General features: G+C 35.5%; 4 protein-coding genes and 1 pseudogene across 5 annotated transcripts; 4 read left to right on the top strand and 1 right to left on the bottom strand.

Moving 5' to 3' along the window:
- Positions 1–506: 506 nt before the first annotated feature.
- Positions 507–4,665, top strand: LOC114419089 (ERBB-3 BINDING PROTEIN 1-like). Its single transcript, XM_028384690.1, has 10 exons — positions 507–672; positions 801–921; positions 1,102–1,186; positions 1,321–1,470; positions 1,576–1,729; positions 3,272–3,487; positions 3,567–3,703; positions 3,805–3,896; positions 3,988–4,167; positions 4,330–4,665. Exons 2-10 carry the CDS (start codon positions 831–833, stop codon positions 4,407–4,409), a joined length of 1,185 nt encoding a protein of 394 aa, XP_028240491.1. The 5' UTR covers positions 507–672; positions 801–830; the 3' UTR covers positions 4,410–4,665.
- Positions 4,666–6,669: 2,004 nt separating this feature from the next.
- LOC114420472 lies at positions 6,670–10,881 on the top strand (annotated as a pseudogene).
- Positions 10,882–16,754: 5,873 nt separating this feature from the next.
- On the bottom strand, positions 16,755–35,763 carry LOC114419091 (importin-11-like). Of its 2 annotated transcripts, XM_028384692.1 has the most exons (24): positions 35,476–35,763; positions 35,262–35,371; positions 34,937–35,009; positions 34,422–34,483; positions 33,916–34,057; positions 32,496–32,711; positions 32,291–32,357; positions 30,756–31,155; positions 29,715–29,862; positions 29,438–29,598; positions 28,742–28,841; positions 28,405–28,479; positions 28,148–28,282; positions 27,249–27,338; positions 25,464–25,646; positions 25,273–25,377; positions 24,537–24,695; positions 23,955–23,999; positions 23,613–23,834; positions 23,332–23,438; positions 23,201–23,257; positions 22,788–22,857; positions 22,449–22,688; positions 16,755–17,023 (listed from the first exon to the last, which is right to left on the bottom strand). In XM_028384692.1, exons 1-23 carry the CDS (start codon positions 35,614–35,616, stop codon positions 22,509–22,511), a joined length of 3,048 nt encoding a protein of 1,015 aa, XP_028240493.1. In that variant the 5' UTR covers positions 35,617–35,763; the 3' UTR covers positions 16,755–17,023; positions 22,449–22,508. The 2 variants fall into 2 exon arrangements, with proteins under 2 accessions (XP_028240493.1, XP_028240494.1); XM_028384693.1 differs by lacking the exons at positions 33,916–34,057; positions 34,422–34,483; positions 34,937–35,009; positions 35,262–35,371; positions 35,476–35,763 and adding an exon at positions 33,494–33,605.
- A 634-nt stretch (positions 35,764–36,397) lies between these two features.
- Positions 36,398–36,724, top strand: LOC114420324 (heat stress transcription factor A-3-like). Its single transcript, XM_028386248.1, has one exon. It carries the CDS (start codon positions 36,398–36,400, stop codon positions 36,662–36,664), a length of 267 nt encoding a protein of 88 aa, XP_028242049.1. The 3' UTR covers positions 36,665–36,724.
- Positions 36,725–43,884: 7,160 nt separating this feature from the next.
- On the top strand, positions 43,885–47,723 carry LOC114419093 (dnaJ protein ERDJ3A-like). Its single transcript, XM_028384694.1, has 7 exons — positions 43,885–44,107; positions 44,696–44,751; positions 44,847–44,920; positions 45,084–45,604; positions 46,021–46,359; positions 46,485–46,838; positions 46,921–47,723. The coding sequence occupies exons 1-7, from the start codon at positions 44,006–44,008 to the stop codon at positions 47,215–47,217; spliced, it is 1,743 nt and encodes a 580-aa protein (XP_028240495.1). The 5' UTR covers positions 43,885–44,005; the 3' UTR covers positions 47,218–47,723.
- Positions 47,724–72,089: the final 24,366 nt, after the last annotated feature.

Below are 72,089 nucleotides of genomic sequence, written 5' to 3' on the forward strand. Positions count from 1 at the left end.
AAAAAAAGACACTCAGCTACAAAAAAATAAATATTAATGTTATTCTAATTTAAAAAAATATGAATATTCTAATGTTATTCTAATAAATATTTTTTTAACATTAAAGTTAACGTAAATCTTACTTTTTATATAATATTTTTTTGTTATAGACATAATAAATTTTATTTAGTATTTAATAAAATTTATATGAAGTCTACTTAATGATAAATAATATATTAAAAATAAAAATTATAAATGTTTCTCACCTTTCTTAAGAATAAAAAACTTATATTTATAATCTAATGATAAATAATAAAGCTAGTCATATAATTATTTTAAACAAAAAATATCTCCTAATATTTTTTTATTGATTTTTTTATTACATCCATGTTGTAGAGTTAACTTGTTGTGTATAGTACAGTACACATTACAGTTCAAAATGGGTAATGTAGTATAAATATAAAATATAAATAAAGGAAAAAATGGAATGTAAAAACCCTACTCCAAGGTTTGTACTCTTGCAACGAAAATGAAAAACTCCTATATAAGGCAAAGCTGCCTCTGGCTGTAACCCTAATAGCACAGGTAGCACCGTTTGGCTCTTCAAGACTTGCTTCTTTACCATTTCATTCCTAAAACCCTATTCTTCTTCGCTCATTCATCAGCACTGCCATCAGCCCCAACCTCCCCACAGTGAGTGTTACTTCAAAATCTATCAATTTCCCAACTTTTCATTCTCTTGGACGACCCAATTGGATAAAGATTTGATTTTTGTTTTTGTTTTACTCATTTCTTCGTCCCATTTCATTTGGGTGTTTCAGAGGTCACAGGGACTAAAGAGGTGTACCACCATGTCGGACGATGAAAGGGAGGAGAAGGAGTTGGATCTCTCTTCTGCAGAAGTTGTAACCAAATACAAAACCGCGGCTGAGATCGTTAACAGTTTGTTCCTCACTCTTTTAATGCCTTTGTGGTCTCAAATTCTATTTGGGTTTTGGTTATTTCATACATTGGACACAATTTTTCCTGGAACCTTGCTGAAGTTCATTTTTTTTAATTTATATTTTTTGGTTCAACTAAGATTTGATGTTTTTTTTCTTGTGTTTATCTATGATTTTACAGAGGCCTTGAAGCTAGTTATTTCAGAATGTAAACCAAAGGCGAAGATTGTGGATATTTGTGAGAAAGGGGATTCATACATTCGAGAGTAAGCTTATAATATTCATAAATGAAGGAGCATTGTCTTTGACATTTTTTTAACATGTGTATATTTAATTGCTGCTTTGTGTTTTTTTTAATATTTATATTTTAGCTTATAGGGTTTGCTTTGTGGGTGTGTAGGCAAACTGGAAATGTGTACAAGAATGTGAAGAGGAAGATTGAGAGAGGTGTTGCTTTCCCTACATGTTTGTCTGTAAACAACGTTGTCTGCCATTTCTCTCCACTAGCCAGTGACGAGGCAGTGTTGGAAGAAGGTGATATATTGAAAATGTAAGGCTTTCAATGCATGAAATTTGTGATGAGTGGTCGGAGATTGGAGTTTGTGGTTTTTTATACTACTTGGAAGTTGATGTTTGTTTCTTTGGTTGGTTGCAGTGATATGGCATGTCATATAGATGGATTCATTGCTGCCGTAGCTCACACCCATGTTCTTCAGGAAGGTCCTGTTACAGGAAGGGCAGCTGATGTCATTGCTGCCGCAAATACTGCTGCTGAGGTGGCCTTGAGGCTTGTCAGGCCAGGAAAGAAGGTAATCAACTGTAACATTTTTTTACTGTATCTTCATTTTTAAAATACAATTTGATTTGGATTTTACTACATGTTGCCTTGCCTTTCTTTATTGTACCTTTGGTTGATAGGTGTAAAGTCATAGACTATATAAGCTTCAGCTTAGTAAAATTGGAAAGAAATTAGGTTGCTTCATGTGTATTGCTCGAAGGGATTTCTTTGCCTAATTTTCATGCTGTGTGGATTTTGATCTCTAAATGATGAAAACTGTCATTGGCTATGGAGAAACTCCGATGAAGCTTTATTGTCATAGTTACACTGATAGAGGTCATTTATGGTTTTTCTTGTGGTTTCTTGCCAATTAAGGACATTGCTCATCTTTGGAAACTCCTCGTCTGTAATGTGCATTTCTCACCTTATGCTGTTTTGTTCTTTTGAGATTACTTGGTTGTCATTTTAAGCTTTTTGAACCTTTTTTTTTATCTGCGTGATGAATGCTATCAAGCACTTCCATAAACAACCTTGGTTTTTTTTGTATTCTCATTCTGATTCAACTTGGTTTATAATATATTGTAAATTTGATAGGCTGATCTCTGTATGATGAAGACATTATTGGTTATGGATAAAACTCCAATGAAGCCTGTTTGTCATAGTTACACTGACAGATTTCTGCAATTTGTATTCCATCTTGTTATGTACCTGTATGATGAACTTTATCATGTACTAGTGTCAAACATTTTTTTTATTCTGATAAAATTTTGGAAAAAATCTTGACAGGTCTCTCTTGTTTCTTTCCATATCCCTCCTCTTAAAACTATTTTATTTGGATCCATAATATTATATTGTAAATTTTATGAACTGATCTCTATATGATGAAGATATCATAGGCTATGGATAAACCCCAATGATGCCTGCTTTTGTCATAGTTACACTGATAGAGAATCATTCATCCACTGTTCTATATATAGTGCTCACCATTTGTCATCACATAGAGAATTGTTCATCCTGTTATAGCTTTATCAGCATATATGTGGATTTTAATATTTTGTTGCATATGCTAAGGCAACTTTGCCGAGGTGATCAGGTACCATATTGGTTTCCTCTTTTCCCTGTTGCCAATACTAGAACTGGCTGAAAATAGTTTCATGGTTGTGCTGATTTATATAGTCAGTACACTTGTCTAGTCTAGCCAACATAGTACAGTACTACTGTATTAACTATTAAAACATTACTTAACACAACGTAGAACTAGAGAAGAGGAATATAATACAATATTCAAACTGTTAGATTAGTTGAGTTATTTTATTATTCATGGAATTGAATACAGTAGCATTTATAAAACCTTTAGTAAGGAAAACTTTGCTTTGATGATTGCTGGTATATTGATTTCCCCTTTTCTCTGTTGCCTAATTTAGAATAAGCTTTAAATTATTGTAGTTATGATGATGTATTAGTTCAACACGTTTGTCTATTTTAATCAGCTCTGTATTAATATTATTATTCATAATTTCATATACATAAATGGCCTTATTTTAATTAGTGTTTTTTTTTCTTTTATCCACAGAACAAGGATGTAAGTGATGCAATTCAAAAGGTTGCTGCTGCCTATGACTGTAAAATCGTTGAGGGTGTTCTTAGCCACCAAATGAAGCAGTTTGTTATTGATGGGAATAAAGTTGTGCTTAGTTTGTCTAATCCGGACACAAGGGTTGACGAAGCAGAGTTTGAGGAGAATGAAGTTTATGCAATTGATATAGTAACAAGCACTGGGGACGGCAAGGTAGTTCAATTATATCAACATATTTACTAGTATGGTAGAGCTTATGCATGATATAAAGTAAATTTTCATTCTCTTGCAGCCTAAGCTGTTGGATGAGAAGCAGACAACTATCTATAAGAGGGCTGTTGACAAGAGTTATCACTTGAAGATGAAAGCGTCTAGGTTCATTTTCAGTGAAATAAGCCAAAAGTTTCCTATCATGCCGTTCTCTGCTAGGTAATTTGATTACTTGCATGTTTATAATACTGTGTCTAGTTGGTGTGCTAATTATTATTGTCATCACTATTCTTAAAATTTTATTTGTTTTATAATAACAGGGCTTTGGAAGAGAAAAGAGCTCGACTTGGTTTGGTGGAATGCGTCAACCATGAGCTCTTGCAGCCATATCCTGTTTTGCATGAAAAGCCTGGTAAAGAACTTTTGGCCAGTAGGCATGATTAAATCCTGTGTTGGCATTTATGTGAGCCTTCATGTCATGCATTGCATTGGTTGCTTTACAGGTGATTTGGTTGCGCACATCAAATTCACAGTCTTGTTGATGCCAAATGGATCGGATCGAATCACAACTCATCCACTCCAAGAATTGCAGCCTACAAAAACAATAGATGATCCTGATATTAAGGCCTGGCTAGCCTTGGGCACAAAGACAAAGAAGAAAGGTGGTGGGAAGAAGAAAAAAGGTAGGCTCGAAGAGCATGTTGCTATTATTCTATAATAATTCCTTGTGTTGCATCATGCTTCTGTATTATTGCACAGAACTCCATCATTTGCATATGTAAAGTTTCAATGTTACTTATGTCGAATGGCTCAACAAATAATGCTTCTTGGTTGTTTGCACACAGGTAAGAAAGGGGACAAGGCAGATGAGACAACTGAAGCTGAGGCTATGGACTCAACAAACGGGGCCACTCCTCAAGAGTGACTTAACTACCCTTCCCTCTCCTCTCCTCTCCTCTCCCCAAACAATGAAAGAAGCTTTTTCGTTTCATTTTCGACACCTCTTTTCAATTTTGGTACATTGTTCACCAAATTGTATTTTGCTTGCTTGGATGTCAATTTTAGTATAGTGTTCCGACATTGATTTTAATAGGAATTTATATATGCACATTTTAGTTGGGGTCCTTTTTTTCAAAAAAGAAAAAAGACAAACCGAACCAGTTAAATGGTTTAGTTCTTCATCCAAACTGTTTGATAATAATAAAGCGGTTTGGTTTTTGGTTAACTGATTCTGAACCAGTTTGAGTTGAGACATTTCCAAGCTGTTTCTTTTGTGCTGAACCGTTTTTAAAACCGTTTTTGAATGTGCAGCTTTTGAAATGTTTTGTGAAATAATATGCAGCTTTTTATGTGACAAACCAAAAAAAGGCTTTTTGAATTATCTATTATAATCTCAAATTAACTATGAAAAGAAACTGATAAGAAGTTATCTTCCTTCTTCTATACTTTTTATGCTATGCAGGATGTGTTTTGAAAATCAGTTTCAATGATTTTATAATACCCGATATCAATTATAAAAAAAGATTCAATGTTGCTGAAGGGTAATGCAACCAGTATTGAATTAATATCAAATAATGAAAGGTAAACGGTGTGTGATTAAAAAGGAAGCAAATTTTAGAGTAGCGTGTGTTTGGTTTCATGTTCGATTTTTTATAATAGTTCAATAAATTCTAAAAATTTTAGGCTTAATAACTAATTCATGCTTACTCTCAAATCTAATGTATTATGAAAGCCTTTTGGTTTGCCAAACATTGGTGCATTATCTTCCACCATAAGGCATGGAGATTACCTAATGTGTATCAAACATTGGACAATATAAGAACTTATCATGATTTTATCATATCCTAAAGGTTCAAGTTCTCTTTGTCGGTATCAGTTAAGCATGTTCAATTAATGAGTTTCATGTGCATGATAAAAAGTAGAAAGGGAGTATGTTAAACACTCAGTTTTGATTCATTGCATTGTTTAGTGAAGGTTATAGACTCAATTATTGATTCATTACATTGATTGCTGAAGTTTCACGTACAAGAACTTACTTATATAACACTATCTATCAGTATCATTGATAACTGAAGAAGAAAGGGTAGCAAACATAAACACTCAATTATTGATTCACTGTAGTGATTAGAGAAGGTTAACATGCAAGAGCTTATATAATCTCTTTCTCAATATAAGTCAATCGTATTCAATTAATGAGTTTTACATACATGATCAAAAAAGAAGAAAGGAAAAGAAATATGTTAAAGACACAAGTATTGATTCATTACTTTGATGGGTGAAAGTTCACCTGCAGAGGCTTATATAAAACTAGGGCTGCTCAAAATAACCAGTTTTATATAAAACTAGTCATGATTATAGATATAATACCCACTTATAATCTAGTTATTTATTAGTTATATGGTTATAGTTATGTAAATACCCAAACCATGAACACCCCTATATAACACTATTTTCAAGTATCAATAATTGGTATTCAACTAATGAGTTTAACATATATGATAAAATAAGAAAGAGGAACAAATATGTTGAAGACTCACTTATTGTTTCATTGCATTGATTAATGAAGGTTCACATACAGGATCTTATTTAATGCACTCTGTCAGTTATCAATGGATCATGTTCGATCAATTAACGAGTTTAACGTACATCATAAAAGAAGAAAGCGAAACAAAAATGTTAAAGACCTAATCATTGGTTCAGCCACTCTTTCTCAATATATAAGTCAGTTGTGTTCAATTAATCAACTTCACGTACATGCTAAAAAAGAAGGGGAAAAAAAATAAATTTGTTAAAAGATTGAAGTGTCGCATTGATTGATGAAAGTTCACATAAAGGAGCTTATATAACGCTCTCTTTCAATATCAATCAATTGTGTTCAATTAGAGAGTTTAACTATTTAACATACAAGCTAAAAGAAGAAAGATGAAAAAATATGATAAAAGACTCGATTATTGATTCATTGCACTAATGATAAAGGTTCACATATAGGAGTTTATATAATGTTTTCTGTTAATATCAATCAATCATGCTTATTTAATGAATTTCTCATACATGATAAAAGAAGAAAAGGAAATGGAAATGTTAAAGACTCAATTATTGATTCATTGTATTGATTGGTGAAGGTTCACCTACATGAGCTTATATAACAACACTTTGTTAGTATTAATCAACCGTATTCAATTAATATGTTTAGAGAACAAAATAAAAAAGAGGAACAAAATTTGTTAAAGAAGGATGTAATCGGCGCAAGTCAAAATTTTGTTGCTGCCTATGACTGTAAAATTGTTGAGGGTGTTCTTAGCCACCAGATGAAGCAGTTTGTCATTGATGGGGATTAAGTTGTGCATACTTTGTATTTGTCTAATCCGGACACAAGGGTTGACGAAGCAGAGTTTGAGGAGAACGAAGTTTATGCAATTGACATGGTAATTAACAAGCAGTGGGATGGAAAGGTAGGTTAATTATATCAACGTGTATATATATATATATATATATATATATATATATATATATATATATATGGTGTTCATTCTCTTGCAGCCCAAGTTGTCTGGATGAGAACTGAGAAGCATGAAAGCATCTAGGTCAATGACATAAGCCAAAAATTTCGAATGATGTCATTCTCTGCTAGGTAAGTTGGCTTCTTTCATGTTTTTATTACTGTGTCTAGCTAGCTGGTGTTATAATTATGATTCTTTTCATTGCTCCTAAATTAAAATTTCATTTCTCTTACAATATAGGGTTTTGGAAGAGAAAAGAGCTCGCCTTGGTTTAGTGGAATGCGTCAATCATGACTCCATGAGCTCTTGTAGCTAGTCATTTCTTGTTCTTCATGAAAAGCCTGATAATGGCCAATATCATAATTTGATCCATCCTCCATGGTGTCATATTCATGTGATCCTTCATTGTCATGCATTATATTGTTTGCTTTTCAGGTGTTCACATCAAGCCAAAAAGGACCAATCAAATTGATGATAATTAAGTATACTATAAGAATTTCGAATTTTACTATTGATACGTGTAATATTTTATTTTTGGTAAAATAAATAAAAAAAATTTCTTTAAAATTAAATAGAGTTTTAGAAACAAATAATGGTGTTTTTGTAATTAAATAAATGACGAGAAAATAGTTTTATTAATTAAAATAATAGATTTTGAAATAAATAAAACAAATATATGTTTTAGAAAATAAATAGATATTTTAACGAGTTATTTATTTATTTAGAAGGAGTTAAATAGAGTTGTTTTATATAAAATAATAAAGTAAAAAATAGAGTAAATAATAAACTTAGAGTATCCTATTTATAAATAGAAACATATTATGCTAGTTTTTATATCTACCATTAGTCTCTCTCTTCCTTCCAAATTCGTCCCCTCTTCTTTCACTTCCAAAATCCTCTCTTTTTGGTGCACACATTCAAATTTGTCCCAGTAAAACTATGATCTCAGACTCGTCAATTGTTTATTGTCCTGAAATTTGGACACCACGTTAATAGAGGAAGATTTGTGAAGTAATGTCTGTAGACAGAGGTATGCCCCTCACATAGAGACAATAAATTTGACGCTCCAATCCCTTCTTCTCTCTGATGCTTGGAAACCCTAGCAGAGCGATCAAATGAGAAACTTGAAGAATCTTAGGGAACCACTAGAGACGTCACTATCAGATTACAGGCGTGATCCCACTTAGAGGTAAGGGATGAGTTATTGACAGATGAAGAATGGTGAGAACATGTGTAGAGATCCTTAGTGGATCAATTGGGATGAGTTTTGGGATGTTTCTGTAATTTTGATTCTATCTTTACAATTATAACTGAGAATTGTATATGTTTAACGGACCAATTGATGTATCAATGCGAAATTACTATGAAATTGATGTGTTCTTGTGTTGAGCGTAAACCCTAGCATAGTATGATAAAATTGAATGATTAGTATGATATATTTACTAGTAAATTTTCTTTGAGTTTATATTTGAATCTAGCATAGTGTGATAAAGAATAAATGGTCAAAAGAAAAAAAAATCCATGTGTTTGTTTTACATATTGCGATAGATTGAAAAAGGTATTGTAATATTATATTAAAATAAATTTTCAAATCAAACCGAAATTGTACGTGAATTTTTATGTCATGTACCATTGCACTTTTGATATTTGACACCATACACGTCAATTGCACTTTATTAAATAACGTGAATTGTACTCTAAATAATCTTCTTTTTAGTTGCTTATTTTATACAAATTATTGACTTTGTTCTGTGTCCTCCCATGATGATGATCAAAATGTTATATATACAATGTAATAATAAAATAAAGAAAGTTGTAAAGTTAATACTTAGTAGTAATTTCTTTTGATACAATTTTAATTTAATTGTTGTAAAAAATCTTTTTAATTGAAAATAATATAGTTCGATTTATTATATATGTTTTGTTTCATGCAAATATTACTATTGTATGATGTGTATATGATTTATGAGGCGTGATAAATTGTTATATTGAGATTATGAAATTGTGATTGAGATTGTGTGTAAGTGATAAATTGAGTATGTGGTGAATTATAAGATACATGTGTATTGAGATATTGTATGTATTTCATAATTCATAGGTAAAGTTTGTTTTTGTGTCATTCATATAGTCATATTGTGTGATGTGCATATCATTCATGGGGTGTGATAACATATAACTTTGGGATTACAACATTGTTATTGAGATTGGGTATATGTGATAAGTTGAGTATATGTTGAATTGTAAGATACATGTGTATTGAGATATTGTACGCATTGAGTTGTGAGTTATGAACTATACAATCACACAATTGTAAGATCTTTTAAGGGCGACGAGTTAATATGCAATGAGTACTGTGATGTGATCCACTATGGGAACCTGGTGAGTTTAATCACTTTGAAGTGTGACGAGTTAAAAATATTTTGAGAACATTTGAGGAATCATGTGTTTTGTATAGTTCATATATAGAGTTTGTGTGTTAAAATATTTTCTAGGTTGGACCAGAATCAGGAGGGAGAGACCCTGACAGACTCTTCTATGTATAAATACATTCGGCTTGAGTGCTTCTCTAAGCCTATATTGATCCCATATGGTTTGAGCATTCTCGCAAAACGGAGTGATCCAAATTGGTTTCCCTATGATTTCACCTAATTAGAGTGACTTGACTTCCAGTTTGTGGTCCGTCTTGTCATGTACTCCTAGGCGTCCCACGAGATTTCTCACTAACATGGTACCACATTGCATATAGGATTGAGTCTTAGTATATCTATTGCATAACGTCGGTGTAATGATTATTGTGACTTGTTATGTGATGGTGTGTAATAAATTGTGTAAGTGTGAGATGTAGTATTGTATTTAAAATGTGTTGTCTTGAATAGGTGATAATCGTGAAGGCATGAAATGTAATTTGTGATTAAATTCTGGGACAAGTGATGTTACGTGATGAGTGTTGAAATGATGTGAATTGTGCCAAAGTTGAGTATTGTTATACCTATATTGTTGTTATAATTATATTAATGTTATATTTATATCATGCATGTATGTTTTCATTCTCTATTCGTTGAGGAATGTGATGACTTACTCCCCGTGTGTTATTTGTATTTGGATCCTGTGATGATCTTGAACCTTGTGTTTGTGGGAGCAGATGACCAGGTAGATTGCTTTAAGGAACCTCGTGTTGGAGGACGCCGAGACACAATGCTCTGATAGGATGTGACCTTGTTATTTTACTTTATTTTATTGTGCTACTTAACTTCAGTTCTTTTGTAAGCTTGAATGGCCTTGTTGTGAGCTAGAAAGATTTCTGATAAGTTTTATTTGGTAACATTGAAGCAAATATAAACCTTTTATCCACGTGGATTTACTTATGATTTTATTGAATAAAATTGATTTAATTAGATTCTGGATTTTATATGTTTTTTATTGATTTATATGCCTGTTGGAATAGAGGGTGTCATAATATGAGAACATGTTGGTCAATAACTTATAAGTACTAGAGTCTCTCTTATCACTCTTTTTAAGTCTTGATGTGTCTTGTGACTTGTCCAAAAAATGTTGCACACTTCAAACTCGGTCTTGCTAATGCCAAATGGATCCGATTGAATCACACATATATCTCATCCACTCCAAGAAGTGCAGCCCACAAAAACAACAGATGATTCTAATACAAGAAGGCCTGGTTAGCCTTGGAACTAAGACACAAAGAAGAAAGGTGGTGGAAAAAAGAAAAAGTTGCTATTCTAATATTCCTTGTGTTGCATCATGCTTTTGTATTTTGTTCCACAGAACTGCATCATTTTTATAAAAGTTTCAATGTTTCTTGTGTCAAATGGCCCAGCAAATAATGCTTTGGTTGTTTGCAGAGGTGAGAAAGGGGAGAAAGCTAAGCAGATGACTTAACTCCACCATCCCAACAAAAAAAAAAAGCTTTTCGTTTCATTTTCGACACCCTTTTTCAATTTTTGTACATTATTCACTAAATTGTATTTTATTGGATGAGTTTTAGTATGGTGTTCAAACATCGATTCTAATAGAAATTTTAATATGCACATTCGAGTCTCAAATATCAATTTCTAGAAACGAAAGAAAGTATTTATGTTTGAAAATATGTTTTGTTCTTGGCTTTTGGAAGCGTAAATTTATTTCTAGAGGCTGTCACTCTAGCCATTTTGAGTATACAATTTAAAAGGTGAACTTAAATAATGGATGCAATAGTGGTGTAAGAAAATAGCAAGATAATTAGTATAATAGGGTCTATTTCTTTCATAGTACATATTTGAAGGGAAACTAAACATTTAAACAAAACCTTACATGTGTGTGATGTGGCTAAATGCAATCTTTTGAAAGATTAAATGCTAACAAATCTGATAAGAGACTCATTCATTGCATTGTGATAGATGTGAATGTTCAGTTGTTCACTTCACATGCATATGCTCTATGTCAATATCAGTTGTGACACCCTCTACCCCTTACATATATACTAATAAGGAATAAAAAAAATTCAAATATTAATTAAAAGTATTTTTAAAACATTTTTTTTAAACAAGTCTTTCAAAGGGGAAAAAGGCTCACATTCATTTTCTTCTACATCCTATTCAAACTTGTCCAAATAAATAATAAAGTATTCTCGACTCAACAAGGTCGTCTAAGCTTCATACAATTAATATAGAACCTATATCCTAATGTCACATCCAATCAGAGCGTTGTGTTCCCGTGTCCTCTAACATGAGGTTCTTCATAGTCATTCACCTATTCATCTGCTTCCCCGAACACAAGTTCAAGATCATCACAGGATCCAAACACAACAACACACAGGGAGTGAGTTATCACATTCCTAGCTAATAGAGAAACAAGACAATTAAATATACATATTATATAAATGAGATACAACTTGCTTAAACATAGCTCATGTAACTTCACCACTTCATCATTCAAAATTCACTTTTCAATTATCAATCACATTACACAAGAATCCCACACTTCGATCAAGATATAATAACACATCAATTAGCAAGCATATGCAATAGTTATGCTAAGACTCAATCCTATATGCAATGTGGTACCATGTCAGTGAAAAACTACCCTGGGGCGCTTAGGAGTACATAACAAGACACACCACACAATGGGTTTGTCAGGTCACTCTCACTAAGTAAGATCATAGGGAGACCAGTCAGGGTCACGATGTTTTGCGAGAATGCTCCAACCTTATAGGATCAGCATAGGCTTAAAGGAGCACTCAAACCCGGTGACCCCCAAGGCCTACACTCCGAAGAGTCTGTCAGGGCCTCTCCCTCCTGATTCAGGTCCAACCCCTAAAATAATTTTTTTTAACATGCAGACACTGCTCATGAATTATACAATACCCACGACCTTACACTCGTGTTTAAACACGTTCAACACAATTGCGCTACGATTTAACACTGGTTCCTAAATAGGAAACCTACATTTTCTCTTTAACACTGAGCATCAATGTTTTTCTCAAGATAACGCTGGTCGGGTTATTGTACAATTCATAGCTTACAACACAAGTAATTTCACATCAAGTGTTAACTACACACTTATCCACAACTAGAACTCATTCACAATTTCACATCTCATAATATCACAATTCACCATCACATGTTTACACGTATCTCACAAATTAACACATGTTGAACTTTACACTTATACTTAATCTCAATGAAAATATTATAATCTCAAAGCAACATGTTATTCCACAATTCATCACAAACTCACAATTTGAATCATCATTTCATATCCTCAATATAACAATTTATACAAAAGACTATCACAACATGAGGACTAAAACCCCTCAAATAATATTACACACTTATATCAAAATTATAGGTCGAAATATATAAATATCAAGACCACAATTTATCAAACAATTTTCATTAGGACATCAATATTTTATTTATAATCATAAAGGAAAAATTGCAATTTAATAAACATCCCAAAATAAAACCCCAATTTAATCCTCTAAGGATCCCTACACATGTTCTCACTAACCCCCAAATAACTCATCCCTTACCTCTGAGCGGACTCACGTGTCTTCAGCCAGCGATAGCAACATCTCTAGCGGTTCACTGAAATTCTTTCAATTATTCATCCGACTGCTCCGATAGAATTCCCAAACGTCAGAGAGACGGAGAAGAGATTGAAACCTCCACTTGTACTGTCTTCATGTGATTCCTTTTTCTCCCTACACTAATATTAACTCGCAAATCCCAACGGTGGAATCGTGCGGAATTGAATTTCGAACAACATATCCAAATTTCATGAAAATCCAACGACTAACGAAACTGGAATCGTAGTTTTACCGAGACAGTTTTGGGTTTCTGCGGGAAATTAAAATGCTACAATGCGAAGGGTTTTCCTCTAAGCTCATATATGATTTTGAAATTCCCAACGGTGAGAATTTTCTGAATTGGGTTGCAAACATGATACTCAAATTTCACGACGATCCAACGGTGAACGGGTTCGAGATCGTCGTTTTTCTGAGACAGGTTTGGTGGGCTGCGGGAAAAAGAAAGGGTTTTGAGAGGAGAAGGGGAAAAACGAAAATGAGGCCAAAAAGAAGGCAGCTGACTGAACATAACTATTTATACCTAGGGTACTCAGTCTATTATTTGCTCTATATTTATTTATTTATTTATTTTTTACTAAAAAGCTTTTTAAATTTATTTACGAAAAATTGGGATGTTACATCAGTCAACCGAGTTCAATTAATGAATATAGTTGATCAATTCATAACTGCCAATAACCAAGTACCAAAAAACTATTCGAGCGATGACTACTCCCTTCGATCTCATCTATAAAAAAAAATAAAAAATTTCACACTTACTAAAAAAATTAATCAAATTTACTAAATTGTCTGAATCCCAATTAAAGGAAATAAATATTTAAGTTATTCTAATTTCAAAAAGATAAATACTATACAGCAGATCCTTTTAACAATAAAATGCCCTTTATTTTAAATGGAATTTGATGTTTTAAATATATGTTTTGTTCTTTTGAGATTACTTGGTTCAGTTCAGGAGTTCAAGCCTTTTGGACATTTTTTATTATCAGCATGATGAATGCTATCATACACTCTCATTAAACTATTTGATTTTATTACACTGACTGAAATTGTTGGGAAAAAAATCATCTGAATATATATTTCGTTTCTTAGCAGTTTCCCACTTTCAGAACAATATCTTAATCTTGTTTCTAATCTATGGTAAATTTGATCAGCTGCATGACCACGGATAAATTCCAATGAAGCCTGTTGCTTTAGGACAGAGAATTGTTCATTTTGTACTTCAGTCTATGATGAATGCTATCATGCACGGCCCTTAATGACCCTACATGATAGTATTCATCTTTTTTGTTTGAGTCTCATCTTTTGGGTGAGATAGTATTGACAAATTCACTCCTCCGAAGAGAAGCTCATCAGGCCATTAATCACACACTCTCTCGTCATACAGTCATGGTTCATCCACCAGACATATGTTCCTGTCTCCTTAGAACTCAAGGACACAGAGGTACGACCTGTTCAAGTAAGATCATTACCATAGGACTCAGCATTTGGTTATATAAATGCTTGTGTTTTGATAAGCGCTATCGATGTCGAACTAACTTCATGTCCCTCGCGATATGTTTCTATCTTCTAACTCTCTTAGGCATATATCTCTCATTTTCTAACTGAATTGGTCTGATTAATGATTGTTGTTTTTTCTGTTGCTCAACGCCTACAATCTTCCTGCCATGGTGTTTCTTACATGACAGCCTCAACATTGATCCTAAATCTTGATATTTTCTAGAAAAAAAAAAATGTACGGGGAAAAATGAAGTAAATCCTCTTGTGTGAATTTATTGCTTGTTAAAAAGTAATATATTCAGGGCACTAGTAACATAATTCACGCACACCATTATCAAATATGCTGTTAAAATTAAATTGAAATTAGATTAGACTTGTGGAAAGGACATACTTTAGAGTATGCAAAGTTTGAGAGGAATAGAGAATAAATAATGACTATATTAGAGAATAAATTGAGCTGGAAAGAAGAATGTCGGGATGATTAAAGAGTGATTTAAAGAGAAAGTGATTCTCATCATAATCCAGAATTTGCAAGTAACATTGACATTCTATGAGGCAAAAATGAGAGAAGCTGAAAGATAAGAAAGGAAGTTAAGAATGTTAGGTTTAATATAGGAGATAAAGAGGTTGACACGGCATCATCACAAGTCAAACGAGAGGGGAAAAAAAACTATATTGCAAGCAGATTACATTTTCAAGACCAATTAATATGCAATTTTACTATATTTGATATTGTATTATTTTTCATTTGCGAATTGTTTTTGCATTTTATGTAATGAGAGATGATGGATATTTCTTCTGATATTTCAGTGAGGATGTATGTTTTGTTATGTGAATATATATCATGCGTGAGGCATGCCTCGGATTATGCAGATGGGAATTTGAATGATGAGGTCCAGTATTATGTTTGTCTTTATTGAAAGTGAATTCACCATATTCTTTTGGAAACTTCTCTATGATGACATTGTTTAGGTTCACTTCTTTCATGTCTAGATAAATGATGCAGAAAAGTTCATTTATGCTAGCTTTCTATTATGGAAATAAGTGTTGGCATGTTGCACATATGCCATATGCTGCATATTAACGTTAGCATACGTTGTGTTTCTAATAATATATGTTTACAAGTAGCTGGAACTTTAGTACCTCAATAACAGAACTTGGGGCCCCATTATCTAAATGTAATAATAATGGTGTATAAAATAATGATTAATCTGTATTAAAAAATTTGACCTATAATTTTTTATTTACTAATTATATATTTTTTATTTATAAGATTCAAATTTAAGATTTTAGTTAAAAAAATATAAGTCTACTTTCACTCCAACCACAAAATATCTAAAATAATTTTACTTATTTGTTACCTTCTGGATGGACAAGTAACTCCAATCACTTTACTTCATTCAACAATTACCTTTAAATTTAATTCTTTTTTTAAAACCCAACTGCATATTAGTCTTTAAATATTAAATTTTTATTTTGTTGTATGTAATGGCTGAATCACAACGGATATATATACACACACGAGAAAGAACTATTAAAGGTGGATAAGAAAAAGATAAAGCAGGCCATAATAGGAAACAGAAGGCAGAGGTAGATTTGGAGAGGGATTTGACTTCTCTAAAATTGGACAAATTCTCATTATCTTAATGCAGGAAATAGCATGCCTGGTTGTCATGATCCTAATGCAAAAATAATGAATTAAATCATGATAGGAAAAACTTAACGGTGAAATCTAGCAGTCCTCGGTGAAGTGTCGTCAATTCGTCGTGTATCGAATTTCTGAAGATAATCGATAATACTAAATCAAATTTCAAGATGACGTTATCGAAAGTAGAGACAATACACATTTTCTCATCATCACTTTTGAACAATCTTATACACTTTAAATCATGAGTAAATCCTATGATCTCCACACTTCAATTTGGCTAGTAACTGTTGACCAGTTAAAAAAACGGCTAAAACTCGTTCCAAATGAAAGAAATAACTTGTGATACAGGTTAACTCATCATTTGCCGATTATAAATAAACTTGATTCTTGTAATGATTTATTGTTTATATATCCCTCGAATCAACTAATTATCCCAACCAGTAAAATCAATAATTTAGTTAACCACTTATCATTTAAAATATTTACTTATCATTAGAATCAACTTATCATTTGATTTAACGCAGTACAACGTAGTTTGAGGAATGTACGAAGAAGTATGTGTATTCCCAAGGGTGAAACCTGCATTCAAAGAACTTTTGGTAAAATTTGCACTACACATCCCAATGTGCCCAAAATAGCATTCTATAAACATTTCTCACATTTCCTGTCATTCTCAGTAGAGTAAATGATGAACATTATAGACTCAATACTGCCCCTTTATATATTATAATAAAGGAGCAGCATCCTATTTACAGAGTTTCACGCTGCCAACAGGCATAGACAAATGATTATAACGGGAGGAAAACCATGACCTGGAAACAATTTTAAACAAGTGAGTCATAAACCACCAGTCCAAGTAATAAAACTTCAATATCATCCGGAAAAAGAAAAAGATATTGTTAACGTCAGATACAACTAAAGAAGTCACAAATTACAATAATCCATAATTTTTGAACAAGTTAGTCACAGTAATTTCAAGCATGATGATCACAGTGATCTTCATTTTGATCACTCATTGGGCCAGATAAAACTACTATGGGAAAATAGAAGAAAAGGAGTTGGAAAAATGGAAACTGGAAACAACAAACCGGTCCATTAAGATCAGGCAATCCTTTCCAACATTTTATTATTATTATTACTATTATTATTGTTGAATATCCTTGTAGTTTAGCCATTTGTAGTAACTTAGTTGGTAGCTTTTTCAGAGGGCAACAGTGCATTGTCACTGTCATAGCCTCTCTCTCTCTCTTCTCTCCCTATCTTTTGTACTCTATATATATGTACTATTTTGAATTCAATAAAGTAAGGAAAAAGGCTCCCTTCTGGTCTCCTTCAACTTGGCATCAGAGCAGGTTGCCGCCGTCCGCCGCCGCGCCGCCCGCCGCCGCCAACTCCGGCGAGACCAGGGTTCGGATCGCCTCGAAAAGCGCGATCCACCCCTGGAACTCGCGCCGCCGTAGGCCGCCGCACGCGCCCACACGCGCCTCCTTTCCTCCGCGCGATTTCCGGCGCGTGCTGCTCACGCGCCGCCGTACCGGCGTCGGGAGCTGTCCCTTCCGGTCCCGGCAGCCTCGCCGTCACCTCCTGGACCTGTTTCAGGCTTCAAATCCCGCTTCCGGCAAGTCGTTTGGTCAGCCCTTGTGTGTTTGCCTCTCGTGTGTTAGGGTTTGCTGTTTTTCTTCTTAAATGGCCTCCTCTGGACCTATTTTTTCCTTTTCCGGGACCCCAACCATCACCACTGCTAAGCTGAACTGGAAAAACTATCCTTCATGGTCTGCTACCGTGGAGTTGTGGTTCCTTGGTCAAGGACACCATGACCACTTGGAGAAAACTTCCGATTTTGTTTCAGATGATAAAAGAGCTGAATGGGAGAAGCTTGACTATCAATTATGTGTCGTGTTATGGCAATCAGTTGAGCCGGATATCTTGGAGATTCTCCGATCTTTTAAATCATGCCGTTCTTTTTGGAAGAAAGCCCAGGAAATCTTTGCCAATGATATCCAAAGCTTGTTTGATGCAACTATGAAAGTTACAGCCCTCAAGCAAACCGGTCATGACATGATCGCTCATGTGGGTAAGGCTCGGGCTGCCGTGGAAGAACTAAGAAAGTTCCTTGTAGCTGATTCATTGGAGGAAGTGAATAGGAAACTTGACAAGTTCTACATGGTTCTTATTTTGAGGAGCTTACATTCAGACTTCGATCATGTGCGTGATCAAGTGCTTGCTGGGGACCAAATTCCATCAATGGATTCTCTCATCACCAGACTTCTCCGTGTGCCTCATTTACTGAAGGATGAGAATCCTACTGATGGAGTGGAGACGTCAGCCATGGTTGCATCTAGAGGGAGAGGAAGCGGCCGCAATAGTCGAGGAGGTCGCAGTGGAAGGGGTGGACGTCCTCATTGCACCTATTGCAAGAGGATAGGTCACACCCAAGAGACTTGCTATTCATTACATGGGTTTCCCGACAAGGTCGCACAGGTTTCTAAATCAGAGAAAGCAGAGTCCAGATTCTCTGATGAGGAGTATCAGGAGTACTTGAAGCTCAAATCAGAGAAGCCCAGCAACCAAGCTCAACCCTCGTCTGTACCATGTTTTTCAACAGCGTGTATCTCTCAATCCATTGAGGGTCACAGCCCTTGGATACTCGACTCAGGTGCCTCTGATCATATTTCTGGTAATAAGTCCTCCTTCTCATCCTTTTCTCTTCCAAAAATTCCTCACCTCGTTACTGTAGCTAATGGCTCCAAGGTAGCCTCTCAAGGAAGTGGTCAAGTTTCATTGTCTCCCTCTTTGAAATTAAATTCTGTTTTATTTCTTCCTCAGTGTCCCTATAATCTAATCTCATTAAGTCAATTAACTCGTTCGTTAAATTGTTCAGTAACCTTTACTGCCAATTCTTTTGTTATTCAGGAACATGGGACGGGGCGACTGATTGGAGAAGGACATGAATCACGAGGGCTTTATTACTTGGAATCCAGTCCACCTGGATCTTGTTTTGCTATCTCGAGACCCAAACTTTTGCATGATCGTCTGGGTCACCCAAGTTTATCAAAATTGAAGATTATGGTTCCTGGTCTTAAGAATCTTCGAGTCTTAGATTGTGAGTCTTGTCAACTAGGAAAACATGTCAGGTCGTCATTTCCTCAAACTGTACAAAGATGTGACTCGGCTTTTTCTACCATTCATTCTGATATTTGGGGACCAAGTCGCGTCACATCTTTTGGTTTTCGATATTTTGTAACCTTTATTGATGAATTCTCCAGATGTACTTGGGTTTATTTAATGAAAGACAGATCTGAACTTTTGCCTATATTCGTGTCATTCTACAATGAGATTGAGAATCAATTTGGAAAAACAATTAAAATTTTCAGAAGTGATAATGCTAAAGAGTACTTCTCGCATGATCTTTCTTCTTTTTTGTCTTCCAAAGGTATTATACATCAGTCCACATGTCCACACACACCACAACAAAATGGTATAGCAGAAAGGAAGAATCGACATCTTCTTGAAACTGCTCGTTCCCTAATGCTAAATTCGAATGTTCCTACACATCATTGGGGAGACGCGGTGCTTACTGCTTGTTTCCTAATCAATAGGATGCCCTCTTCTTCCCTTGAAAATCAAATCCCTCACTCAATTGTTTAGACAAGCTTTCTGCAAGGTCAGTCAAATGTGTCTTTTTGGGTTATTCTCGTCTTCAAAAAGGTTACAAATGCTACTCTCCCACCATGAGACGGTACTATATGTCGGCAGATGTCACCTTTTTTGAAGACACACCCTTCTTCTCTTCCTCTATGGACTACTCTTCGTCTCTCCAGGAGGTTCTTCCTATCTCTTCTCCTTGTCCTCTAGATAATTCAGACCATAATGTCAGTGTTGTCCCATCTCCCTCACCAACTTCACCTAACGTTATCTCTCCACCTCTGGTTATCGATCAACCCAGGACAAGGCAAATTGGATCTCCAGTACCTGAAGCCTCTCCTAGTGATTCTCGTTCTTCTTCAGCCAGTCCTCCACTCATGGATCCTTCCTCTTCTCCTACTCATTCTGACTCACATTGGCCCATTGCCATCAGGAAAGGTACTTGTTCTACTCGTAATCCTCATCCTATTTATAATTTCTTAAGTTATCACCGTTTGTCTCCTTCATATAGTTCTTTTGTTTTCTCCTTATCTTCCCTCACTGTTCCTTCCACTATTCGTGAGGCACTTGATCATCCTGGCTGGAGACAAGCTATGGTTGATGAAATGCAGGCTCTTGAAAATAATGGTACTTGGGAGCTTGTTCCTCTCCCTCCTGGTAAGACGACTGTAGGTTGCAGATGGGTTTACACTGTTAAAGTTGGGCCCAATGGTAAGGTTGATCGGCTTAAGGCTCGCTTGGTCGCTAAGGGCTACACACAGGTATATGGCATTGAATACTGTGATACTTTCTCTCCTGTAGCCAAGCTCACCACTGTTCGTTTGTTCCTTGCTATGGCGGCTATTCGTCACTGGCCCCTTCATCAGCTTGATATTAAGAATGCCTTCCTCCACGGTGATCTTGAGGAGGATATTTATATGGAGCAACCTCCTGGGTTTGTTGCTCAGGGGGAGTATGGCCTTGTGTGTAAGCTTCGTCGGTCTCTTTATGGGTTGAAACAATCTCCTCGAGCATGGTTTGGTAAATTTAGTCATGTTGTTCAAATGTTTGGACTAAAACGAAGTGAAGCTGATCACTCTGTATTTTATTATCATACATCTCCTGGAAAATGTGTCTATCTAATGGTCTATGTTGATGATATAGTGATTACAGGGAACGATACTACTAAGATTGTCCAGCTGAAGGAGCACTTATTCAGTCATTTCCAGACCAAAGATCTGGGATCTTTGAAGTATTTCCTTGGTATTGAAGTGGCTCAATCAGGAGATGGTATTGTGATCTCTCAGAGGAAGTATGCTCTTGATATTTTAGAAGAAACAGGTATGCAAAACTGTAGACCTGTTGAAAGCCCTATGGATCCTAATCTAAAGCTCATGGCAGATCAAAGTGAAGCTTATCCTGACCCCGAGAGATATAGGAGGCTTGTGGGAAAACTCATTTACCTTACTATCACTAGACCTGATATCTCCTTTGCTGTGGGAGTGATTAGCCAATTTATGCAGAATCCTCATTTGGACCATTGGAATGCTGTCATGCGTATTCTGAGGTATGTTAAGAGAGCTCCTGGACAAGGGTTGTTGTATGAAGACAAGGGTAGTACGCAACTATCAGGATATTGTGATGCTGATTGGGCTGGATGTCCCATGGATAGGAGATCTACATCAGGTTACTATGTCTTCATTGGAGGAAATCTTATCTCTTGGAAAAGCAAGAAACAGACTGTTGTCGCTTGGTCCAGTGCAGAAGCTGAGTATCGATCTATGGCTATGGTTACGTGTGAGCTCATGTGGATCAAACAATTTCTTCAAGAATTGAGGTTTTGTGAAGAGTTGCAAATGAAGTTGTATTGTGATAATCAGGCTGCTCTTCATATTGCCTCAAACCCAGTCTTTCATGAGAGGACCAAGCATATAGAGATTGATTGTCATTTCATTCGAGAGAAGCTTCTGTCCAAGGAGATTGTCACTGAGTTCATTGGTTCTAATGATCAGCCAGCGGATATTTTGACTAAGTCCTTAAGAGGACCCAGAATTCAGACTATATGTAACAAGCTTGGTGCATATGATCTATATGCTCTAGCTTGAGGGGGAGTGTTGAATATCCTTGTAGTTTAGCCATTTGTAGTAACTTAGTTGGTAGCTTTTTCAGAGGGCAACAGTGCATTGTCACTGTCATAGCCTCTCTCTCTCTCTTCTCTCCCTATCTTTTGTACTCTATATATATGTACTATTTTGAATTCAATAAAGTAAGGAAAAAGGCTCCCTTCTGGTCTCCTTCAACTATTATCATCATTAGTACACAACTAGATGCTTCTCAGTCTAATGATTTACTGTCCCATAAGTTCATTGATATTATCCTTGGAAGTCACATCTTATACGGCCTACAATTTGGAAGTTATTCTGTATGACTGATTCTGTCAAGTGTCATCAATTGTGTCACTCGGGTTAATGAAAATAGAGAATGACCTATATTATTGTTAAAGAAAACCTAACACATTAGGGAATTGGTAGGTAGGGAAAGTAAAATAAAAATAGTAAAAGAAAGGGAGGGGGAGTAGAAAACCACGTATGTGGACATAGAAAGGAAATATACCCTATAAGAAGTATCAATGTATGAACACAAAAACTGAGCCTGCACATAGCACCACCATCTTCAATGCCTGCTCAAATTAAATGTGATCTTCAACGCCTGCTCCAATTGTGCAAATGCAGATGGATGCATACTGCTCATTGCAGCATCAAATGATTCTCCATGAATAGAAGCACATTTTTGTAGATTTTCTCTCACACTGTCCTCAAGAGACAGCTGATTGATACGGTCTGAAAATTTGATCTAGCAACAAAATAAATAAATGCAACACTTCCTTTGTTACTCTCACAATGTACATCATTCAAAAATGAAAATTTCATCTAGTTTTCATAGATTTGTTACCTGTCTTTTTCTGAGTTCTTTACTAGGAATGGTGCCCTCATCAGGAGACGTGCTGGAGCTCATGTCACCACTGTTATTAAAAATAGACATGAAGAATTATGTTTTTAAAAATATTACTGAATGCCATCTAAAACTAGGGATATCCCCCTTTATAGTTTCTAAACCATAGAGTTCCCTTCAGAACTAAGCTTTTGCAATAGTAGGTTATGGCAAGTCTCTTATAATATATATAATAGACTTGCCATAGCCAATTATTGCAACAACTTAAGCTATTAAACGAAAATACATGAATGGTATTTATAATACATCTCTAATAAGATTAAACAAAACACAAAGAAACCAGATCAAGAATCAACGTTCCTACCTACTACTCTATACTAAATGCCAAAAGACTATAAATACAAAAAACTAACCTGGACTCTTCCTCGGTTAAGTCATCATTTCTGCCCAGAATTACACTAGTGCAAACACTGCACATCAAAACATAAACAGGGGTCACTTACTCCTTATTTGCAAACAATGAATAATATTTAAAGATTAGTACCTCAAAATTTGATCCAGTTTGTCAAGTACTTGAGGCAGTCTTGATGTCAGAATTATTGAGAGGGCTAAGCCAATTGTCTTCTTCTGGATGGAAGAAACATTATCTACCTGGAAAAATTTGTATACATAAATTCACAATAAAGGATACAACATTAAATTGGCCAAGATGACACATTTACCCTTAACAACTAAATGTTGACTGAAAACTTAGTCAGATATTGATTTTAAGAAATGACTAAATGCTGACTGAAAACACTGTCTCTAAAGCATAGCCACACCGACCTTGTCAACCCAAATGTCAACCAGACAAAGAAGTATATTTTCTTGAACTGGGATGGATGCTGTCTGAAGCAGTTGAGAAGTTGATGGATCTGATGCTAATTGGGCAAGTGAATTTGTATTCATCACTAAAAGCCTAGCCAGGATGGCAGCAGAAGATGCTTTAACAGATGTTTTAGAAGGATTGTGATCATCTCCTCCACTCAAACATCCTACAATTAACTTCTGCAATAAAAAAATTCAAGGGCTCCAAAAAAATTCTCTACACTGTGAACTATGAAACATTAGTTGAACAACACATAGTTTGATTTACTATGATATCTTATGAGCTTATAACAGACTTACTTGTAAAGTACTGCTAATAAGTGGCGGCACTTCCATGGGGAAACACTGTAAAGAGGCAAAATCAAATGAGAATACTGTTTTTGAGGATTTTTAAAATATATATGAAAATCAAGCAAAACTATCAGCCCACTTAGTGTCCTACATGATCATAATGGTCCAAAAATAAAAATGCCTAATGCCTCAGAAGGTTAATAAGTTAATCTCAAGATGCTAATGAAGGTAGGACCTATGAAAGCACTTAATCCAAATTCAAACAAAAGCTTAGGGAGAAGAGGAGGAAAAAAGGAGATAGAAGATATCAGCATTATTAGGTTCCTAGTATTGTTAAAATAATATGTTTGAGCAGTTGAGGTAGTACTAACAGAATTAGTACTTGACCTAGTAAGTAGTATGAATAAAGGTATTAGGTTAGACGTTAGAGTATTCTATTACATCCTATCAAATATCAATGATATGCTCAATGCTATTACTGTTTGCTAAACCTATAACTCTCAACAGGAGGCCTCATCACATACCAAAAGTCCCAGTAGTTCATATCCATCATTGTTAGTTTTAAAAATTGACAAATTTGGAATGACATACCTGTATTAAGATATCAACCACAGGAAGAACTGAAAGAATGCCTTTGTCATTGACATTTCCAATAACCAAATCAAGAATTTTAGCAATATTTGTTGCATGCATGCTCAGAAAGTCATTTCCACCCAAAATTATGTAATCTTCAATTATGTTCATAGCAACCTGTACTTCAGATAAAGATAATGAATATAAAAATATCACAAAGATATTAAAATCAGGTCCCCAACTGACTGTTAGGGGTGGGTGGGCACTAACTAAACCAGCAAGAATATTTAACCGTGATAATGATCATAAGCCCAACAAAGTTATGAAGATGATAAATGCAGCACAAAGCAGTGGGATGCCATTGTCTGAAATTTTGATACCTCCATCAAATTCAAAACTGAATGATTACACTTTTCACAAACTTGATAATTGTTGACTTATCTGAAACCCAGCTAAAGAAAACTACATTGATTCGCCTTCCATAATCCATATATAGATTACACTAAGTCCATTTTTCTAGTACATATCCAAGAACAGTTTCCCTATTAGTGTCATTAATTCAAAAATATTATGCACATCATATAAACACAAGTACACGTGATATAGTTGTCACAATCCAGTAATCGTGCACACTGAAACTTTTATAAAGACTACTTCATCCTAGTGCCACAAACAATCACTGTCTTTCTCTTGAATACAGAGAACATGAGTAAATAGTAAATCAAAAATTTATTAGAGCATGGCTAGGTCTAACCTGTAAATGGTCAAAATTTCTTTCCATAATCTCCACAAGGCGTGAAAAATATTGTAACAATTGAGGCACCATTGATGGAGCATGAGAAAGTGTGGCCTCCCATAACTGAAAGGTTATGCAGTTGAATTTTCATGATACATTCTTCACAACAATAGAACCATCTAATTAGTAAAAAAAGACAGCAGGATTACCAGCATGCTATCTTCTAGGAGATTGAGTTCATCTGGACTATTAATATCAATTCCATTCTCCAGAATTGGCAGTAGTATATTGTAGCAAATGGGTGACTGGTAACCAAGTGCAACCACAAAGTTTCTCAGGGCAACAAGAAGCTGTATCTGCAGCAGACTTTCACCAGAAGACTCCTCCCAGACCTTGCCATAACAAAAGCAATAGAAAGAAGACAAATTCCATTTTGATTAGTCGGGGAGTTAACTAAGCTACTCTGATATGTAACTTGCAGGGTAAGACCTAAACAAAAATGTGATTAACATGTTAACATATTTTTATCTAACATCCAAAACAATTTATTCTATATCCTTTGGCAAGTGATTCAGGTAAGCCAGAATCAGTTGAATCATAAAGTTAAATAAAATTAATCATACAGCTTAGAAAACTTCTTACTTGAGTTCCTGTGATCCTATTCATCAAGCTATTTTTATTTTATTACACTTCCTTTTCTGAAAAGGGAAGTGAAAGACTACACAAATAGTCTGCCTCATTAAAGAAAGACCAATCTTAAATTCTTATTTTCAAAATACTTTTCATTTTTTAATGAAGGCAGATGGAATGTGTCAAACTGTTTGGTCTGCTGCCCTTCTTTAGGAAAATCTACCTTGCCAGTGCACCCCACCCTCTGCCTCTCTCCCTAATGCTGATCCTCTATCTCATCTTTCATTGTCATCTCGCTCTCTGCTGCAGTGCTTTGGGGTGGTTCTGTGCTTTATGTGTTCTGCATGCTGTGTAATAGGCTGTGTATGTGTAGTCCAGTGGCTCATTACATGTTAGCTAATAGCTATATTCTCAAGTTTATACATTTAAATTTGTCAATTATGTCAGGAGTTATTTGACTTTAAAATGATAATATCTAGACATTTGTAATCTTTCGTTAAGTGAAAAATATAAGCAATTTTTCATTATTGATTAAGAAGCTCATAACTCGATGTATTTTGACTTGTGATCTGGAGAATAAGCCCTCTCATTCACGATTTGATTCCCCAAATTTGTTGAAGATTACACATTGACTAGTGATATGGCTACAATAATGTATACAAGTACAAGGCAATGCTCACCTTACAAGTCAGTTTTGGGGGGTTGAATTAGGCTTAAACCCAAATTCTAATTTGGTCTCATAGCCTATCCTAGCAATTATTTTTGGGCCTGTTGGGAAACCTGCTATCAGGCCTTTACTGGACCACCGCAAATATTCAATCCTACAAATTTCACATTCATGAGGGGGGGTGTTGAAGATTCCACATCGACTAGTGATTAGCCAAAGTAGTGTATATATAAGTATAGGGAAATCCTCAGCCAATTTTGTGGGTTGAATTGAGCCTAAACCGAAATTCTAATTGCTATTTTTCATTAATAATAAGAATCTCATAATTCAAGATATGCTTTGATTTGTGATCTGGAAAATAAGCCTATTCACGATTTGATTCCCGATTTAATAACCATGATGTGCGTATCAAATTGACCCTAAATTTATTCTGGATAACTCATCCATATTATGTGTGGCATGTCATCTCACAAATTTTTAGCTTCAGCAGCAAATTAATAATACAAATCAGAGCATCATTAATGAGTTGATTTATTTACTCATGCCATACCTATTTTCTATTAAAGAAACTGATACACAATTTACTGAAAAAGAAAAAAAAAATGCACCTTTTTCTTTCACTGAACCTAACCAAGTATTAAAATACAAAGGTTAGTAAACAAAATAAAAGAAAAAGTCTGGATATTTCTTGTGTTACCTTCTGAAAAAATTGCACCAACTTGTTTGCAAATGGAATAACTTCACTAACATGTCCGATAAGGATAGAGATCAAATTCAAAATCTGAACCTGAAGAAATATTTAAAGAAGATGAACAGTTCACTAATAGGATCAAATGTTGAACGAAAATTCAGTTTCAGGTTATAATTTACACAATATATGTTTGCTCTTGCCATGCAGATAAATTTCAGTAACATGGAAGAAAATGTAATGTGCCTGTGTAGTCAAAGGCACTTAGAGGTTGAGGTGTGATGCCCCTCTTGTGAGGCACACCTCTCAGTTGCCTTAGGCAAGATACTAGTCTTTAGCAACAAACTGATAACAAAAAAGCTCCAAAACCCCATCAATAACTTGCTAATTAAAAGGGAGGTCAAACAGTGTTTGATCCATACCAGCTAGTCAACAGTAACGTCCATGCTGGTTGCATGGATCAAATGATGTCATTGGGATCAACCAAAAATGGATACAGAAGTTAATGTATCTAAACTACAGTGAACTACGACCTACTTGCTACATCCATCCAAGGGAAAAACGACGAAAGTTCACTATTGTAAATGCATATTTTAAGCAATAGCCAATTAGCACCCAAACTGTAATCCCAATAGACCCAATTCCTCACTGTTGCTGAGGTTTTACAACCTTAGTATGAGATTTAGTACACTACACAACCCTCTGCGTTCACCACAAATGTCCTTGAAAATTGCTTGCCAGTGCAGGCTATTTGGGTGGGGTCACATGACAGGCTAGGTCCGTGAATTTTAAACTCCCAACCAAGAAGAATTATTTCCTCCGTACCCTGCATTACACCTTTTCAATAGTGTCTAAAAGAATTTATTTTTCCATCAAGAAGGAAAAAGTTCCCAAGCATTAGTATTTACCTTTGAATCAAATTCCCGAACATCCTCAAACAACTTAAAACATGAATCCCAACAAATAGGAAGAAGATCAACAAACTCCCTCTCTGAAAAGTTTGCATCTTCAATATGCAAGCATAGGGATCGACATGCTGCCAGCTAAAAAATATATATTCACATGGTTAGTTCGAAACAAGATAAAGAAGGATATGTTGAACTAGCAGAGAAACATAAGTAATGATAACAAGAATAAATACATTATACATGTCTATGTAACATACCCGGACAGATAAATCTTTGTCCTGTAACAATCTGATTAATGCACAGTATACAGGCCTTTTTGTATCATCTTTGATCTGTTAAGGATAGAAGAGACATAATGACTAAAGTGAATACAAATGACTTTTCCTTGAGTGAAGGTTTTAGATGGATTAAGAGAAAAATGAGTTATTTTACTGTCATAAACCTTTACTAAACCAACACAGAAATATAGGTTTTGAATTTTACAACACTTGGGACATGAAAGAAACTAAGAAAGCTTCTCATCAAATCTTTTAATAAAATTGAACTGTGAAAATTTTGAAGTTTATTCACAAAGCAACTCAATAAATTATATACCTCAGAAACCCACTGCCCCAAAATTATAGCAACTTTACGATGAATGATACGCAAATTTGGATGTTCATTTGAGAGTTCGAGTGATAAAGCACCATTAAACCTGCAAATGAATGATTAATAGTCAGAGTGCTTTAAAATCCAGTGACAGCAAAACAAAAGAAGGGTCCAATATCAAAAAAATATTTTGATAGTTAATACGTTAAAGAAACATAAATCTGAACCATCAAATAAGTTACCTCTAGTGACTTGTTGCAAGTTAGATTGCCTCATATAGCTCCCCTAATATGTGTTTTATGTGTAGATCTGACATTGAAACCGTGTCTCACTCATTTTTCCAGTGTAGCTATGAGATTATCTTAGAACAAACTTACTTTTGTTGAGAATGAGATTTGGGTGTCCTAATTTGTTTGATCAGTTTCTATTTTCAAGGGTTTGATAAGAAGGAAAATAACTGGTTGTGGCATTATTCCATTTCGGTTGGGAAATGCAGTCAGATGTTTGAAATAAGTGATCAGGGGATTGTAACTAATCACAGATGAAACTTTGTACAGAGTTCCATTACCAGTGGGTGGCTGTGATTTCTTAGGGTTACCAAAGTCCAGACACAACAAAATTAAACGATCTTCAATTTTTAGGAATGGCAAGATCGAAATATGGATAACTTACGTCAATAAAGCATAGTAGCTATGAACTTACCAGTCTTTAAAACTCAAGTAGTTTGAGAGTTCATAATAAACATAAGCAGTAGCACCATAAGCAGCATCTTTAAGAAGCAATGCAGGAGTAATTTCCGCCACTGAAGTTGGACAATTATTCATAGACTCTTGAAGAAGAGAGACCACAACAGGACCTAGCAACTAAAAATAACAGTCACAACCACACCCATATTAATCTATAGTCAACACAGTCAATGATTGAAATATCTCGAAAAGAGAAAAAACATGATAACATGTGATGTTTAAATGGCACCTACTTGGCTATTAGTTTCAAATAATACAATGTACAAAGCTTCAGCACATGGCCTCAATTTTTCTGTCCACTGAACCATATCCTGCTCATGGTGAAAAGACTCAGGGTTACGATACCACTCTTCCAAATCACTTGCTGTCAGAACAAAATACCTGTTGAAAGATAAAGGCATTAGTCTGGTAATAGAGTGCATAATCATAAGGAGAAATATCACTAAGTCTCAAAGCAAATTACAATCATATAGTTGAATAACAGAAGCTCATCACCTCCAAAATATAAGAAAAAAGAAGTTTAATTGTATATTTCGTAATTAGTAATCAGTGAATTTAAAACCTGCATTAACACCTTAAGATATTGCTCACAGCTCAGTAAAATACATGCAAGCATGCAGACATGAGTATATACTCAAATGATACAGAAAAATCCCAGAACTTGCTTGCTATCACATATTTTCCAGAACTTGAAGTTGAAAGCAACAGCTTTGGTTTTGCAATATTGCTACTATTTTGCCACATACATACTCTAATACTCAGTATCATAAGATTCTCGGAGGCAGCAGGGTAGACATAAATTTCCAAAGATTTCTACATGTTTTATTTCCAAGACTATATTTAAAATAATGACTTGTATTGATTATTCAAATCCCATCTATTTAGCCTCCTTATCCATAACAATTTAATGATCTGAGGAAGAGTTATCCTAAAAAAATTTAGACTCTTATGTACCTTACAAATACTGATGATTTCCTAAATATGTTCAGCTCCATTCACAGGAAGCTGTCCAATTAAAACACACACACACACAATACTACTCAATCTAGAAAAAACAAAAGGAACCTCTAAAGAATGACTACTTGACAAGGGATCTCCTTCACTGATTTAGAGAAATCAAATAGCTTGGAACAACTCCTTTTTCTAATTAGACTCTATTTGCATAAAACTTAACATTTATAAACACATAGCATACCTTTAGGCCTCACTCAGCTTAGAAAACAGACAAATACAATTAAAATAAGCAAGTCAAGAAGTGGTTGCAAAGTGAATACCTCGATATCAACACATTACACAAGTGGACTATCCGTTCAGTGGGAAGAAGGGAAGTTAAAACACCACCAACCGCACTGGAAATGTTTTTCTTCATCAGCTCCAGTGTAACTCCATTTTCATCCATCACCCTACCAGTAAGACTTGGCTTGTACTCCTTACATTCCAGAATATTTTTAATCATCACCATACACTGAATGAGAAATTGCTCAAATGACAACAGATATGGATCAGGATCTGTTATCCTATTCAAACAGAAGTCCAAGACCGATGAAAGAACAAATTTATCACCAAATGAGTATGGATGTCTGCCCTGAAAGGCAACTAAAATTTTCATCAATTTGGTACATGCCCTCTTTACAAAGTCCCAAAATTTAGGATATTGTTTTTGAAAAGACGAATCTGCAAACAACCAAAATGTCTTGTAAGAATAAAAGGAAAAAAAATAATATTTATGTTTTCTTTTTCTTTGCACTATATGAGAACTAGACATTGTAGATTGTAGTCTGACTAGGGAAGGAAATATTAGAATTTAAAGGTTCAAATCTTTAGCAAAGCATCTCATCACATAGCATATAGATAGTGTTTATTATTTGCAAAAAAAATGAGAAAAACAAAAACTAATGTACTACAGTCCTGGGTACTGAAAGATAAAGATAGATTAAGAAACACAAGCATTGTCATAAAGATGTGTTAAATATTCAAAGCTACAAAGCCATTGCCAAATATTAAAGAAAAGGTAGTCAATGAATTTGCCCATTGTGCTTTACATAAACATCATTTTAAGGGTCATTCACTCCTTATTTTATTTTTTTCATGTATATCCACTATCTACCTCAGTATTTTTAACTTTGCAATTTATTTTCTATTTTTTGTTGTCTTGACACTTCACTATGCAATATCCACGACCATAGAGTATTGTTGGTCTTGCAGCTGTCAAAGAGAATTTTCCTTTGAGTTTGATAGACACATTCCAAATAAAAAGTTATGCTCAAATTTTCTCCATTTCATCCAGCCAGATTGACTACTATGTGTGACATTCTCTCCACAACTCAAGTTTAAAACTTACTCCTCCAGATTCACCAACTAAGATTATATCATCCAACTTCAGGCAAAATGATGCATTAAAGCATGTTTGGACTGTCCCTAAGAACAAATCATCCAACTATAAGGTGTGCCTAAATACATTCAATCCAAAGTTAAAGAGTGTGTGGAGACACAGTGGGCCTATGGTACAAATCTTCCATTACACCTCCATAAGTTTGTATACCAATTAAATGAAAATTTGTTCACACTATGTTTGGATCATCAAAATCCCAGCTAAAAATATAAAATGAAGTCTGCATTACAAATTATCATTCTACAAAACTGTAACTTGGCATGCTTATATGTAGTAGCATGCTATGAGGGAACGACTCTTGTCCAGGAACCAAATGATTCTTAATGTTTTCATTTTGATTTTACAAACGTTTATAACAGTTATTTGTACTAACTTACACGAGGATGAACATATATACACAAGAAATAGAAATCTCACAGTATGGAAGGAGTGATTGAATGGCACTCAAGAGCACAGGTGAGACTTCCTTGACTGGCCGAACCTCCTACATAATAGTAATATATGGCCCAATACCTTAAATTTTAAATTTATCAATTTGAAAAGGATAAAATAAAAGGGTGCTAAACTTCAAGACACAGAAATCGTCATAGAGAATTAAAACAAGAGATAGATAGATAATTACCTGAAAACACTTTGAATCACTTTGAAATCCAGAAATAATTAATTGCCGAACAATCTTCGAACATAACAGCCATCGCTCACATGTAAGATAAAGTTCATGAGGCTGATCTTCAGCATTTAGATTACAGCTTTGAGAAAGAGATGAGAAACCATGCAGTATTGTCTGCATATCACTTTGCCAAAGGCGCCAGCTATAATCAAAGAAATGGGATGATATCTGCCAAACAAATCAGTTGAATATTTGAATATATTATATTTTCTAAGCCATGCACAGGTACTAAACAGTAATCTTATTGTATAAGTACTACGTCAATCAGATGCAGAATTTTGAGAAAGAAAGGTAAAGATTCAAAAAATAGGGAGAAACGATAAAGTGGAATACAATATAAATCCCAACAGAGCCTAATGCTAGACCATATGTATTTCATAAGGCTAGATAAGAGCAACCACTGAAAAAATTAAGAATGAAGTACCAAACATAAAAAGATAATGGATTTCAGTACAACTTATAGCAATTCATTCTGGCTCTTTATCATTACGAAAGAACAGTTATCCTTGGTGATGTTAGTATTGAGCAGTGACAAACTTAATTTGACAGCGGCATCAAATGTTTTTATCTTAGCTAATGTAGTAGATATAGATAGAGACCAACTAGGACATACAAACATTGCAATATATTGGACCCAAGCACCTGGCTCTACTCAATGCTACATATCCTCCTTTACTGATATTCCTCTTATCTATATTAAGTTCACCACCCTCTTGACAGGGTTAAATTATTGTAATTAAAGTTCCTCTTAATCTACCACAATCCACTCAATTATTAACTTAATGGTTGAAATTAAAAAATGACCCACAAAAGGCAATGAGACATACTCCCATGCTGATATGCCTAAAATTGAAGAACACACTAGGTTGAGTGATAGACATCCCTTCCGGAACGAAAAAACAAATTAAGCTACCCCTATAGACCTTAACTACTAAGATAGTTGGGACAACCTTTTAAGGGAGAGTGGCGATACTGCCTCCTCAAAAGTTTAATGTATCGAGCCATAAAGCCTTCAAATACCTACATCCAAGTTTCCAACAACTCACTGATAGAACCTCCTTGCTACCCTTGTAAGAACAAGTTAAAAAATATTATGAAAAAAATCATCCATATTTGTGATTTTGTATATGTATATCTGTAGTCAAGATCTCTTCACTATGCTGACAGCAAATCTGTTTAAACAAGGTTTTCTTTTATATAGAAGATTTTTTTCTCCAAAGAACAATAAAGACAAGATTATTAATGAGGTTTGCATGATGTTCCAATAATGACTGAAAACATTTTGTAAGTTGTCAATGTACAGCATAAAGGCAAAGATTTAGACAGTTGAAAGCAATACTAAACAAAAAAAGAATAACAGAAAGAATTGCACCTCTGCAAAGTTGCGTTGGTCTGATGTAAGGCGTTTTGTGGACAACTCCTTTAAGGTCCTAAATAGAATCAAAAAGATTCGATGGGAGGCAAGAACATCTGCTGATTGAAGTTGTTGTGATAAAACCAAAAAGATGTCTGGCCTGAGGAGTCATTAAATTAGCATATCAATATATAGTACTAGCTTTAAGAAGAATGTTAAAATCAGAAAAATGCATAGAAGCCAAACATTAAGACAGCCTATAACATGTTTGCAGCAAAAAACCATGCATGTTGGATATTAATGTATTAAAGACAATTTAGACAAATCACTTTGTAAGGTATGAATTGCGTAGGAAATTAAAATCCGTTAGACAAAACATATTGCCATGGGAGTTCAAGATAAATAGTGAACCAAAATGAACAAAGAAAGAGAGAAGTAAAAAGTAGGATGGATGAAATTTCAATTGCAGTATTGTGGACACATTAAATATTCCTGAAAACCAAAGAAATAAATATCAAAAGTACCATTCTTTGGGATAATCACTGCGGGCGATTCTGGAGATGAGCACCGCCAGCATCAGAGCTATCTGCGTTTTAAAAAGTGAAAGGGGTTAGAAGCAGTAAATATCTACAACTCATCACAATTCACAAGCATAGCCAATAAAAATAAAATACTAAAAACATTTGAAATGCATGCTGGGGTGAAGGATGGCTAATATCATTTACCATTAAGTCTAACCAAAACCATGACCCATATCCCCATGACAAAGTATCTAAGATCAGAAAGTCCGTCACAATGGAAAGGGTCACAACTTGTAACCCATGCAAATTGAACAACATGGGTTATGAACCAATCAACCCATCACCGAACAAAAAAGATCATTTCTGGAACCCAAGTAACTAAACAGCTTGGCAATGAGAAAATAGTAACAGTAACAAGATAACACTCCAAACAGTCGCCAAGTACGTAATCACTAATAAGCATTGCGCGCCCACAAGACATACAACACAGCCACTAAAAGAAAGAAAAACAAAAAAACCTGATCATTCTCTTCTCTCAAGTACATCAACAACTTCTGCCTCAGGTGCATTTTCTCCTCATTGCTAATTCCACTGAACAAAACGAAGAAAAACACATTCAAAAAAGCGACATTACTCTCCGCATATTGTTGCATGTGTGCTTAAGCTAGATTTTCACACAAAAACAACTTTGCAACTCAGCTATCAATACTAAAAACCAATAAAAAAAGGACCTCTCAGCAGCATTTCGATTATACATTTGTTTTTCATTTTATTTTGTATTTTCTGCCGAGAAAGCAACAGAAACAAACACTCTCCCTAAGAACGAAACTCAGAAGCGCTTACGAGGAATTGCGGCGGTGGCGCCAGTAGCGGTTGACGCTGTTCTTGAAATACACGGTGGCCATCATGCGCACATCCGTCTGCGACCCCAAATCCTTCGCGGTAATCACTTCCTGCAGTTCCATTCACAGAAAAGCCAAAACCTCAAAAACGAAACACTAAGCGCAATGCAAACTTCATCGGAACCCTAAGAGAGAGAGAGAGAGAGAAACGTTACGAGGAGGCAGGAGCAGAAGCCAGGCCTGGACTCCGATTGGGCGAGCGCGTCCTCCGCCGGACCGCGGAGACGGTGATCGGTACTCATGGAATTCGAAAGCAGCGAGTACATCGCTGCAACGTCGGAAGCCGATAGCGCCATCGGCGACGGTGGTTGAAGAGAAATGATAGTTTCTCTAAGATTAGATTTGAAGAGTGTGTGAGTGAGTGAAATGGTGTTAAGTGAAAGAAGGATTTGCTTTCTAATATGTGTAGCAAACTAGAAATGAGAGAGACAAGGAGAATGAGGAGAAAGTGTTACACTTTAGAAATAAATTTATGTAATTTCATTTAGTCTTACTCACACCGTACAACTATAAATAAACTAAATAATTTTTAGACTAAATCGACAATCCTTGAGATTGTACCCTTCTAACTGTTAAATCTAAAATAGTCCTTATCTTTATCTCCGTTATGCAAATAAGTCTTTACTGTTAAAATTTAATTTCCTCTATTAGTCAAATGTCTATTTGACAAATCTCAGTCCACGTAAGCAAACCCCATGTGACAAGTTTGAGTCCATGTCAGCAATCTCAATTGGCAAGAACTGAATTGAAAAATTAGGAAAAGTTAGATTAAAAAACATTCAAAAATGAGTCTGCAGTTTTGGCTTCGAGGGTCTCCTAATAACTTGGAGAATTTCTTGAAAATGGTTTCTGGATCTTATATTCCGGCGCTGAAAGAGACGAAGATCGAGTATTCGGAGCCGGTTTTGTACTTGGATGTGGGGATTTGGCACCCTTTGGCTCCCATTTCTAGCCCTAGTTTCCAGGAACACAATCTCAATTTGGTCGGTGCCACCACCTTCTCATCCTTTATAAAACACAAAACAAGAAAGTGATCATAAACTCATACCTCCGTCTTCCTTTCAAGCATTCTCAACCATGAACTTGTCTTCATCTTCTTCCCAGTTAACTGCTAATTTTGACAAGTTAAATAGTTTTCCGCACCCACTTGAATGCTTGCAAGGGAACCCGGTTCCGGCGTTCCTGTCCAAGACTTTCGACCTCGTCAACGATCCGTCGCTGGATCTGATCATGTCCTGGGGCTCCAGCACTGTTAGCTTCGTGGTGTGGAATCCTACCCTGTTTGCAAGACACGTCTTGCCAAAGAATTTCAAGCATAACAATTTCTCCAGTTTTGTTCGCTAGTTAAATACCTATGTGGGTACTTTATGTATTTTTATTTTTATTTTTTATGTTTCTATTGTAAGTTTGTAACTAGTTTGATATGATGAAGATCAACCATGTGTAGTTATTTGATTTGAGACATTGTTTTGTCAAATGGGAATGAACTTTTTTTTAAGTGTATCCTAAGTTTCTCTTGATGCTTAAGATAATGTATTATGTATCTAACTTTGGAATGATTGTATGTGTTTAAGCAGGTACAATAGTGAGCCATTTGTTATTTGTGATTTTTTTTTTTTTGCTTTCTTATTTGTCTCTTGTTAAAAGTGAACTTCCATGTTGTGGACTTTTCTATGTTAGCCCCTATGACTATTGATGGAGCTGTGTGATAAGAATATGGATAAGAATATGGTTCAGATATTGTTCTATGTGGATTGTAGCACTAGAATTGGCGGCAGAAAGAATGTCTCTTTGAGTGTCTACTATAAGTAGGGAGTGGATTGCATCCTCAGCAAGTAGTGTTCTATGTTTTTGTGTGGCATTTTGTATGCTGCCAGAACTTATATATTGTTATCATTTTGATAATTTCCATTTGTTTGTGTAAAGCTTGTTTTGGATTCACAGATTACAAATTCCAACACAGTTTCATCTGCTCCTCTAATGACTTGAACTCTGGTGTGTCTAAACCAAAATTTATTTTTCTGCTCCATTGATTCTCAACGACACTTCAACTTTGATGTTAGTGGTGTTGATTCAAGCTCTGGGATGACAGACATATGGGATATTAACTATTTAACTCATAGCAAGTGACAGAAAGTATCCCAATTGATGATTCAACACTTATGAAAAAGAAAGATAATATAAATAAGAATATGGATGCATCGGGCTTCATCTGCTTCTGCACATATTATGTTGTGTTTAGTTCCCAGGGGTCCAATTATTGAATAAATTGATTTGTAACTGGTGCTCATTCACTAATCACCAGGTTTCATTCTTTTAGATTAGTTGTATAGTTGTTCATGCTAGTAGTTATGAACCAAATTCTTAATTTAAATATGTTAAGATTTAAAGAATTTGTGAAACTTCATATCATATTAGTGTTTTGGTACTGTAATAAAATTTTCTTTATATTTTCTTTGTATCTATTATGAAGTCAATTTCAATGAATTAGAATATAATTTCTTAAATGTATTTTTCATTTGACATTTACTCAAAGGAGAAATGACTTGCAATTTATATTTTCTCTGTATCTACTATGAAGTTAATTTCAATGAATTAGAATATAATTTCTTAAATGTATTTTTCATTTGACATTTACTCAAAGGAGAAATGACTTGCAAGTAATGTCTGGTGGAGAATTCTATTGTTTCAAAGCATAATTCATAGTCTTTTACAGAAAAGTGCAATATCTAAATTCTATTAAGGTTATGAATTTATGCTTATTTTGATCTGGATATGAGTATTTTTGAAGTCTTATCTTAAACCTCATTATTTACCAACCAAATATCTAGAGAAACAGAGAAGTCTCAAACAGTAGAGAATAGGCAGGGAAACAAGGTTTCCTATTAATGAAAGGAAATCTTCAAATCTACAGTTGATGCTTCATTTTCTCCAAATCTGCAAGCCCTCATCATGGATTTGCAACATATTATTCCTTTGTTGAGAAAATCTTCAAAGTTGATGTTGTACTTCATTTTGGGACACATGGTTCCCTTCAAAGCTGCACGTCTTCCATGGTGGCTTTGCCGAATGAAACTACCAGAAAATGCACAACAACTGCCACTTGCAGACATGGAGAAATCAAATGAACAAGAAGAAGCAAAGGGTAGAACCTTTACAGACGAGAGAAGAAGAAGCAACTAAGCGTGAGCAAAGAAGAAGAAGAAGCAACTCAGCGTGAGAGAACAACAGCTTCATAAACCCTAATTTTTTTGTGGAAGAAGAAGAAGCAAACTTGCGTGAGAGAAGATTTAGAGAAGCAGACTTCAATTCCACGTTGGACAGTCTACGTGACACTGAATTGCCACCAATGCACCTCACTAACGACGTCACTTGGGAATTTAACAACAAGGACTATTTTGCAAAACTTATGTAAAGATAGGGACTATTTTGGATTTAACATTAAGTTAGGGACTAATATACAAAAGGGGTACAATGTCAGGGACTAAATTGCCTATTTAGTCATAATTTTTATTTATTTTCTGCATGCTTTTTATGAGTACCGGAGTTGAGAGCAAGGCTCCCTTTAGTGTAGACAATGCCTTTTCTATGTCCCCATTCCACTTGAAGTCAGTATCTTTTTGAAGCAATTGTGTCAAAGGTTGAGCTATCTTCCCATAATTTCTGATAAATCTCCTGTAATATCCTAATAACCCAAGGAAGCCCCTGAGTTCTTTAACTGTTGTTGGCCTAGGCCAGCGTTTTATTGCCACTATTTTATCTTCATCTGGCTGCACCCCATTAACCGAGATCAAATGGCCCAAATAATCTATTTTTGTCTTCCCAAAACTATATTTTTTGGGATTGAGAACTAGGCTATTGTCTTGGAGGAGTTGTAATGTTGTACTTAAGCATTGAATGTGCTTTGACCAAGTTTTTGTATATACCAGACTATCATAAAAAATACAAGGATAAACTTCCTGAGATATTCTTTAAAAATGTCATTCACCAAGTTCTGGAATGTAGCTGGCGCATTGGTTAGCCCAAAAGGCAAAACCACCCATTCATAGTGACTATTATGCGTTCGAAAGGTTGTCTTGTGAATGTCTTTTTCTACCATTCGAACTTGGTTACAACCACTCCGGAGGTCCAACTTGGAAAAGTAACATGCACCATGAAGTTCATCTAATAAGTCTTCAATTGATGGCATGGGAAACTTATTTTTGACTGTTAGAGCATTCAATTTTTGAAGATTTGTGCAACACCTCCAAGAACCATCTTTCTTCTTAACTAGTACTAGTGGAGATGCATAGCAACTAGCACTTTCTCTATTAAATCCAGTGCTAAGTAATGATTTCAACTGCCTCTCAATTTCTTCTTTTTGTGCATGCGGGTATCGATAAGGTTTCAAGCAAAATGGTTTATCATTGAGCAATGAAATCTTATGATCATATCTTCTTTTGGGAGGTAGAGTGGTAGGTTCTTTGAACAATTGTTGATAAGTTTCTAACAGAGCATCCAACTCAGATTGCTGACTTTGAGTTAGGCGTTGAAAATCAACAGCTGAAGAATCACTATAGCAATATAGTCCTCTTATAGCAAGCAACATAGCTTGACATTGTGTTGTCTTCAGCTTGCCAGTAAGTTCACTCATATCTATTGATGCTTGCTCACTCTTTAAGCAAACCATCTTCCCTTGATGTTCAAATTTCATGGTTAAATGAGCACAATTCCAACTTATTTCCCCTAGTGTCCTAAACCATTGCATTCCTAGGATCACCCCAAAAGTACTACTCGGCAAAACCAGGAAGTCAACGAAAAATACAAGATCATGAAATTTCCATTGCACTTGACTACACTTCTTGGTTATCACAAGTTGCTTATCTGATGCAACCGTGACTGGAAAACCTTAAGTATTTTTGAGATTTGAGACCTAATGTTTTTACCCAATTTGCACTGATAAAATTGTGTGTGCTTCCGGTGTCCATCAAGAATGGCACAACTTGTTTCTTAATCATGCCTTGCATTTGCAGTGTGCTACCACCAACCACACCTTGTAGAGCATTAAGGGAAATACAAACATCTGCATCCTTGACTATATCTAAACTGCACTTTATGAAATCATTGTCGTGATCCTCATCAGATTCGAATTGCATGTCAACAATCTCTTGATCTTGCAAGGAGAAAATAACATTTAACTTTCCCCACACCTTATATTTTTGCTTATGATCTCAATCCCATTTGTCACCACAGAATCAACACAACCCTCTAGCAATCCTGTCACTAACCTGCTTCCTGGATTATTGTTGGCAATAGATACCTTAGAATCGGTTAGATGTGTTGGGTTTTGAGTATGTTGCTAATGCAAAGTTGTAATTGGAATCGTTCTATGCTATTGTGATGTAACAGATTAGTTTCTTGAATACTTGGCCTATGAATATGCTTGAATCAGTTTCGTTGGAGAAAATTTCTTGGTCATCTCGTGAAGAACCTCATCTTGAAGTCTGGTTATTTTGACATCTTCCTGAATTGAGGAAGGTCTATGAACCCTGACAGATTTCTCCAATTCGACAGTCAAACCAGAGAGAAAAAAGTTCAATGTCAACTCTTCTGATATAGCAATACGAGCCAAAAGTGTGTGAAACCTCTCAAGATACTCAATCAAGGAATCTTCTTGCTTCAATCTTGCAAGTTCTGCCACTGGGTCGTCGAATGCACCAGTGTCAAATCGACTGTCTGCGTCTTGCAAAATCTGCTGCCACGTCTTGTGTTTGCTATTGACATTCTGCATGTAATGCCTTTGCCAAGCAAAAGCTTTACCATCCATGGACAATAGTAACAAACGACTTCGTTGCTCTTCCGGTGTTCCTTCCAATTCAAAAATTGTTTGAATTTTGCCTTCCATTCTCGATAATGAGAACCATCAAAAGAGGGGAAAGGGATTTGCGCCCTATCCACCACTGAGACAATGGGTTCATGAGTCTCACTATGATTTTCATCCTCAGTTGTGATTTTAGGTCCCTTATGTTGGGTTGCAATCGAAACCATCAGTCCCTCGATAGATTTCTGCATCATTGCGAACGAATTTTGCATTGATTCTTGAAGATCAAAGATGATCTTCTCATAAGAATCCATGAGTGTCTCAAGCTCTTTTGTTGTCACAATCGTCACCTACTAATTGTTATAGTTAGAAATAAATTTCTAATGTAACTTCACTCACTCTTACTCACACAGCGTAAGAGAAAACAAACTAAAATTTATTTTTTGCATGTTAATATTTTATATTCTTACTTCCTAATCTTATCTAATTGTTTTAAGATAAAATCCTAATCTTATCTAATTATTTAAAATAAAATCCTAATCATAACTTCCTAATCTTATCTAATTGTTTAAGATAAAATTCTAATCATAAATTCTCGATCTTATCTAATAAAATACTAATCATAACTAACTACTAATCTTATCTAATTACTAACTAATTGACCCTTTATTTTTTACTTATTATAGAAAGTGTCTGTGTTTGTGTCTGAGAGAGAGAGCGTTTGAGCAGAGAACAAAAATGGGAGTGTGGAGGCTAACAATTGGGACCCATGGGCGTCGTCATAAGCGCTGCTCCATTTAGCCCCTTTTCTGCCAACTCGGATTGCTTTTTCTTTCTCTCTTGCTTTCTTTGGTTTTGGTCCATTTCTAAAACAGTGATGGGCTGACTCATATTGGCAATTGGATCCTCTTTAGTGGTGTTGCCTCTGCAACACTCATTTAAATTAAGGAAAATATAATCATGGTTTCTTTTAGTAGACGAGATCTAAGGTGGTCAAGTTGTCTACATGGACCACCGTGGTAAAAACATAAATAGTGACCATTAAATTTTGTGGATAAAAAATGAAGGGTTAGGATTTGCTACCTGCAACCTGTTTTGACCAAATTTAATATGATGCACGATAATGACAGATTTGTCCTTACTGGTGAAACTAATGGCTTTGTATCCTATTAGATATGAAACTAATTGTAGTTAGGGTTTATCGTTGTAGAAGACAAGAGTTGTCATTCAACTTCGATGAAGAAGGTACCAAATGCATTTGTAATACATGGTGTAAGCGGTAGAGGAATGTTTCGAACGGAGTCAAAGATGGAAGTTGGAGAAGTCGTTGTTGTGCCTGGAAGTAGTGGAGACTTGGTGGAAGTATGAAAATGAGATATATTTGTTCTACATCTTGTTTTGGTGAGTCTGGTTTATTTTAAGAAGCCTAGTAATTTGTATAATATGATGTGGAAAGTGATGGTGTTGAAATGTAGTAAGGATTAACATATTTATGTGTCATTCTTTGTTATTTGATAATGGTTTCTATGAATAGTAATAATGGATATGATTAATTTGTATTAGGCAAAGGAGTACACAATTATTTCCGTTTGTGACGAGATTAAATTTTTCTAAGGTTGGTCAGAAAAAGAAAAAGTTGTGCATGTTCCACCCAAAGAGTGTTTCCATGTTGACATCTAATTAAGAAAATTATCAACATCAATTATTGGGAAATATTATTAAGGAGGAATTTTGTATTTTTTTAGAAGTGTTAGCTTATTTTTGTATATAGTGGTGAGTGGAGATATTATTATTTTGATCCCTAATATTAGAAGACATGTCATTTGGTTACATGTCATTTATTTATTGGATGGTAGGTTGTTTTACAATAAGTATTTTGATGGTTCTTGTAAATAAAGTGGTCTACAAAGCCACTTGCAGTGGAATAGTTTAGTAGATGAGTTATAAAGATTATTAATTGGAGGATTAACTAACACCAGGATGTTCTAGCTTAACAGTTAGGTTTGAATTCTGGATATATAACTATAATACTTGAAATGAGAATTTTATCACTTATAATAATTATATTTTTTTTTGAAAAAAAATTCTAACAAAAAATACATAGAGTCTAAACAAAAAAAACTTTTTTACTACACACTTAAATACAATATTCTCTCTAGTTTTATTTTGTTGGGATCTATGGTTAACAAAGAATACAATAAAAGTATGATTATTACAAAATATACAACAAAATTATGCTTTCATTATAATATTAAGGGTGAGAAAATAATGGTACAACGAAAATATGAATCTATTATACATTGTTTACATCAGAATCATATTTTTGTTGTAATAACATAAATATGATTCCGCTATACATTATACAAGGAATCATACTTCCAACGGGGAAGGATATTTTTGGAAATTAGTCAAAGCCACCCACATAGGCAGTGTCAATAGCAATGCCCTTGTCCAAAAGCAGTGTGGATAACTAGTTATACGTGGCCCAAGTCCAAATGCCCCGATTTAATCTAATTTTGTAGATTTTGTAAATGTTTTAGGAATAAGATTTTTTTTCCCCCTTTTTTCTATACAATAGTCAATGGGAATAAGATTTATGGTTTTGATAGCCGATTATCCGTACGTAGATGACATACCAAATCAGAAATTCTGAAATCTGATTGGCCAACATGCGTGGTCACACACCATAGTGCCACGTCCTTAACCTGGAAGCATCTGGACTCTCTTCCGCGAACTCTATTCCACAAAGTATAAATGCGTCATTCCGTCACCGTCACGGTTATCTCTGATAAACTAACGTTCCTCTGCATCAAAAAAAAAAAAAAAACAACTAACTTCCTATTTCCGGTTTCAAATTCCTTCCGGCGACACATTCGGATCCCAATATGAAGACCCGTTTTCCCTCCACACGGGTCATCTTCGTGGCCTCGCTCTGTTTCCTCGCAAGCTTCGAATTATTGCAAGCCAAAACCATCGACCCCTACAAGGTTTGAAAAGTTTCGTCTTTTTTTTTTCCTCTCTATTTTAGTGCAATTTGGTGTGAGGTTTGGGAATTTGTGGTGGGAAAGGTAGAAAGGTGTTGAATTTGTGTGATTTCAAATGTATTGATTGGTGGGTTTAGGTTAGTTGCATTGCATTGCATTACATTCTCGGGAATTTGTTACCCAGCTTAATTTTTGGTTGCTTATTTGAACTCTCAGTTTGGTGTTTTGTTTTTAAAATTGAGAAATTTGGGGGTTCATTTGCGAAATTAGGGTTTTGGCTGACCTGATTTTGACTTTTGTGAATCACATTGTCAAAGTTTAGTTTTTCTTTCTTGGCTTGATGGAATCAAGCAATGTGTTGTGTGCTTCAATTGAAGATTATTCATTTACGAGTTTTTGTCTTTACTTGGAGCGTAAGTTCAGAACCTGAATGAGAAAAAGGTGCTATTTATCCGCTTCAAGCTATCACTGATTAGTGATCACGAATCAAGATGGAGAAAGAAAAAGGATTTTTTTTTTTTTTTTTATGTATTTGTTTGTTTTTTTCTGAGAGGGTGGTGAACTAATTGTGTACGCTCTTCAATTTTTCAGGTTCTTGGGGTTGATAAAAATGCAAGTCAGCGGGAAATTCAGAAGGCTTTTCACAAGTATGTATGCTTGGTATTCTTGTTTGTCACACTTCATCATGTAGATTCAATCTGGTAACAGATATTTCTTTATTAACTTATGTTTATTTTTTCAGGCTATCTCTTCAGTATCACCCTGACAAGAACAAATCCAAGGGTGCACAAGAGAAGTTTTCTCAGATCAATAATGGTATTATAGAATGTTGCTCTCTCTCTCCCTCACACACACACACGAGCTCATATTCATTGGAGCAAAAGTTGATACTACAATCAATTATAACATTGTTTTTGTGCACTTTCTACCTTTATCTTGTTTAAGGATATTCATGTGTGCCTTTCCTTTCTTTTAACAGCATATGAGATTTTATCCGATGAAGAGAAGAGAAAGAATTATGACATGTATGGAGATGAGAAAGGAAACCCTGGATTTCAAGGTGGCCATCCTGGAGGTCAGGGTGGATATACTTTTACAGGGGGTGGTCCTGGACAAAGCCATTTTAACTTCAAACCAGGGGGTGACTGGCAAGGTATGGGCGGTCAGGGAGGATCTAAGTCATTCTCCTTTTCCTTTGGTCGTGGCTCAGGTGATTCCAATCCTTTTGGATTTGGCTTGGATGATCTTTTTGGCAGTTTTTTCGGTGGTGGAGGTGGTGGGAGTCAGTTTGGTGGTTTTGGCAGTTCAGCCAAGTCTCAATCTGGGTCCAAGAGTTCTTCCAAAAGTCTTAGAGCTGTAAATTCACAGATTTACAAGAAAGAAATAGAGAATGCAGGGATGACTTGGCTTTTGTTATCTTATATGCCCTCATCGATGGAGATCCAATACTTTGAATCCACTATAGAGGAGGTTGCAAGTTCGTTGCAGGGAGCTTTGAAGGTTCTTACTTAATTTCTTAACTGGCTTAAATTTATAAATGTGACTAAATATGATTTTAGTTCTTTATTTTTTGTTGTTGATGTTCTTAATAAATTTTTAAAATTTTGAGAATCGTCCTTAGCACCACTTAGTGCTGACTTGACATGTTTAGATGCATGCTGTGTCAATAACCATTTTGGGATGATGACATATTTAAATGTATGTCATGTCATCAATAAGTGGTGATAGAGTATTTTAAAACAAAATTGATGTGGACGACAACAAACAAACAAACAAACAAAAGCTTTTTGGTGAACTAAAATCAAATTTAACCATATTTACATGAATTAAAAGCATATTTTATCCTATTCTAATCCATTCATTTTCGTTGATTGTTTTGTAATTGGCATGGCTTATATCTCTCTTTTGTGTGACAGGTTGGAAGCATAAACTGTGAAAAGGAAGTCTCATTCTGTAAGGAGCTTAGCATATATCCACGCAGAGCTCCAAGGCTTATTGTTTTTTCTTACAAGGAGAATGAAAAAGGTTATTTGGTGGAGTATAGGGGAAACTTGGCTGCTAAGAATTTGAAGGCTTTCTGTCAAGAATATTTGCCAAGGTTTTCAAAACGAACTGACTTGAATCATCTTGATCAATTCAGCACTACTGGAAAGTTGCCTAGGGTGCTGCTTCTCTCCACCAAGAAGGACACTCCTGTAATTTGGCGTGTCCTTAGTGGCTTGTATCACAAACGCATTACTTTCATTGATGCAGAGGTATGTAAAAGGAGTGGATGTGAAACTCATTTTTCTCTGTTAATTTCTTTCTTTGGACCTATAAGGAAAGTCTTATGCTTTGTTTTAAAGGGTAAGATTTAATGTATATCTTGAATGATTTGTAGGTTCATGATGTTTCTGATCCAAGAGTAAAAACGCTAGGAGTTGATGCACTTCCAGCTATTGTAGGTTGGCTACCAAATGGAGAAAAGCGTGTTCTAAAAACTGGGATATCTGTGAAAGATTTAAAATCTGCAGTTCTTGATCTTAGTAACATACTTGATAGTTTTGAAAAAGTAAGTAAAAAGGAATCATCAGGTCAGGCCAAGGAGGCACAAACTGACTCAGACGAGGGACGCGTACCATTACTTTCTAAATCAAACATCGAGGCTCTATGTGGTGAGAAAACTCCAGTCTGCATAATTGGTGCCTTCAGTTCTTCTAAAGCTAGAGAAAAGCTTGAATCAATCCTCTCTTTGGTAAGTGTACATTTCATTCACTTACTAGTTTAAGGGGGTTATGTAAACTTTTTCTCAAAGGGTGATTGTGCAAAATTTTCAGGTTTCTCAAAAATCTTTGTCAAGACAACCAAATCAGGGATCCAGCAGCTCTAGGGACTCCATTTCCTATGCTCTCTTAGATGCTGCAAAGCAAAAATCATTTCTAAAGGCATTTGACAAAACAGGTTATAAATCATCAAATAATTTGTTGATTGCCTACAAACCTCGAAGAGGGAAGTATAGTATATTTATGGGTGAAATGACAATAGAGGAGATAGAGAATTTCATTAGCTCCGTTCTCAGTGGAGATGTACCCTTCAGAGAAGCAACACGGGGGAAGCCTGTACTAGAGTATTAGGTCATAAAAGTGGGTTTTGACTGTTATGGCTGCATGCTCATGTACAGAGTCAAGAGATACATAGAATCTTTTGTTTTTTTTTATACTATCAAGAGTACAAATGATCTAATTAAGATAACGGCACATAGGATATTATTGATCCATGCTAATTCCTCAAGGATGTTTTATCTAGCTTTTACTGCCATTGTGAATTCGCCATTGGTGGTATATTTGGATTAGGAAGGAAAGTGAAAAGAAAAAAAATAGACAATAGATGATAATGTACCTTCTTTGGTAAGGAAGAAACTGAAAAAAGAAAAAAGAGTATGATATAAAGGCTTTTATATATATATATAAAAGATAAATATTGGTGCTTTTGTCTTCATACACCTAAAAAGGGCCATTTGTAATTTTGCTGAAGCAATTGCTTAGTTTGGATGCTAAGGCTATTACTACCCCACGGTTATGTAATTTTGCTGTTTTGGGCCCTATGTTAATAATAATAAAAAATGTTATTTATTGTTTAACTAGTTGAAAAAGTTAGTTGAGGTGAAAAAATTAGCTTACTAAATTATGTCTGTGTGTCTGACAAAACTAATGTCTGTGTGTCTGACAAAACTAAATGTTAAAGTAGATAAAAAATATAAAATAAAAAAAATAAAAAAATTATGATTTATTTAAAAAGAATAATGAAAAAATTGATAAATATATTAAAGATTAAAAAGAAGAAAATATAAAAAGTTATAAGATAATGAGTTAAAAACAAAAAAATGTTTTTACTAAAAAAATTTGTTTACTTAATAATCAAATAGATTTTTAACTAGTAAAATATAGTTATATTGAGTTGTGTATGCTTACATAATATGTTTCCACCTTCTTCTCCTCCCAAGTTCATCTTTAGGCTTCTCAAATAAAATAAAAAAGAGTATTGTCATTTGAACCTTCATATGTTTAATTCTTTTCATATTTGTTACATGGGACTCTTAATTCATTTTATTAGAATGAGAGATTTTTCTCTTAATCCTCTAGTTCATCATGGGAAAGACTCAAGTAAGGATTCGACTGAGAGCTATTGATTGCATCTAATGAATACTCAAGAATGAATCAGTCCACTTACCTGGGGGCTCTTTCTTTTATATACTGACCTTACTAGGCCTTGGGTCTATATGCATGCATGTTCCGATTACCAATTTGGTAATACGCCTCTTAATCTTGCTTAGGTACCTTTAACCAAGTAATTATCCTTAAGCATGTTTATTGACTATAATCATGGTCGAATGGTATTCATCACTTGTATATGTGGAAGGTCGAGACGAGTTGTATGAAATATGTGGGTATATGGCTAAGAGGGTACTCGACTTCATAGGGTATATTGCATCAGGTGTCTCTCATCTTGATCGAATACTTATCCCGTATATTGGCCCTCCAAGCCCTTTTTTGGCCTCGACCAAAAAGAAGGCCTTTACTCTTTGTGCTAGAGCAGTTAGGATCTTCTTCTCCGATGGTTATGTTTTTTAAATGGTATGATGTAACCGTTACATTGTGGATGTAACAGTTAAATCACATGTCTCTCCATCTTCTCGCGTAGGGAACTAGAACATCTCATGATCTCCTCCCTTCGTAGATTTATTTTGATCTAATAGTGGGAGAGGTTGTTGGCTGGGCCTCTTGGCAGGCCTAACTCTATAAATAGGGGGGCACCTTATTCACTGCTTATATTTACTCCTTTGTTCTGAGCTGGATAGTCTTATAAAATAATTCTTTTTAAGGTATGTAATAATGGTTTCGATCGAAGGTTCATTGTCAGGGGAGTCGGTTGATAATGAGTCTGAGGTTCATGGGTACAATAACGAAGTTTTTGAGGTGTTGTTTGATTCTTACTCCTTGGGGTCAAATTTTTCAAGTTCAATTGACCATTTGGCCATTGAGGGGTCTAGTGACTTTTTGGCATTTTTGAGCCTTTTGTTAGAAAAGGTGAGTGAGAATATTGTAGCTCCCGTGCTGGTGCCTGCTGTCGAGAAGGGGACTTCCATGAAAGTTGCACCTTGGCCTAAGAAGTGCCCTATGCTGAAGGATAAGTGTTCACCTCCCCCTATTACGCTTCTCAAGTACAATTAGGTTGATGGAAAGGTAGGTACCTACTTCTCCAAATACAACCACGAGTCAAATCTACTCAACCTTTTGAGTTAGTTGTCGATTAGTACAATAATGGAACCGAAGTACTGTTTGGTTACACTTTATATTGTCAAGTTGGATGTTGCTCCACCTGCGGATTTTGTGTTCATGAACTGAGAAAGGACGAACAAAGATTTATTTTACATATATGATTTCTTGTTTTGTGATTTGCATGTAAAGGTCCCGTTTGGTGATTTCACAGCAGGCATGCTTTGTATCTTAAACATGCCTCCAACGCAACTTTATCCAAATGGGTAGACGACCATGCAAACGTTCCATGCACTCTCCTTGTATAGCCTTGTGTTGGCAATGCATGGACTCTTCTTGCACTATTTTTGTAGACGTCCACAAGACAAGACTCGGTGGATATCATTGATCTGGATACCAAAGGGTCTTCTCTTTTACACTTTCACCTCTTCTTACAAGAATTTTAAAATTGGTTATTTTACAATAACAATATGGCCTGTCATTGGGAAGAATTTTTCTATGACTTGGTGGGAAACCCTTTGTTTCCCTTCCACTGACAACAATGCCTTCGTCGATACGACAAGTATCCAAAGGAGCTTCTGAAGGCCGAGACCTCGAGTTCCTTGAAACACTCCCTCGGAAACTTCCTACTCGGCTTCTAGTGTCACTTTTGCAATCTTTGGAACCTGTCCAGGATCTTGAGGGTTATTATGTTTCTTTTCGAGTGTGCACCAATTTCTCGCTCTAACTTGTGCATTTATCACTTATGTTATTTTGTAGGAATCATGACTCATGTCGGTGCCGACATGAATGCCTTCCGCTTGGCTCGTAGGAACTGAATTTCCATCAATAGAGATCCTTCTCCGAATCCCCCTTTGAATCAAACATCGAGGCCATGAGATATTTCAGCTGATGTGGTGCCTCCTCCTAACAAAGATCCCAAGGCGAAGCAACAACACAAAAAAAGGAGTCACTGCAAACACCAAAGCAATTTGGGAGCATCGGGATAGTAACTCTTGCGATAAAATACTCAAGCAACAAATGCTTAAATTCCATCGCACCAGTGCTGGGACCTTGGCCAACTTGTCAGCCTTGACCAACCAAGGTTTTTTGTTAAGGATTTTTAGCCAGTTTGTTTCATCAACCCGACCATGATCTCTGACCATGATTGGCAAGTACTAACCAAGGCTGATGATGTCGCCAACTGGGCTACATTCTGGGCCTTTCTTTCTAGGGCTTTGGTTATGGCCTAGCATCTCCAGGGGTCCTTGAATGGTGATGCCTTGAAGGACCAGCTATTGAAGGTTGATGACTCTTTGAACTCGCCACTTTAAGCTAACATGAAGTTGGCTGGGAATAACAAGAACTTGGAGGATCAAGTGCTTGTGCTGACCATCGAGGCAAACGGGTTGGAGAAGCTCAGTGTTAATGCGGAGGCCTTGGTTAGGTCTTGGGATAGCGAGATTGCCAAGCTTCGGTCAGCCTTGGCAATTGCTAAAAAGGAGAAAATGAGGTTGTTGTTGATAAAGAGATGATTCAACAAAAAACTTTTGATGATGTATATAATGCATATGAGGCGGGCTTCAACCATTGCCTTTGGCAGGTGATGCACTTGTGTGAAGTCTCTGACCCAAGTGTGTTTGACATCAACAAAGATGTCTACAATGGGGGGTTGATGATGATTAACAACATTCTAGAGGATGCTGCCCCTATGCCAAAGAGGCTGATGACCTCAACGAAGGACTTACATACTAAAGGTGTTGGGGTTAAGGATGAAGACCATGTAAGGCCTATAGGTATTGAGTTCTTTAGGTTTACAAGTACAACTTTTTTGTGTATCTCTTTTGTAATCATTGTTGTCATTTTTCAACTTAATATTAATGGAATTTCCCTTTGAAGAATTGGTTTGCTTACTATGTTTTTTATTTAGTCGATTGACTTATCTGTTTTTGTATTTGACCAACACAATCTTTGGTGGTAAAATGATAAAAGTAAATTGTGCAAGTGTAAGTTTACTTTTTAATCAAAATGAAAGAATTTTTAACATAAGCAGTATAATTTGCTAATGAATCAGGAGATAAATGTTAATGAATCGTCGAAGTTCAACCTTAGTTGAGGAGTGTACTTGGGAGGGAACTGTTAATAAGTTATACGAATGCGTTTAGCTTGTAATCAAAGATAGAGATAAGAAAATTTTGATTAATAGTTGGTTGCCAGAGTGCGCCTCGTTAAAACCTCCTTGGTAAAAACCCTTTCACATTTTTATAGGGATAAAAAATTGAGATAGGAAAAAGAGTATGACACCCATTGCAATAATGGACCTAGCTATAGTAGAATTTTAAATGTGTGGAGTTCCAAGTCCTCAGAATGACTTTCTAGGATAGATCTTCTGGCTTGTAAGCTCCATTCTTCAAATTGTGTCGAGCTCTAAAGGGTCCTTCTGATGTAAGCCCATTTGCACAAGGGTTAAGGATAGATCTTCAAAGCCTTTTTTTTTGTTTACTTGTATGAAATTCAGAAAATGGAATGGATAAGGAGAAAGAAAGTGGCGAGTTTATGGAGGGCTGATTGGAAGGGATTTGGTTCAAAGTATGAATGTGTTTGGATGGAGAATGAAGATGATAACGATGATGTTCAAGTGGGATTAAAGAATGAAGGTTTAGAATGATGAAGAAGGATAATGAAGAAGGTGGTTGGAAGAATCACTCCTCCGGAATTGGTGTCACATACAAGGTGGTGTTCCTTGATAAACCAATTTCTTGGATCACTAAGTAACTAAGGAGATTCACTCTCACACTTTAGAAGGTGACTAAAACTCAATTCAAGGTATGTTTTTTATTAGAAAATGCACAGCCCATAAATAGGAACGACATTAAGTTGGTTACACAAGTGAGAAGATGAAATGATCACCAATAACAATAATTGATGGTGTCATTATATCTAATTAAAACTAGAATTAAGACAAATGATCACCAATAACAACAATTGATGGTGTCATTATACCTAATTAAACTAGAATTAAGACACAAAAACATGTGGAAAAATGCTTAACTCTTGGTCAGCCAAGAGGCAGTTACAAGCCTAGAGTTTCCACCTTATTAAACCTTAATTTCTTTAAATTAAAACAAGCCCATAGGTGGTGCAAATCCAAAGAGAATTGACAGCCACTTTAACACAAGTTTGGGCCTTTATTTCACCTAACAAAATGCTAATAAAACCACTCAACAAAGGTGGCGCTCTCTACTTTTCTTGGAACATGGTGCAATTGACAATCCGAAGCTTCTCCACTTGTAACTTGAGCCTAAATTCAAATAGCATGGTTAACACTTGTTGAAGAGCTTCATTGGCCTTCTTTGTTCTAGCCCTTAGCATAGGTCCTCCAAGTCCTTCTAAAGTTTCCTTGCCCTTATTCCTTGCCATGTCCTCATCACTCTCTCCCTCTTCAAAAGGATTTGTCCTCAAATCGGCTTTTTCATCTACATCCAAAAGAGTTAAGTCAGACACGTTAAATGTAGTACTCACATTATACTCACCAGGCAATTCAATCTTGTATGCATTGTCATTTATCTTTTCAAGTACTTGAAATGGGTCATCCCCTCTTGGTTGAAGCTTGGATTTCCTTTGCTCCGAAAACCTCTCCTTTCTCATGTGAACCCAAACCCTATCTTCGGGTTGGAAAACAACTTTTTTGCGCCCTTTGTTTGCTTGTCTAGCATAACTCTCATTCCTCTTTTTAATTTGGGCCTTGACTCTTTCATAGAGATTTTTCACATAGTCCGCTTTGGCTTGTCCTTCCTTATGCTTAAAAACTGAAATATTAGGCATTGGCAACAAATCAAGAGGAGTTAGTGGATTGAAACCATATACAACCTCAAAAGGAGAACAACTAGAGGTGCTATGCAGAACCCTATTATAAGCAAATTCAATGTGAGGTAAGCAAACTTCCCAATTTTTAAGATTCTTTTTCAAAACGGTCCTTAGCAAGGCACCCAAAGTCCTATTTCACGACCTCCATTTGTCCATCCGTTTGAGGGTGACAAGTATTAGAAAATAGTAACTTAGTACCCAACTTTCCCCATAAGGTCATCCAAAAATGGCTTAGGAACTTGAAGTCCCTATCACTAACAATGCTTCTTGGTAATCCATGGAGTTTCACCACTTCTTTGAAGAACAAATCCGCCACATGATTAGCATCATCAAATTTCCTACAAGGAATAAAATGAGCCATTTTAGAAAACCTATCAATAATAACAAATATGGAATCCTTACCATTACTTGTTCTAGGCAACCCTAAAACAAAGTCTATTGATAAATCAATCCATGGAGAATCCGGAATTGGTAAAGGGGTATACAAACCATGAGGCATTACCTTTGACTTGGCCTTTTTGCAAACAATACAACGCTCACAAAAATTCTGCATATCTTTCTTCATGTTAGGCCAATAAAAATGCTCTTTCAATGTATCTAAGGTCTTTGGGACCCCAAAATGCCCCATCAACCCACCTTGATGGGCTTCACACACAAGCAAGTTTCTAGTAGAACACTTGGGCACACATAATTTATTTTCTTTGAAAAGCTAGCCCTCATATCTATAAAAACCATCTTTAGAATAATTTTCACAATTTTTGAAGATTTCACCAAAGGTGTCATCTCCTTCATACATTTCTTTCAAGCAATCAAATCCAATCATTTTTGTTTCAAGCATAGAAAGCAAAAAGTGTCTCCTTGAGAAGGCATCCGCAACAATATTTCCTTTTCCCTTTTTATGTTTAATAACATAAGGGAATTGCTCAAGAAATTCCACCCATTTGGCATGCCTTTTGTTTAACTTACCTTGTCCCTTTAAGTAATTTAGGGACTCATGGTCACTATGAATCAAAAACTCCTTGGGATAAAGATGGTGTTGCCCCGTTTTCAATGCTCTCACTAAGGCATACAACTCCTTATCATAAGTAGAATAGTAAAGGGTAGGACCACTTAATTTTTCACTAAAATAAGTAATTGGATGGTCTTCTTGTAACAATATAGCCCTATCCCAACATTTGAAGCATCACATTCAATTTCAAAAGATTTTGAAAATTTTGGCAAAGCAAGTAAGGGGGCATTGGTTAACTTTTGCTTAAGAGCATTGAAAGCTTCTTCTTGTTTCTCCCCCCATTTGAAAACAACATTTTTCTTAGTGACCTCATTCAAAGGTGCTGCCAAGGTACTAAAATCCTTTACAAATAGCCTATAAAAACTTGCTAGGCCATGAAAACTTCTCACCTCGGTCACACTTTTAGGTGTAGGCCACTCTTGGATAGCCTTGACCTTTTCTTCATCAACTTGAACCCCTTTGGAACTCACTACAAAACCAAGAAACACAACATGGTCTTTGCAAAAAATTCTTTTTTCAAGGTTAGTATACAATTGTTCCTTCCTAAGCATACACAACATCGATTTTAAGTGTGCAACATGCAAATCAAGGGTTGTGCTATAAATAAGGATATCATCAAAGTACACCACAAAAAATTTACCAATGAATTCTCTCAAAACATGATTCATTAATCTCATAAAAGTGTTTGGTGCATTAGTCAAACCGAAAGGCATAACTAACCATTCATATAATCCATATTTATTTTGAAAGCGGTTTTCCATTCATCTCCTTCTTTAATCCTTATTTGATTGTAACCACTTTTCAAATCAATTTTGGAAAAGAAACGAACACCATGCAATTCATCAAGCAAATCATTAAGTCTAGGTATTGGATACCTATATTTAATGATAATATTGTTTAAAGTTCTACAATCGAAGCACATCCTCCAAGAACCATCTTTTTTTGGAACCAAAATTATCGGGACAACACATGGACTCATGCTATCTCTTACCCATTCCTTACCAATGAGTTCTTCCACTTGTCTTTGGATCTCCTTGGTCTCTTGAGGGTTGCTCCTATAAGTTGGCCTATTAGGCAAAGAAGCTCCCGACATGAGATCAATTTGATGCTCAATTCCCTTCAATGGTGGCAACCTACTTGGAACACTTGATGGAAACACATCTTTAAATTCCTGCAAAAGAGTTTTCACACTAGAAGGAAATTCAAAGTTGTCAAAAGTGTTAGAGGTCAAAATATAAATTTTGCAAATCAACAAGTATAGAGGTTGTTTTGAATGAAACAACCCTTTGACCTCTCCTTTTGTAGCTAGAAAATTCTCCCTCACTTCAAGTGTTTCACTAATCTTTTTCCTCTCATGTTTCCCTCTTTTTGTCCTTACTTTTTGAACTCTCAAGTGTTTGGCTTTCTTTTTCTTTTTCTCTCTTTTCTTGAAGAATTTTCTCTTTCATTTTTATTTTATCCTCACATACTTCTTGTGGACTCAATGGTTTGAGCACTATCTTTTTGCCTTGATGCGTGAAAGAGATCTTGTTGGTGAAACCATCATGATTACCCCTCTTATCAAATTGCCATGGTTTCCCCATGAGCAAGTGGATGGCCTCCATAGGAACAACATCACAAAGCACCTTATCATTGTACTTTCCAATGGAAATATCCAACTCCACTTGCTTCCTTACTTGCACCTCTCCATCCTCACTAAGCCATTGAAGCTTATATGGCCTAGGATGTGGTTTTGTGACTAAATTCAATTTAGATACAACTCTTACACTTGCCACATTGGTACAACTCCTTCCATCAATGATCACCATGCAAACTTTTCCATTGATCAAACATCTAGTGTGGAAAATGTTTTCTCTTTGACTTTCCTCCATAGACTTCAATTGATGGCCAAGTAATCGCCTAATCATCAACAATTCTCCCTCCGATGTTTTCTCCACTTCCTCCTCATCATCCTCACTCTCTTTCCCCTTTTCAACTTCGCATTCACTAATGTACTCTCCATATCTAAGAATCATGACTTTCCTGTTAAGGCACTCATATGCATAATGTCCCAAGCCTTGGCACCAAAAACACTTGATATCCCAGCTTTTTTTTAGGATTGTTCTTGGAATTTTGGAGGAGTTTTTGATGGTATAGGTGATGCATTAAAGGTGGCAGCCCCTTTACTCTTGTCCTTCCAGCTAGAAGAACCATACTTAGTGGAACTCCTTTTGACCATACCTTTCCTCTTCAATTGTTGCTCTACTCAGATTGTTTTGTGAAGCAAATCATCCATTTCAACAAATTCCTGTAACTCAACAACATCACAGATATCACTATTTAAACCATTAAGAAATCTAGCCATAGTTACCTTTTCATCCTCTTCTATCTTGGCTTGAATCATGAACACCTCCATTTCTTTATAGTATTCCTCAACGCCTTTGCTACCTTGGGACAACTTTGGAAGTTTGAATTTTAAGTCCCTAGGATAGCTTGTCGGCATATACCGCTTCCTCATGATCCTTTTCATCTCAACCCAAGTTTCGGCCAAAGGCTCCTCATTTCTAGCTCTCTCCCTTTGCAATTTGTTCCACCACACAAGAGCATAATCTAAGATTTATGCGGCTGCTAGCTTTAATTTTTAGGCCTCCTCATAGGTGTTACATGAGAAGATATGCTCCATCTTGAGCTCCCACTTCAAATATGTCTCCGGATCACTTTTGCCTTTAAAGGTAGGAATGTTGAACTTGACTCCTTCAATTCGGTTTATCCTTGGACCACCACCATTTCCTTCTCTCCTTTCTTCCTCATGACGTTCACAATTCTCTAATCGCTCAATTCTTTCATGTAGAACAAAGGATCAAGCTGAATGTTTTGATGATGCCAAAGGATTACATGAATCATTTGCTTCTCAAAGATTTACTCAAGACAAAGCAATTAGAGATAATCAAGATAGATGATCAAGACAATTTATAGAGTCTTAGAAAGGATATTAAATAGGAAGGGAATTCCAATTGGATTAGCAAAAGGTTTGGCCAAGAATTTTAAGTTAAAAAAGTGTTTTTCAACAAATTTACTCTCTGGTAATCGATTACCAGAGGATGTAATCGATTACCAGTGGCCAAAACTGATTTACAACAGCTATTAAAATTTGAATTCAAAATTTACATTGTGTAATCGATTACACATATATGGTAATCGATTACCAGCAGTTTCTGAATGTTTTAATTCAAATTCTAAAGAGTGTAATCGATTACACACTTATTGTAATCGATTACCAGAGGAGTTTTTCAGAAAACATTTTCAACAGTCACATCCTTTCATGTGGTTATTGAATGGCTATCATAGGCCTATATATGTGTGACTTGAGACACGATTTAAAAAAAAAAAGAGTTTTTCAGAACAAAAAGTGTTTATCCTCTCAGAGAGCAAATTCATTTTATCCTCTTAAGAATTCCTTGGCCAATTCAATTGCAATTCATTAAGGAATTATTTGAATGCTAAATCTGTAAAATCTATCTCTTTCTAGAGAGATTCATTCTTCTTCTTCTACTCATTCTCTAAGGGATTAAGAGACTATGGGTCTCTTGTTGTAAATGAATTCTAAATACAAAGGAATGATTGTCCTTGTGTGTTTAGAACTTGTAAAAGGAATTTACAAGATAGTGGAACTCTCAAGCGGGTTGCTTGGGGACTGGACGTAGGCACAAGGGTGTGGCCGAACCAGTATAAATATGAGTTTGCACTTTCTCTTCCCTTAATCTCCTTTGTTTATTATTGCTTTACATTCATATTCAAATTGTTTTATTTGAATTAATATTTAAGAAGTTCATTGTTAAAGGAATCTATAACTTGAAAAGAAAGTGAAATAAATTTTTAATTGGGGAAGTAATTTGGGATATCTTAATTCAAACCCCCCTTCTTAAGATATCTGAGGCCACTTGTCTAACAAGTGGTATCAGAGCTTCATTCTTGTATAAAGTTTAGAAGCTTCAAGAAAAAAGATGGCCTCAGCAAACTCCTTATTTCCAGAAGGGAATTCTATCAATAGACCTCCAATCTTTAATGGAGAGGGTTACCATTACTGGAAAACCCGAATGCAAATTTTTATTGAGGAAATAGATCTAAATATTTGGGAAGCCATAGAAATAAGGCCTTATATACCCACCACAGTGGAAAGAGTTTCAATAGATGGTAGTTCATCAAGTGAAAGCATAACTATAGAAAAACCTAGAGATAGATGGTCTGAAGAGGATAGAAAACGAGTACAATACAACTTAAAAGCCAAAAATATAATAACATCTGCCCTGGGAATGGATGAATATTTTAGGGTTTCAAATTGTAAGAGTGCTAAGGAAATGTGGGACACTCTTCGATTAACACATGAAGGAACTACAGATGTTAAAAGATCTAGGATAAATGCACTAACTCATGAGTATGAATTATTTAGAATGAATGCAAATGAAAATATTCAAAGCATGCCAAAGAGATTTACACATATAGTAAATCATCTAGCAGCCTTAGGAAAAGAATTTCAAAATGAGGATCTCATAAACAAGGTGTTAAGATGTTTAAGTAGAGAATGGCAACCCAAAGTAACGGCCATTTCTGAATCAAGAGATTTATCTAACATGTCCCTTGCCACTCTATTTGGAAAGTTGCAGGAACACGAGATGGAATTATTGAGATTACACCAACATGAAGAAAATGACAAGAAAAAGAAAGGAATTGCTCTTAAAGCATCATCCTCAATTCAAGAAGAAAGTGATCAGGATAATGATCCAGATGATGATGATGATCTAAGTCTTTTTGTAAGAAGATTCAACAAGTTTCTTAAAGTAAGAGGAAATCAGAGGCGACCCAATTTTAAATCAAAGAGAAGGACAGAAAATTCATCCTCTACTCTAAAATGCTTTGAATGCAATCAACCTGGACATCTGAGGGTTGATTGTCCCATCTTCAAGAAAAAGATGGAAAAATCTGAAAAGAAAAATCATAGTGAAAAGAAACTGAAGAAAGTATACATCACATGGGATGAAAATGATATAGAATCTTCTGAAGATTCTGAAAATGAAGAGATAAATCTCTGCCTTATGGCTAAAAGTTACGAAAGTGATGAAGAGGTAACATCTTCGAATAACTTATCTATTTCTTTTGATGAATTGCAAGATGCATTTGCTGATCTGCATAAAGAGTCAATTAAACTTGCAAAATTAGTTTCATCTTCAAAGAAAACAATTTCAAATTTAGAAAATGAGATTTCGAAATTAAACAAAGAATTAGATCTTCTTAGAAATGAAGTCTCAATTTCTAAAACAAATGAAAAAGTTAATATCTCCACTATTTCTGACAAGAAAATATCAGATTCTTGTAGTTGTTGTGATAAATATGTAAAAGAAATTAAAGAGTTGAAGAATTCACTTGCAAAATTTTCATATAGTAAAAATAATTTAGATGTTATATTAAGTAAACAAAGATATGTGTCTAATAAAAATGGGCTAGGGTATAAATCTGATAAACAACAAAAGTTTCATAAAAACTTTTCCACTTCCACAAAAAAATGTAATTCTAATTCTATCACTTGTTTTTACTGTGGAAGAAGAGGACATGACATATCAACTTGCTACTTCAAGAAAAATTACAGTAACATTAAAATGATATGGGTCCCAAAAGGATCCTTAGTTTATACTAACATACAAGGACCCAATAAAATTTGGGTACCTAAGTCAAAAACTTAATTATGCAGGTATCTTTGAGAAAGAAGTGGTACATAGATAGCGGATGCTCAAAACATATGACTGGAGATGCATCAAATTTTACATATATCTCTCCAAATAAAAGCGGGCATGTAACATATGGTGACAACAACAAAGGTAGAATCCTTGGAGTGGGTAAAATAGGTACAAATTCTTCAAACTCCATTGAAAATGTTCTACTTGTTGAGGGACTTAAGCATAGCCTGCTTAGCGTTAGTCAACTATGCGACAAAGGCTATCTAGTATCATTTGATTCTCAGAAATGTCTTATAGAACATAAGCATGACATTAATATAAAGCATATAGGACATAGAGTCAATAATGTTTACATGATAGACTTAAGCATAAAACAAGAAAACAATCATTGCTTTCTTAGTAAAGATGAAGATCCATGGTTATGGCATAAAAGAATTGTTCACATAAACATGAATCACTTAAATAAATTAATTTCAAAAGATTTAGTAGTTGGTTTGCCTAAATTGAAATTTGAAAAAGATAAACTATGTGATGCATGTCAAAAGGGCAAACAAACAAGAGTCTCATTCAAACCTAAAAATGTTGTTTCAACCACTCAACCCTTACAATTATTGCATATGGATTTATTTGGTCCATCTAGAACCATGAGTTTTGGAGGAAATTACTATGCTTTAGTTATAGTTGATGATTTCTTTAGATATACTTGGACATTATTTATTACACATAAAAATGATTCATTCCAAGCATTTAGAAAACTAGCTAAAGTCATACAAAACAAGAAAAATCTTAAGATTGCATCCATTAGAAGTGATCATGGGGGTGAATTTGAAAATAAAGATTTTGAGTTATTTTGTGATGAACATGGTATTGAACACAATTTTTCTGCACCTAGAACCCCTCAACAAAATGGAGTTGTTGAGAGGAAAAATAGGTCATTGGAAGAAATTGCAAGAACTTTATTAAATGATACTTCTCTTTCAAAGTATTTTTGGGCTGAAGCTGTCAATACTGCATGTTACATCATGAATAGGGCCTTGATAAGACCCATTTTAAAGAAAACCCCATATGAGTTATATAATGGTAGAAAACCTAATATTTCTCATCTACATGTTTTTGGTTGCAAGTGCTTTGTGCTTAATAATGGTAAAGATAATCTAGGAAAATTCGATGCAAAATCTGATGAAGGTATTTTTCTTGGATATTCATTAAAAAGCAAAGCATATAGGATATATAATAAAAGAACTATGAATATCGAGGAATCCATTCATGTTACCTTTGATGAATCTAATGCTATATTGTCAAGAAAGAATATGCTAGATGACATTGCAGATTCTTTAGAACATATGAACATTCATGAACAAGATTCCAAAGGAAATGATAAAGGAAATAATGAAGATTCTCCAGAAGAAGTCAAATCCAATGATGAACTTCCAAGAGAATGGAAAGCTTCAAGAGATCATCCCCTCGACAACATTATTGGTGATATCTCAAAAGGGGTAACAACTAGACATTCTCTTAAAGATTTATGCAATAATATGGCTTTTGTATCTATGATTGAACCTAAAAATATAAAAGAAGCCATAGTAGATGATAACTGGATCATTGCCATGCAAGAAGAACTAAACCAATTTGAAAGAAACAATGTGTGGAAATTAGTAGAAAAACCTGAAAATTATCCTATCATAGGAACAAAATGGGTCTTTAGAAATAAATTAGATGAGCATGGTATAATTATTAGAAATAAAGCCAGGTTAGTAGCAAAAGGGTATAATCAAGAAGAAGGAATAGACTATGAAGAAACATATGCTCCTATTGCAAGATTAGAAGCCATTAGAATGCTTTTAGCATATGCATCCATAATGGATTTTAAACTTTATCAAATGGATGTTAAGAGCGCCTTTCTAAATGGCTTAATTCAAGAAGAGGTATATGCTGAACAACCCCCTGGTTTTGAAATTCCTGATAAACCAAACCATGTTTATAAATTACAAAAGGCTCTTTATGGTTTGAAACAAGCCCCTAGGGCGTGGTATGAACGCTTAAGCAATTTTCTTCTAGAAAAAGAATTCTCTAGAGGTAAAGTGGATACCACATTGTTCATAAAGAGAAAGCATAATGATATTTTGTTGGTTCAAATATATGTTGATGATATAATTTTTGGATCCACTAATGATTCATTGTGCAAGGAGTTTTCCCTTGATATGCAAAGTGAATTTGAAATGTCAATGATGGGAGAACTAAAGTACTTTCTGGGATTACAAATCCAAGTACTTTCTGGGATTACACTAGAACATATGGCCTGTAATCGATTACAGTATTCATGTAATCGATTACCAGTAGGCTACCTCCTCCTGTAATCGATTATCATTACTTGTAATCGATTACCACGCGTCCTGCTCTATAAATATCACGTTTTCAGAATCTCCTGCGCAGCCCCTTCCTCCTTGCGCCGTACCTCCATTCCCAAACCTCCAAACCTTCCTATCTCACTCATTTCTTCATCAAATCGACTCCCGTAAAGTGCAATCTTCTTCTTTTTCATTTTTCTTTTGATTTCACCGATTAAAATCTACAAAAACACCCTCAAATGGCAGAATCGTCAAAGAAACGAAAGGGTTCTTCTGCCTCCGCTTCGGCTTCAATAGCTCATTGTTCTGGAGCCACTAGCGCATCCACAGCACCAATTCCACCCTCATTGTCCTCTTCCCCAGTGTTTTCTTCTGACGAACAGCAGAAACGGTACTCCAATCTTTTCTCATCTTGTTCCATTATCGACCCTAAGTTTATTGATATGGAATTCTTTTCTGCTGAAACCTTTGATTGCTTTCAAGCCTTTCAGAACTTAGGTCTTCTACCTTTTATGTCATTACAATTGCCTATTTATCCTGAATTGGTTAAAGCTTTTTATTGTAATCTTGAAATTCAGGACAACACTCTGATTTCTGAAATTTTTGGGATAAAATGGTCATTGACCAGTCCCTTTTCTATGACTTAACCAAATTACCCAGTGACGGTGTACCATTTGAAGGTACACTGAATGACGACTGGAAATTTGATTTCTCTGCCCATGATGCCCGCCAGTTGGTTTGCACCAACAATGCGGATATGACTGGACGTCTTCTTGCCAGGTCATTGGCTTTTGAAAGCCGCATCCTTCACTATTTAATTGTGCGTATTTTGCTTCCACGGTCTTCCAACCTTGCCCAGGTTTCTGAGGAAGATCTAATTATCATGTGGGCCTTTCATACAGGGCGTCAACTTGACCAGGCACACTTAGTCAGATATCGCATGCATAAGGCATTGCGATTAAATGCTCCACTACCATATCCACAGCTTGTCACTCTCTTTTTCCGCCATTTTCAAATTCCTCTTGATTCTGAACCTTACGTTCCAATCAAGAGATCCTTTTTAATTGGTGCTGCTGTGATTGCTTCTTTTGGTTACCGCAAAGAGCATGATGGCTCTTGGGTCAAAAAGGGTGCTCCACCCGCTGATGATGAAGGCAACCTACCCGTTGAAGATAATTCCTCTCTTCTTCGAAAGCTTTTGGAAAAGTTCGATGGTCTTCAGACTTTTTTTGGTGACAAGTTTGATACTATGGAATTGCAAGTCGACATGCGATTTGATTCCATGGAATCAAGGATCACCAAAGTTGAAGAAGATGTCTCCTTCATCCGTACTTGCTTTGATCCACCACCACCGCCTCCATCATCCTCTTAGCTTATATGTTATTATTAAGACTAAGTATTATTAGTGGCTAAGTATTATTAGTACTTTGTTTTATCGCCGTGTATTTGGCTTTTTATTGCTCTAGTTATCGTAATCTTGCACTATAATTATATTTCTAGACGTTGCTTTTGTTGATTATGACAATGTATGGATTTATTTTGGTTTAATGGTTGGCTTTGTTTGGATATTTATTGTGTTAATGTTTGGATATTGATTGCTTTGCTCTAGTTCTTTTTGATGTTGCCAAAGGGGGAGAGAACATGGGTTAGAAATCAATTAGAAATTTAGAAATTTATCGTTAAGAAAAGTTAAGGCATACATGCCAAAAGATAGGGGGAGTAAGGGTTGTGTGAACGTGCTATCATCTTGTATATAGCTTGTCTTGATTTCAGGTATTGTCATCATCAAAAAGGGGGAGATTGTAGAACAAAGGATCAAGCTGAATGTTTTGATGATGCCAAAGGATTACATGAATCATATGCTTCTCAAAGATTTACTCAAGACAAAGCAATTAGAGATAATCAAGATAGATGATCAAGACAGTTTATAGAGTCTTAGAAAGGATATTAAATAGGAAGGGAATTCCAATTGGATTAGCAAAAGGTTTGGCCAAGAATTTTAAGTTAAAAAAGTGTTTTTCAACAAATTTACTCTCTGGTAATCGATTACCAGAGGATGTAATCGATTACCAGTGGCCAAAACTGATTTACAACAGCTATTAAAATTTGAATTCAAAATTTGCACTGTGTAATCGATTACACATATATGGTAATCGATTACCAGCAGTTTCTGAACGTTTTAATTCAAATTCTAAAGAGTGTAATCAATTACACACTTATTGTAATCGATTACCAGAGGAGTTTTTCAGAAAACATTTTCAACAGTCACATCCTTTCATGTGGTTATTGAATGGCTATCATAGGCCTTTATATGTGTGACTTGAGACACGATTTAAAAAAAAAAAGAGTTTTTCAGAACAAAAAGTGTTTATCCTCTCAGAGAGTAAATTCATTTTATCCTCTTAAGAATTCCTTGGCCAATTCAATTGCAATTCATTAAGGAATTATTTGAGCGCTAAATCTGTAAAATCTATCTCTTTCTAGAGAGATTCATTCTTCTTCTTCTACTCATTCTCTAAGGGATTAAGAGACTGTGGGTCTCTTGTTGTAAAGGAATTCTAAACACAAAGGAAGGATTGTCCTTGTGTGTTTAGAACTTGTAAAAGGAATTTACAAGATAGTGGAACTCTCAAGCGGGTTGCTTGGGGACTGGACGTAGGCACAAGGGTGTGGCCGAACCAGTATAAATCCGAGTTTGCACTTTCTCTTCCCTTAATCTCCTTTGTTTATTATTGCTTTACATTCATATTCAAATTGTTTTATTTGAATTAATATTTAAGAAGTTCATTGTTAAGGGAATCTATAACTTGAAAAGAAAGTGAAATAAATTTTTAAATGGGGAAGTAATTTGGGATATCTTAATTCAACCCCCCCTTCTTAAGATATCTGAGGCCACTTGTCTAACATTTCATACAACTCCTCGTTGTTCTCTCTCAATAGTCTTTGCATTTGAGCATTGAGAGCATTCAACAAGAATCTTTGTGCCCCATCTAATTGATGTTCACCACCACCTGACATATTCAAAATAAAAATAATAATAGTTATAAAGAAAATATAACCTCACCACTCTCAAGTGTATCTCTCAAATATGGCTTTTTTTTCTTCAATTTTGTGCACTCTTGCATTTTTCCACTCAAGAATTCTCCTTAAGTTCTAAAGCAATTCAAAAGAAAGTTTACACAAAGTTCAACCACCAATTTGTGACAAGGAAAAAGCTTAGGGTTAGGCTAACAAAGGCTTAGAACAAGGACAAAAAATTCCAACAACTATACAATGGGGTTTTTTTGAAGGAATTAAACTTTAGAATTTGGTAATTCAAACCTTCTAACAACCAATTATATTACCTTCAAGAATTTTTGAAAGCTATTATAGCATGAACCATTCAGCACAAATAATTTTTTTAAAAATAATTTTCTGCCTTTTTTTTAACAATAAATTAAAGGCCTAATTTTTGCAATGGTTCAGCCATAGCAAAGAACAAATTAGAAGGATGTTACCAAGAAATTTCAGCCCAAGAAATCTTCAAAAACCCTTGAACTGGAGCTCTGATAACCAATATGATATAAACCCATTTGCATAAGGGTTGAGGATGGATCTTCAAAGGTTTTTTTTTTATTTGTATGACATTCAGAAAATGGAATGGATAAGGAGAGAAAAAGTGACAAGTTTATGGAGGGTTGATTGGAAGGGATTTGGTTCAAAGTCTGAATATGTTTGGATGGAGAATGAAGATGATAATGATGATGTTCAAGTGGGATTAAAGAATGAAGGTTTAGAATGATGAAGAAGGATAATGAAGAAGGTGCTTAGAAGAATCACTCCTCCGGAATTGGTGTCACACACAAGGTGGTGTTCCTTGATAAACCAATTTCTTGAATCACTCAAGTAACTACGGAGATTCACCCTCACACTTTAGAAGATGATTAAAACTCAATTTAAGGTTTGTTTATTATTAGAAAATGTGCAGCCCATAAATAGGAACGACATCAAGGTTGTTACACAAGTGAGAAGATGGAATGATCACCAATAACAACAATTGATGGTGTCATTATACCTAATTAAAACCAGAATTAAGACAAATTATCACCAATAACAACAATTGATGGTGTCATTATACCTAATTAAACTAGAATTAAGACACAAAAACATATGGAAAAATGCTTAACTCTTGGTTAGCCAAGAGGCAGCCACAAGCCTAAAGTTTCCACCTTATTAAACCTTAATTTCTTTAAATTAAAACAAGCCTATGGTGGTGAAAATCCAAAGAGAATTGACAACCACTTTAACCCAAGTTTGGGCCTTTATTTCACCTAACAAAATGCTAATAAAACCACTCAATAAAGGTCACGTCCTCTACTCTTCTTGGAACATAGTGCAATTGACAATCTGAAGCTTCTCCACTTGTAACTTGAGCCTAAATTCAAATACCATGGTTAACACTTGTTGAAGAGCTTCCTTGGCCTTCTTCGTTCTAGCCCTTGGCATAGGTCCTCCAAGTCCTTCTAAAGGTTCTTTGCCCTTGGTCCTTGTCATGTCCTCATCACCTTCCCAGTTGACCGCCAACTTTCCATCTGATGGGACCTTTCAGGCTTCCTCATGCTTTCCATACTAGGTATCTTTCTTCAAACTGCCGAGGAGTTAGTTTAGAGTTGAAGCGTTGGGTCATGCGCTACTTGCAGGCTCCAGTCATGACAATTGCATCTTCTCATGCTTGTTTGACAAGGTCCAACTCTATTCACAATGCTTCATTATTTTTGGCTTTAGCGAAGTAGCACCTTTAGAGAGAGACTTCTCCAACCTCGACCAATAAGATGGCATTCATCCCATAGGTTAGTTGAAAAGGTGTTTCCTAGGTTTAGATTTTGGGGTGCATCTATATGCCTATAAGACCTTCGTAAGCTCTTCGGCCCTTTTTCCTTTCACTCCATCTAGCCACTTCCTTAGCTCACCCAGGATTGTCTTGTTAGTCGTTTCCGCTTGCCCATTGGTCTAAGGGTGTTCCACTGATGTCACCCTATGCTTGATATTGAGGCTACTCAAGAATTCATTGAACTTTCGGTCTGTAAACTGTAGGCCATTTTCTGTGACCAACGTATTCAAAATTTCGAAACATGTAATGATGTTCTTCCAATAGAATTTTTGGATAGACTAGGTTGTGATGTTTGCTAGTGGTTCGACCTCCACCCATTTTGTGAAATAATCAATTGCAACTAGCATGAATTTCCTTTGCCCTAGAGTTATGGGGAAGGGTCCGAGAATATCCAGTCCCTAAACAGCGAACGACCAAGGGAAAATGTTAGTCGTCTTATACGACTAACTTTTGTATAGAAAACATTTTCCAAAACTTGTATAGTTTCCCCAATTTATAGTTATTTTGTAGGGATTTGTAAATAAATCTTGTTTTATTTTATAGTTGTCTCTCGAGTATCTCCCATGTGATTTAATGATAAAATTTACACAATTTCAGGTCAAAAGAGGCTAAAATCTTAAGGTGCTAAAGGAAGCAGTTGCGCTCAGCGCACATCCAACGCTAAGCGCAGCTTCAGTGCGCTTAGCATGACAGAAGAATCTGGCAGAGCATAAATTTCAAGGTCGTTCGCTAAGCGCGAGATCTGCTCGCTAAGCGGGATAGTTGTCTTTAGCCAGGCTCAGTGCAAGACTAGTACCAAGCCCAAATCCACTAACTCGCGCTAAGCGCGAGGGTGGTGCTAAGCGCAACGTCGAGGATTCAGAGTATATTTAAAGTCTGTCTTGTGTAGAATTAGGGTACACAATTTTTAGCAAGCAGTACAGAATTCCACAGCAAGGACACCACAGTGCTAATTTTGAGATGGAGGCTTTGGAGGCAGCAAGAGGAGCAGCTTTGCAGAGAAGCCTAGGGTTCTTCAATTAGAGAGAGATTAGTGAGCTGCAAAGTGATTGTGAGGTGCTGAGAAAAGGAGGAGGGATCCCCCTTCTTGTGTAAGGAACAATTATTATGTACTCTCAATCTCATTTGTGTTAGGGTTTTTCTGTAATGGCTGGCTAAACACCCTTGTTGGGAATTTCTAAGGAACAACTGATGTAATTACGTTAGTATCTAATTAATTGTGTTTTATGTGTTCAATGCTTAATTTCTGCATGCTCTTGGTCTGATCACCCATTTGTGTGTACAGTTAGGTGACTTTAGCATTGGAAAATGTAATGTTGCTTTAGAACTTGATAGAAGCAAGACTGAATAACCACATTACCAGGGATAGATTGTTGGGGTTTTGGTTTTCTGAATATGTTGTTACGATAATGTTGTTTAAGTTAAGCCTAGTCTTACAAGAGGGATCTGCGGATGAAGCTTAGGTTAAATTAGTCTAAACTTACGAGGGATTGAGGTTTAGTATTTTAGGCTACAACATAGAACACAAAAGCATGATTGATTAGAGAAGTATCTTCATATGCATCAGCTTGTTTATTAGAAAGACCCAACGCTTTTTACCTATTTTTGTCAACTTTTACATACTTACATCTATTGTTTTTACCATAGAAATAGTTTATTTGTGTTAACCATCTATGATCAATGTTATTCCAACAATGCCTTAATTTTGAATAAAACTCTATCTAATAAGCAAGTTCCCTGAGTTCGATACTCAGATCACTCCGTTTTAATTTTAAATACTTGACGACCCGGTGCACTTTCCGGCGAATTGGATTTCCCTTGAACATATTTGTATAAAGGAAAATTGGACCAAAAAGTAAATGCAGGGGAAATTCAACAAAAAACTATAAGATGCAGTTCTTCGACCGAATGATGTATCTAATTCCCATGCCTTTGGCATTAAAGGAATTTCTTCACAAAGCTTGAACAATCCATCCTCAAAGTTGGCCAATAGTACCTAACTCTTAGAACTCTTATGGCCATTGTTCTCTCCCTAGAATGCATACCACAAACACCTTCATGTAGTTCTCGAAGAACATAGTAAGCCTGGTCTTGGTCAAGACATTTTGAGTAGAGGTGAGGAGAAACCTCTCCTATATAGTTTGTCAGTCACTAAGGTATACCAGACATCTTGCATTCTTAGTTTTCTGGCTTTTCCCTTGTCTATTGTGAGTGTCTCATGTTTTAAGTACTCGACTATCTCTTTTTTCCATCTCGAAGGGCCTTCCTCCACCTGTAAGCATTCTTTTCCCGAGATGTTGGGTTCGGGAACCAAATGGAGTGTGAATGTTTTTAGTTACCAAGGTTTAGGTCAAGTTGCAAGTTAAGCCAACTCGTCGGCTTTGTCATTAACTTCTTAGCTTATATGAATCACCTAAACTTCCTCAAACTCTTCCTTGAGTCTTTTAAATGTGTGGTAGTACATCAGGAGTTCGGATCTTAGATCTGAAACACTTTGTTTATCTGTTTGGCGGTGATCTTAGAATCACTTTGGCTCCAGATTCTTTGGGCACCGACCTCTTTGGCAAATCTTAGTCCTATCAAGAGAGTCTCGTACTCGGCCTGATTGCATGTGGCCTTGAAGCCGAAATGTAAAGATTGTGTGGGTCCATGCCATTGGGTCATTTTAAGATCACCCCAGCTCCACTTCCATGTTAGTTGGAGGAGTCATCTACATGCACTGTCCACCATTCTTGCTCAAAATGTCATTACGAAGGGTAAAGTTCGTTGATGAATTCGGCCAGCACCTGGGCCCAGACTGTCCCTTTTGTCTCTTAAACAATTTCATACTCTGAGAGTTCAATAGACCATGCCATCATCTGTCTTACCAGCTCAGGTTTGCGTAGTACTTTGGCTATAGGGCAATCAGTCTGAATAGGGACCCTATGGCTTTGAAGCGGAGATGGTGAACAACGTTAACAAATGCGAGGGTTACCTTTTCCATCATCTGGTACCTCGTTTCTGAATCTTGTAGTACTTGGCTCACAAAATATATTGGCATCAACTCACTCTCTTCTTCCTGTACTAGTATTGCACTTATGGTCTCACCCGAGATCAAAAGATAGACAATCAATTTTTTGTCGGTGTCGAGCTTTGACAAGATGGTCGGTGTTGCCAATGTTACTTTCAGGTGCCAAAAGGTAAACAAAGTTATTGGTTTTCTTGAGGAGGTTCATGATTGGTCTCACCCTCTTTGCAATTCTTGACAAAAATCTTGACAAGGAGGTTATCCTGTCAGCTAGTCTTTAAGCTATTTTCACATTTTGGGGACTCCTCATCTCCAAGATGGCTTGGCACTTGTTCGGGTTAATGTGTGTTCCTTGGTTGATTAGCATGAAAGCCATAAACCTCCCCAATTCTACCCCAAAGACACATTTGTTAACGAATTGGCAAGTGCACCAATGTGTCCCAAGTAGTAAAGTTAAAACGGAAGTTCGAGTGTCGAATCCACAGAGACTTTGTTTGTACTTAGGTATATGAATATTTTATTAATAAAAGAAGTTAAATAAAATTGATTTGAAATGGTTATGAGAAAAACAATAATTTAAATTGGCAAAAAAATTAAATCAAACAAGAGGAAAAATTAAAAAAGAATTTAAATTAATTAATTAAATACATAAAAGATGAGAATATCCAATATTATTGTAGAAGGAAATTCAGAAGATGAGAATGTTGGGAACTTAGCCTACCATAGCTACTCTTTGATGCAATGTTAATGATTTTTCTCTATTTATAATTATTCCAATTTGCACTTGCATATACTAGTATACTTTAACTTTGGTCCCCCCGCATGAAAGAGCCTAATTTATCTATTTTCTCTCCCAAATCCCTTTGCAAAGCTAAAATAGTCAATTGCATTAAGAATAGAGATGTATAATAGGCTAAACAAATATCAACATATCCCTAGTGATGACTTTATTTAGATACCATTTCCCAGTTCTATTAGAAAATAATGTTTCCCAACGCTATCCCTAAAACTTACCATGCAAATGGGTGATCAAGCCACAAACAATAATATTAAGCACAAAAAAAAGATAATGCAAATGTAATATTCATAAATAGATAGGAAGAGAAATTACATCAAGAGTAATTGGCTGCCAAGTTGCCAACAAAGGGGATTTAGCCTCACATTGTCATGAGGCTTTACAATTGCAAGATAGGAATATTTAGTAAATGGGGAAAAGATAAGAAAGGGAATGGAGGGAAAGAATGACTCTCAGTGCTTGCTTCTCCTTCTTCTAGCCTTTGTCTTCTATAAAGAATTGCATTCTCTTGGAATTTCTGTGTGTGTTTTTCTACTTCTCTCTCCTTCTTTTATAGGTTCAGATTGGCAGGCTTCTTGCACTAAGTTCGTCTTTACTTTCCTGAATTAACTTAGTTTCCTTAATTAGTCATGCTTTCCTTAATTGGTCTGCTTTCCTTAATTATTTTATTTTCCTTAATTAATCTTGCTTTCCTTAATTAGTTCACTTTCCTTAATTATTCTCGCCTTCCTGAATTATCCTGCTTTTTTGGGCTTTATTTTACTCACTAAGCATCATAAATCCATCACTTTTAATATTCTCTACACAAAAACTTAAATGATGTTAATTTAACAATTATTTGTTCAAAAATAAAAAATTGAGACAAATTACAAATTCTTATATAATTTAACCCCAAAATATACTCATAATTAGCAGTTATCAACATTTTTCAAGGTTTAGCCTCATGTTATACTTTTTGAGTTGGCCGAAAACTTCTTCTAAATCTACAATGTGGGTTTCCAAATCGTTAGATTTGACCACCATGTCATCTGCATAAACTTCTAGATTTCGTCCAAGCTGACCCTTGAACTCCTTGTTCATCAAATGTTGATACGTTGCTCCAGCGTTTTTGAGTTTGGATGGCATAAATTTGTAGCAAAAGTT

Source organism: Glycine soja, chromosome 7 (assembly GCF_004193775.1).
Source record: "Glycine soja cultivar W05 chromosome 7, ASM419377v2, whole genome shotgun sequence".
Classification (NCBI taxonomy): domain Eukaryota; kingdom Viridiplantae; phylum Streptophyta; class Magnoliopsida; order Fabales; family Fabaceae; genus Glycine; species Glycine soja.

Excerpts from the sequence above, each read along its gene's own strand:
- LOC114419089 (XM_028384690.1), top strand. The coding sequence starts at position 831 with ATGTCGGACGATGAAAGGGAGGAGAAGGAGTTGGATCTCTCTTCTGCA. Across the intron at positions 922-1,101 it reads CGCGGCTGAGATCGTTAACA|AGGCCTTGAAGCTAGTTATT; the intron begins GTTTGTTCCTCA and ends ATGATTTTACAG. Across the intron at positions 1,730-3,271 it reads TTGTCAGGCCAGGAAAGAAG|AACAAGGATGTAAGTGATGC; the intron begins GTAATCAACTGT and ends TTTTATCCACAG.
- LOC114420324 (XM_028386248.1), top strand. The coding sequence starts at position 36,398 with ATGAACTTGTCTTCATCTTCTTCCCAGTTAACTGCTAATTTTGACAAG.
- LOC114419091 (XM_028384692.1), bottom strand. The coding sequence starts at position 35,616 with ATGGCGCTATCGGCTTCCGACGTTGCAGCGATGTACTCGCTGCTTTCG. Across the intron at positions 24,696-25,272 it reads GAAATTTTGACCATTTACAG|GTTGCTATGAACATAATTGA; the intron begins GTTAGACCTAGC and ends TCTGAAGTACAG. Across the intron at positions 22,689-22,787 it reads AAGAACTCAGAAAAAGACAG|ATCAAATTTTCAGACCGTAT; the intron begins GTAACAAATCTA and ends TTTTGTTGCTAG.
- LOC114419093 (XM_028384694.1), top strand. The coding sequence starts at position 44,006 with ATGAAGACCCGTTTTCCCTCCACACGGGTCATCTTCGTGGCCTCGCTC. Across the intron at positions 44,108-44,695 it reads AAACCATCGACCCCTACAAG|GTTCTTGGGGTTGATAAAAA; the intron begins GTTTGAAAAGTT and ends TCAATTTTTCAG. Across the intron at positions 46,839-46,920 it reads TTGAATCAATCCTCTCTTTG|GTTTCTCAAAAATCTTTGTC; the intron begins GTAAGTGTACAT and ends CAAAATTTTCAG.